General features: G+C 43.8%; 5 protein-coding genes and 1 pseudogene across 6 annotated transcripts in view; 2 read left to right on the top strand and 4 right to left on the bottom strand.

The window, feature by feature from the left end:
* Window positions 1-4,873: 4,873 nt before the first annotated feature.
* On the top strand, window positions 4,874-7,524 carry slc32a1 (solute carrier family 32 member 1; the record flags this gene model as incomplete). Its single annotated transcript, XM_083661085.1, has 2 exons — window positions 4,874-5,281; window positions 6,337-7,524. The coding sequence occupies 2 exons, from the start codon at window positions 4,874-4,876 to the stop codon at window positions 7,522-7,524; spliced, it is 1,596 nt and encodes a 531-aa protein (XP_083517211.1).
* A 2,314-nt stretch (window positions 7,525-9,838) lies between these two features.
* Window positions 9,839-19,588, bottom strand: aurka (aurora kinase A). The gene is made up of 9 exons (XM_083661088.1): window positions 19,332-19,588; window positions 18,713-18,775; window positions 17,899-18,226; window positions 17,724-17,763; window positions 17,059-17,250; window positions 16,046-16,184; window positions 14,237-14,385; window positions 12,782-12,956; window positions 9,839-11,664 (listed from the first exon to the last, which is right to left on the bottom strand). Exons 2-9 carry the CDS (start codon window positions 18,770-18,772, stop codon window positions 11,479-11,481), a joined length of 1,269 nt encoding a protein of 422 aa, XP_083517214.1. The 5' UTR covers window positions 18,773-18,775; window positions 19,332-19,588; the 3' UTR covers window positions 9,839-11,478.
* A 2,512-nt stretch (window positions 19,589-22,100) lies between these two features.
* On the bottom strand, window positions 22,101-25,865 carry LOC310798551 (uncharacterized protein). The gene is made up of 6 exons (XM_083661094.1): window positions 25,760-25,865; window positions 25,096-25,201; window positions 24,258-24,324; window positions 24,058-24,137; window positions 23,355-23,551; window positions 22,101-22,298 (listed from the first exon to the last, which is right to left on the bottom strand). Exons 1-6 carry the CDS (start codon window positions 25,841-25,843, stop codon window positions 22,131-22,133), a joined length of 702 nt encoding a protein of 233 aa, XP_083517220.1. The 5' UTR covers window positions 25,844-25,865; the 3' UTR covers window positions 22,101-22,130.
* A 26,216-nt stretch (window positions 25,866-52,081) lies between these two features.
* Window positions 52,082-57,706, top strand: LOC310798553 (mannose-1-phosphate guanylyltransferase catalytic subunit beta-like; annotated as a pseudogene). The gene is made up of 7 exons (XR_014553981.1): window positions 52,082-52,214; window positions 53,394-53,609; window positions 55,579-55,659; window positions 56,348-56,396; window positions 56,742-56,881; window positions 57,169-57,327; window positions 57,642-57,706. The product of XR_014553981.1 is annotated as a mannose-1-phosphate guanylyltransferase catalytic subunit beta-like (transcript).
* A 686-nt stretch (window positions 57,707-58,392) lies between these two features.
* On the bottom strand, window positions 58,393-69,164 carry prelid3b (PRELI domain containing 3). The gene is made up of 6 exons (XM_083661095.1): window positions 69,066-69,164; window positions 67,165-67,333; window positions 63,822-63,911; window positions 62,203-62,273; window positions 61,615-61,717; window positions 58,393-60,535 (listed from the first exon to the last, which is right to left on the bottom strand). The coding sequence occupies exons 1-6, from the start codon at window positions 69,095-69,097 to the stop codon at window positions 60,419-60,421; spliced, it is 582 nt and encodes a 193-aa protein (XP_083517221.1). The 5' UTR covers window positions 69,098-69,164; the 3' UTR covers window positions 58,393-60,418.
* A 1,689-nt stretch (window positions 69,165-70,853) lies between these two features.
* The window catches only part of tubb1 (tubulin, beta 1 class VI), a 4,326-nt gene continuing 3,597 nt past the window's right edge, over window positions 70,854-71,582 (bottom strand). Inside the window, exon 4 of the mRNA XM_083661087.1 lies at window positions 70,854-71,582. This exon is cut by the window's right edge and continues 1,414 nt beyond it. The gene's annotated coding sequence lies outside the window, so the exon portion shown is untranslated.

The raw sequence follows: 71,582 nt of genomic DNA, 5'->3' as shown, positions 1-71,582 counted from the left end.
TTGAGACAAATGCCTCTCAGGCAGGCAGAAGCCAGCATACAGGGCTAATAATAATATAATAATATCATTCTGGGGAACTCTCTCGGGAGCCCATAATAAGCCATTAAACAGGCGCATTAGGAATAATGAAAAGGCTCTTAGTCGTTTACCAGTGAGGGCCACCTGGATTTCTGTCTGGAAGGGGGCGGCGGCTGTGATTGCCTGATGTATGAGTGCTGCAGCTCAGACTGAGAGAGAAGATTGAAGATAATGGACTAAAATGATGTGCCACATAGTGTCTAGGCTATACCAATCAAAATAGCATAGTTTTATTTAGAATTGCCAAAGTTAAAAAGGTACTCATGCAGTTCCACTCTCAACTATAACCTACATTTTACAGACATTGCCAAGGATTCCCAAACCTTTCATGTCAAGACAGATGCCCCGACTTGACAAGTTTATGTTGAAGTCCATCTGGAACTATTTTTGTTGTTAGTTTTGACGATTTTGCACATTTGCGTGAAACAACAGAGGAAAACCTATAAGAGAGCAGTCATCTTCATAGCCTACCTACATTTTCATTGTGCCAGACTGCAACGCGGTAAAAAGAAAAAGAAAAAAGAAAAAAGCACGTTAGGTCAGTTAGTAGCTTATTAGTTGGAGGTTTCTAACGTGTCGGCGGCAGCATCGGCAGCAAGTCAGACCATTTTCCACTGGGAGGAACACTCACCTTCAGCACCATGGACAGCGGGCGTCTCATGTCGAGACGCGCCCGCTCTCTGTGGTGCTGAAACGTGACTGCAACGTGAACAGCTTATCAAATCGGTAATGGACAAACCAGACTACACCTGGGATTGTGATGCAAATGTTAATGGACTCTGAGGTCTTGTGATTAGCCCCCCCCCCCCTCCCCTTCGCGCCGCCGTCTCCAGAGACACCGAGCGCCATTTCACTTTCCCTTGGGTATTAACTGTGGAGTGTCGTTATTTTCTGCCTCGCTTGGTTGATGGCAGGCAGTCACAGCAGCCCAGTCATGGGTTAAATGACAGATAATATGAAACAGAATGAATTCTTGAGATCTCAGCTGCGGAATGGTGCTTTGGCCTTTTTTTTCCGTTATCCCATATAGGCTATGTCCGTGCATTTGGCTAGGCTACACAAAAGCAATCAGCCACTTGCCTGATACCAATGAAGGTTTTGTTGTTGAATGCTGTAGGTGGGCTAATTCAAGCCTTCTGCATCAAGTCCCCGACCCCACACACTTATACTTTCCCTTGACGATGTGAATAGTTTATCTTGTTCTCTTGGATCATTCTGCATACGTCAAGTGATTAATATCCCTCTTACCGCCTCTCCCTCTCTCTCTCTCGCACACACGGGCGCGCACACGCACGCCGGCACGCGTAATCAAACTTTAGGCCTAGGCTATTTGATTTGGCCTTTTAAAGGAATTATAAAGAAAAGCTCCCGCACACTGTCTCACCTTTTTAGGAGAATTTATTGGATAAACGTTTCGGTCACTAGGACCTTCATCAGTATTATTTTAAAGGAAACAATATGCTAGCCGATACCCAAGCTTTTGTGAAAGCTAATTGTTTTTTTAATGGTTGCGTTATTGCAGGTTGCCCGCATCCACCAATTTATTTATTTTTATTTTTTGCCAGGAGAAAATATCCCATCTCGATAATTAGTCATTTGTGTATGATTCGTGGAAAAGAGGGTGGGGGGGGGGGGGGGGGGGGCATGTGGGGGCGTGAAGCTGCAGAACCTTGTGCCAGTTCACCCAAGTGTGTAATGTGAAAAAGGAGAGCCAGGGGTGAAATAGCGAGGAGGGGGCAGGGGAAGTGTGTGTGTGTGTGTGTGTGTGTGTGTGTGTGTGTGTGTGTGTGTGTGTGTGTGTGTGTGTGTGTGTGTGTGTGTGTGTGTGTGTGTGTGTGTGTGTGTGTGTGTGTGTGTGTGTGCGTGTGCGTGCGTGCGTGCGTGCGTGCGTGTGTGTGTGGGGGGGGTTAATCCATTGGAGGGAATGAATTTGAGGCGACAGCGAGACCACAATGGCGTTTCTGATTTGGCCGTGGATGGTGACAAAAACACGCTGTCGGTGCGTATCGGTTGTGCCTTTGTTGGGAAATGCGGGCCAAACAAAGCAGCGCGGCACTGGGGCGCAGAGATAAGAGCGTGATTGGCTATATAGCCTATCTGTATCGATATAGAGATGACAGTGGTGAGGATCCTCCTGGGACGTGGCACCTGACCCTGCTGCGCTGCTCTGATGATAGGTGATAAACTGTGCGCATAATGAGGAAAATCACTTTCCCTCCCTTTGTAGATGAGGGAGGATATAGTTCAACTTCCCAGACTATCAGGGATGATTTGGCATTTTTGACCAGATAAAATGTTGCCTACAAAATCAGGGGCTGCAGATGGACTGGACATTTCGCTGACAATAGCCTATGTCGTTATGAATGGAATAATAAAACGGCGTGATTGGCTCGTCGTCATTTTCAGTGTAAAAAGTGGGTTTTGGGCCGCTTTTTGTGTCAGTTCATCCACGTATCATTTTGTAAAAGTTATATCCTAAATCTTGGCCTATATAGGTGTATTATGTGTTTTAATTGTTTGCAGGTCGGAAATCGGCCTCCATTCCTCCTCCTCGCTGCGTGGATCAGAGCAGCGCTGCAGCCCGCTGATAACAACCGACGCTTTCACTCAGGCTGCAGGGAAAATCAGCAATTTTCGTTCCCACAACGGGAAAAAACAACGCACACAAGGGTGCGTGCGTCGGTGCGAGCAGTTTGCTATCGCAGTATTTATTTCATAATTCAAACACTATTAGATTTAGAGATTCCTCGCCAGGCCTGCTCCTTCAGTGAAATCATTCAACCGCGGTACAAATTGATTTCATTCTGGATCACATAAAAAGAAAAAGGGCAAAACATTGTGAATGTTTTCTGGCTCTGCAATGTCTTCAGTTAGGCTGTTATGATCGTTGTCCATTTGCGAATGATGCCCAATTTAATTCGGGACTAAATTAATCTAATGAAGGACAAAGCTTTTCAAGCTGTACAAAAATTTAATATTTTTGAATAGGCCATATTTCTGTGTCAAAAGCAAATACAGTAATGTAGGCTATTAATAAATATAGCATTAGACCTATAGGCTATATGCATGGCAGACGATCAAGGTTTAAGTGTGGCAAGGCCACGGCCATGGTGATGAACTTTCCTGCAGCATGCAACACTGAAAATGGCGGACACAAAGTATATAGCTATGACAAGACAATCAACAACAAACAGTTTACAGTAGCCTACTTCATTGGGCTATTATGTTAAAAGCGAGTTATCACTGTAAAAAACATTTCATTGGAATTATGGCTAAATTGTTTTGATAGCCCATTCAATGTAACAATGCTGAGAACACAAAAACAGAAGGAATATAGCCTAATAGGCCTATAAATTTACTAAAATCCACGATGCAAATTATTCCTCAGCCAGGCTCGTTTTGTTATTTTCTTTCAAGCAGGAACTCCTTTATCTTTGAACCACTGGTGGATTCATTTTCATTCTGAAAATAAAAGCTGAAGCATTATCAAAATATTAAAAATAATAAACAATTAAAAAATAGACTATAAAAAAATCCAGATCAGTCAAGGTGCATCCTTATATCTTCATGTCAGTTATGTATTTTCTTTGAACGTTTTTCTTCTAGTTTCGTCTCCCTTTTTCTTAACAGGAAACGTACCTATAGCTCTTGTTACCACCCGCAGAAAAGACAGAATCAAAGGCAGTGCAACGAATAAAAAGTCTAAAATGAAAGAAAAATAGGTAAAAATGTATCTTTCACCTCGTAAAAAATGAAGTAAAATTACATATGAATTATGAATATCATCAACGCTGTCTCAAGTTCCACCTTACCATCATAGCAAGACAAAATGCACGGAAATATTTTTCCCCATCATCAATACACCCAACACGCTTTTTAAACCCGATCCATATAATTCCAATAGATACAACTTGGGTACTACTTTGGTGCTCCACGTCCTCTTGTCGCTAAAAAGAAACGCATGGCGCAACATTGTTCCTATAAAAAAGACAAAAATGTATTCATGTTATATAACCTGATCCAAAGAGTTGGTGGGGTTTTCATCAAATTCCTACACCCTTTTATACGCGTAAAGTTATGCGAGACTTGAGGCCCCCGGAATGTCATTGGATGTTGGGATGAAGTATTATAGATCATGGGGTTGGGGCGGTGGGGGTACTGCAAGCACCTCCCCTAGAAATGCAGCAAAGCTCCCGTTTTCTCCTGGCGGGGCACTGGGGCGGGGGTGGCTGGAGACGTGCTTTGCATTGGCAGGCTGATGAGGACACGTGTCTCCTCCCTGCCTCCCCCGCCCCCCCGGGCTCCACGGTACCGCATTGGCATCAGTAAAGGCACCTGAAAACCAACAACCAACTCTTGGAAACGCTGCACCGACACCTTATAAGCTAAAATAAAACAATATAATAGGCCCTCCAGAGGCAGGTTTTTATTTTAATTTTTAATTTTTTGCGTAAAGCTTTTGCGCGCACCGCTTTAAGCTGCCCCAATTAACGAATACCGGGCGTATTCGTCGAGTAACCGAGTGCGTTGCCAAGATGCAGAGACGGAGCAGCGACGTCTGAAGGTGACATGAACCTGGGGATAATCAAGAGCAGCAGGCGTACCTTTAATAAGAAGTGGAGATAGCAACTGAAACCCATCAGTGGCTTTGAAAACCAGTGCGTTTTTCCCGTGGCTTTGTCGAATGCAAAGAACCAAGCGTCGCAGTCCAAAAGTAGCCTCTAAATTGATTGATTGAGGAAACAAAAAAACTATTTTTGCTGCAGACAGTTGAGTGTTGAGAGAGGAGCGAAAAATGGCGACGCTAATCAGAGGCAAGATTTCGAATAAACTGTCAAATGCGGCCACCACCGTCTCCAACAAATCCCAGGCGAAGGTGAGTGGGATGTTCGCCAGGCTGGGCTTCCAGGCCGCCACCGACGAGGAGGGTCTGGGCTTCGCCGCCTGCGACGACCTGGACTACGACCATAGGCACGGCATGCAGATGGACATTATGCCATCCGACGAGTTGGGAGGAGAGGGGAGTGGACAGATCAGTGGCGGGGAAGGAGGCGTGTTGGACGGGGACAGCCACTACCAGAGAGAGGGCACCGGTCCTCCGCCCTCAGGCTCAAAGGACGGAGGTCTGACAGACGAGTTGTCGGAATCCAGACCAAAAATCACCGTTTGGGAGGCGGGCTGGAACGTCACGAATGCAATCCAGGTAAAGACGCACCACCGACCGGATTAACGGGTGGTTCCGACACTGTTCTGATTGACTGAGTCGCGTTCGAAGTTGTCGTAAAACACTATTACGCACACCCGTGGACACACATATAAGTCAATAATCATAGCATTTTGCTGGTTTAAAAAAGGAAAAACTCGTATTGGAAGTGCCCCCTGCAGCATTCTCTCTGTGATTATGCGTGTCATGCATGCACCCCCTTAAAACTGCCTATCACCCCGCATGGGCGAAACTGTTATATTTTTCCACAATATGTTACCTGGCCATAGCTGTATTGTATTTTGTTGCATTATCGTATATTATTTAGGATAAAGACACCAAACTTCAGTGAAGGAAAAACTGTGTAAAAATTAAAATAATGTCTGAGAGGCATCGATTTTACGCACGGAGTTATCGTGCAAGAATGAAATCTATTGCTTATCATATGCTACAAAAAATATTCCTTTGACAATTGCATTTTCACATACAGAGAAAATGAGCAAAAAAAATGCAAATTTGCCACATATTGTTTTGATAAGCATCCCATTACGCACGTGTGCGCGCAGCTATTTTGACCCAAATCCAACTTCTTGGATCATGTGAAAGGAGAGGGGCCATCGTTTAAGTGATTTACGCGACAGAGTCTGAGTATGTGACAAAAATCCTTTCATGCCTTATTAAGGCCGTGGTCTGTCACAGTGACGTCAGTGTCTCCTCCGTCTCGTGATGACGTCAGAGGTGGGGTGGATGCGCTCAGAGCAAAGTGGAAAACCCACAACATGAAAACTGGGCATTCACTGCAGATAGCTTTCAGGCCAATATACAATAGTGTTAATTAAAAACAAGAAAGGGAAAAAAAGTTGTAGAGGTTTAGAAAGTTGAGCGAATTGTTACCTCCAGTCTGTGATCATCATCAATTGTGTTTTCAGAAAAGCATGACTGATTAATAATTTAGCTAGGCCTGTATTCTGATGTCATTATGTTTCATTCATTTAATAGAGGGCCTCATAGAAGCTGCACCCATATAACCATGCCCAATGTGTTTGTATTTCCAGGGGATGTTCGTGCTTGGGTTGCCCTACGCCATTCTGCACGGGGGATACCTCGGACTATTTCTCATTATTTTCGCCGCCGTGGTGTGTTGTTACACGGGGAAAATCCTCATCTCCTGCCTGTACGAGGAGGATGAAGACGGCCAACTTGTGCGTGTAAGGGACTCATATGTGGACATTGCCAACGCGTGCTGCGCGCCCAGATTCCCAACTTTGGGTGGCCATATCGTGAATGTAGCCCAAATCATAGAGCTAGTGATGACTTGTATTCTGTATGTTGTTGTCAGTGGTAATCTCATGTACAACAGCTTCCCCAACATGCCAATCTCACAGAAATCGTGGGCCATCATCGCCACCGTCGCCCTTCTCCCATGCGCCTTCCTCAAGAACCTGAAAGCTGTCTCCAAGTTCAGCTTGCTGTGCACAATGGCCCATTTCGTCATCAACGTGCTGGTGATCGCTTACTGTCTCTCCAGAGCAAGAGATTGGGCCTGGGACAAGGTCAAGTTTTACATCGATGTCAAGAAGTTCCCCATCTCTATCGGTATCATCGTGTTCAGCTACACCTCTCAGATTTTCCTGCCGTCTCTGGAGGGGAACATGCAGAAGCCCAGCGAGTTCCACTGCATGATGAACTGGACTCATATCGCTGCCTGCATCCTCAAGGGCCTCTTCGCCCTGGTGGCCTATTTGACCTGGGCTGACACCACCAAGGAGGTCATCACTGACAACTTACCCTCAACCATCCGAGCTGTCGTCAATCTTTTCTTAGTGGCCAAAGCCTTGCTGTCGTATCCGTTGCCATTTTTCGCTGCCGTCGAAGTTTTAGAGAAATCATTTTTCCAGGAAGGGGCACGCACATACTTCCCAAATTGCTACGGGGGCGACGGACGCCTGAAATCCTGGGGCCTCTCTCTCCGGTGTGTCCTTGTCGTGTTCACCTTGCTCATGGCGATCTATGTGCCACACTTCGCCCTTCTCATGGGCCTCACTGGCAGCCTGACAGGCGCAGGGCTGTGCTTTCTGCTTCCCAGTCTCTTCCACCTCAGGCTTTTATGGAGAAAGCTGCTATGGCACCAGGTTTTCTTTGATGTCGCCATCTTTGTAATAGGAGGTATATGCAGCATATCTGGGTTCATTCACTCAATGGAGGGGCTCATAGAAGCTTACAAGTATAACATACACGATTAGATGCAAGCCATTGCTGGAACTAGATATTAACTGCAAATCGCCATTTAGTGAAAAAACACGACTTCCCAGCAAGTGCAGCCCCCCCTGCTTAATTCATGCGTAAAAAGCGCGCACAGAACACACACACACACACGCACACACACACACACACACCCACATACACACACACACACACACACACACACACACACACACACACACACACACACACACACACACACACAGAGCAATGGAGCCGCGTCAGTGAGGGGAAGAACTAGTGCATACACAACACTCTATATGGACAATTATACATGTTGTATAAATATGCGAACAAAGTACATTTAGATATTTTCCAGTGGAGTGAAGGTTTACAATATTGACCTTAAACAAAATTACAAAATGAGCAATTAGTCTTTTCATCACTCTTGTGGTGCTTCCCCACATGAGAATTCACTTCATTTAATGTTCAAAGTATGTGATGGGCGACAATTCATGATGAGTAAGATACATAAAAAAGCCACTTTCTTAATGGGCATAGTGGACAGTGGGATGTGGTGTTAAACAGAAAAGCCTGGACAAACAAGATTGCAAATAACACAATGGCAATAACCAACAGTAAAAACACAGTCATGGTGTTCCAACACACTTATGAATGCATAATAAATACTGTTTCGTTAGAAATGAGGAAATCGGACCTTCCCCTGAGCTGATTAAACTAATGGAAATGCATACAGTGAAAATATCAGATAGTACACAGCAGCTATACAAACTATGCATTGAATGTATGATATTCAGACATAAAATATTATAATAACACTGGGAAGTGGAAATAAAACTATTATGGAATTATAAAATTATGGAATTATAGGTTTTCAAATGGGATAAACACATTTGAAATGGAATTTATTGAACTTTTAAATGCAATAACAGTAAATGCACCTGACCTAAAAAAAAATAGACATTCTGGCATAACCTTTAACTCTACAAACTGGGCCAAATGCTACTCAGACAGAGGGGACCCCAAACTGAAACCCTGCACACTCAATTTTGTTACCTCCGAAATTCTTTTCATTGTGCATTTGAAATTCCGAGATTGATTTGAAAGATAAGCTGATCTCTCGAAAATTCGAGTGTCTGAATCTAAAAGATATCATTAAAGAAGAAAATGTGCATAAAACATTTTTCATTCTGTGCAATCCAATGGGTCCTGTGGAAATGTTATAAAACCGTGTGTGTAGTGTGTTGTTGTGGTTTCAAAAAGATGGAATGTATATCTCAAAGTCGTTATCATATATCGTGAAAATGAATATTAAAGAATAAAGAAATATAAGTGAAATTATATTGTAAAAATGTGTGTGGTTTTATGTAATGAAAACGGTGAGACATGTATTTTTTTCTCAATAATAAAATACCGAAAATAGTCCCACTCATATTTATTTTTTTAAACACAAATCGGTCACATTGCAAAGGGGAAATCCCATAGGCTATAGCTAATGTATTATTTCCATGGCAAAAATTCTTGGATTAGGCTATATATTTCTTTAACTATTAAAAAAATCAAAGCATTGATGTCGGGCCTTGCCTTTCTGCATGTTCAAACCACAAGCCTTTTCCAGATTTCCCCCTGCAGGCTGGAATCTTGGCCTACCTGTTCAGCGACTCTGTGTGTTGATTATCTGCACAGAAAACAACATCTGGACGAACTCTTGTTATTTCCGGTTGGTCTAATCTCCATCTGTCTGAAGCACCAAGCACCTGCATATGCACGGATCGTAGCCATGAATAGCTACACAATCATAAGCTATATTATTATCAATGGATAATTCATTAAAGGTCATGCTGCAAAACGGGAGGTGCAAGCATAAGAAAAACGTGCATTTCTATTCTGCCATGCCGCATGAACAGATGCACTAGACTAGAGGCCTCGATCTTGGGCAAATGTCACTTTCAACATGCCGCATCCACGCGGAACAACTACTATGGAAGTGAACGTATAACAGCCTAAACTGCAAAATAGCATCTTTGAAGTATATTGCATGGCAGATTCTTATGGATATCATTTTTAAGGGAAATTAATTAATCACCTTTTCGGAATTCAATGTCAATTCCTCAGTCAACAGTAGATTTTCGTACAAACTCTGGAGCATATCCCAATCTAGTATATTGAATCTACCAATTACCAAAAGTAAAAAGAAAAAACAGACGTTCTATACTTGCAAATGATTTATTAAATATGCTAATCGTATTCTTACATTAATACAAAACAAAGAAAAAGTCAACACCGCACAAGCAGAATTTCCTGCCACCCTACAGGGATTTTACTGGACATTTTCATGCCTATGGCGCTACCTAGCGGCCAGAGCAGCTCCCACCACCAGCCAGAGAAACTGACAGAACACCACAAAGTTCCCCACAATGGTTCCCACACATTTCTACTACTGTGCATTTCAGGACGTTTTCCAAAACATTTCCCTTTGTCATTTTTTCACAACTTCGCCAGGACTGGTAAATACAGGTTTAAACTTCAATAATTTTGCCCAGGAGTATGTCCCTCTGTAAATGTGGTGACCCAGCGCCCTCTATTGGCCACACACTACTGGAATACCTTGGGTGTTGTGGAGCGCAACTGACACTAAATGTTATCTGAATCAAAGCAATCATTATCAGTGCAAAGTCTTGTTGATCAATTATGTGAGTTTGAAAACCCAAAATGTTACAATAACTTTCAATTACTCCAATCTAACGTGACAACATTTTTAGGATACGATGTAGGATAGCATGTGAGCCTACCCTTCTAGTCCCCAGAGCAGCAGCTGGGACTGCTAGACAGGAGGAAATTAGACATGTCAAATTGGGAGAAAAAGGGAAGAAAAAGAAAAGAAAATAATGTTTCAAAAACATGTATTATTTATTTCCAGTAGTGAGATTTTAATAAACAATAAAATTCTCAATAACAAAGCAAAAAACAGTCAAATATTTACAGACATGAATGCCATATGCATTTAAAAGGTTGAAAGACAAATACAATGGCTCAAGATGCCTGCAGAGAAAAAAATAAAATAATAAAACATATTATGAAGAACAGTGGAACAGTGGTACAAGCCAATTTAAATGAACCAGCTGGAAATTTTGCGCTTGCGAACAGCCACATTCTGCACTGGCCAGTCACTCTGATGGCTAAACTCCAATCTAAATAAATCGCTAAACTCAAATCTCCCTGGGAGATTTTGATCTTACGCCCGATGCAAGGCAAGCGTCGTCATTGCTAGTTTCTAGCACTCAAAATCTCCCTTTTTTCTTTCAATTACCACATGGTCAGTCCATCAAAGGAGGATGTGTTTCAGTAACCCAGTGGTAATAAAAAGAAAAAATTAGAAGGGAGAGAAAAGGTCGAGAGTGCTCGTAAGTCCAAAAACAAGTGATGAAGGCAAAGAAAACAAAATAAATGTCCAAGTCACTCTTCTGGTAAAAGGTTAAAAGCCTTTATTTAGATTACCATTTCATTATGAACCGTTTACAAACAGCTGGTGCTTGTTAAAATAGAGCTGGGACATAACTCCATGCGTAGCGGCACAAACAGCCTTCTTCAGGGTATATAGCCAGACAGAAATGCTATACCCTGATGAAGGCTGTTTAGTTTATTTGGTCATATTATTCCAGAAATCAATTATCAATACAACCGTTGCCTGTTGGTGCCGATATGCATGGAGTTATGTGCCAGCTCTATTTGAACATGCACTAGCTATGTTTTTAAACATTTCATAATGAAATAGTAATCTAAATAAAGAAAAATTAAGATTTTGAGTGCTATAAAACTAGCAATGAGAATGCTTGCCCTTGCACCGGGCGTAAGCTATAGGGCCCCTGGGTCATGAAAAAAAACACACACACAATACAGTCATCAGCCAGCAGTTGGAGAGTTCACGTTCAAGGTGTTCAGGTGCAAAACATGAAAACACATCAAACATGTGCTCACTGGCTGGGCTCTGTGGTGGCTGTGAGGGTGGTGGGCTTCGTGGTGGAGTGCTCGACCACCCACGGGTGGCGCAGGACTCCCTCGATGGGCAGCCTGTGCATAGGGTTGTGCTTCAGCAAACTGCTAATCAAGTCTTTGGCACCGCCACTGACATTGGCCTCAGCGGGGTAACTATACTGCACCTACAGGGACAAAAAAAAAAAAGATTTAGACAAATTATATAGTACAGCGCTTTATGATGGCCGCTACCGGCGATGATCCTATTCTATAGGTTTATAATTCCAGTGAGGGGCAATGTGTCTTGCGATGATGGTTGTGCCCCATCGCAGATGGCTCAGGTGTCATAACATTATGAGTGCTCTCATCCTAACGTCAAGTTAATTCTCTGAGCTCAAACTAAACAAGTCATCAACAGTACAGGAAGAGCATACATTTGTAGAGAAAGTAAACTATAAATAAGTAGCCGGATAAACAGTAAGATTAGAATGTAATTAAATCTGCAAATTCTTGCACAGCTGTTTCCCCTGGACAGTCATTGCTAGCTAATAATTGGCAGACAGATTTAAGCAACTTGATTAGAAATGTTTTGAATCAAGCATGCACATAAAACATAAGCTTCTCATGTCCAACCCATGTGAAAATATCAGCTCCCCCAAACCTTGTAAACCTGACAAGTCACAAAAAAAAAAAAAAAAAAAAAAAAGATAGTAAGCGCTAAACTCCAGTTTCTGTTAAAGAACACATTCAACCATTCAACAACACAAACAGACACAATAAACTTCACAATCTAGGGTAGATTTGCATTAGTTTGAAATTATGAAAGAAATGGGTAAGAACATTGTTGTTACCCGTTAGCTTTGCTGTGCATCAGGTAATGAAAGCACTTGCCAATGTGTTGTATCTGTGGTTTATTTGAATGGTAAAATGGACTGCATTTATATAGTGCTTAGACTATGATCAATTCAAGGCTTCCTCTGATCATATAAACCATTCAAATAAATGAAAGCTCGTTGACAGTAGATAACAGCAGTGTAACATACTCTGATGATGATTTATATTAGTGAAAACATCGGCAGATCTTACTTTTCAAGACTTTTCTTTCAAGAAAAGGGTATTTTAATCGAAACGTTGCTCAATCAACCTCATTGAGCAAGTGAAGACAGGGGTGTCCCTTCTTTATTGTGACGTAAAAAGAAAAAAGAAAAGTAATGCTTAATTTGGCATTTATCAATGGATCTAGATTATACAGCTCTATGAAATAAACCCCCATTGTTCAGGTCCCCCCCCCCCCATCCTTACCCTTGCTATCTTGTAGTAGGTCTCGTCATGGCTTTTTGTTTCAAAGGGGGGAGAGCCCACCAGGAACTCATAGCAAAGGACCCCCAGACTCCACAGGTCCACCTTCTCGTCATGAGTTCTTCCCTCAATCATTTCTGGAGGCAGGTAGTCCAGAGTTCCACACAGGGTGGACCTCCTGAACAACCAAGAGAACAAGACAACAAGACAGCAGTGTTCAGTAGTGACCACCACTGGGATGTGCCACTGTGGTGGGGCAACATACGCATTTCCTGCAGCGGGCATTGAATAGAATTCCAGACATGTACATAGAAGACGACAACCAGCAACAATCTATCTATACAGTTGGGTATGTGGACTTTGTCCGTTTGTTTCAAGTTCTGTGTTCAGCCATAGCTAAGCCGTTTTACGTGCGATCGGGCTGAAACCTTCAGGTTGTGTAGGGCATCCGTGCAGGTGACCTGACGGAGCCAGATTTTTAAATTAGGCTAATTAGCTAATGATGTGATGTCATAAGAGCACGCGCGCACACACACAGGGAATAGGCTTGTTTGAGTTGACTGCTGCCTCGCCTGGAAAGCAGACGAGAGCAGCCGAGCAGTCAGGCGAGGCGTCCACAAGTCGAACACACCCACTCACTGCTGCTGCTTTTCTTCTTCTACAGTTTTGTTTAACAGCGGTTTGTAAATAAATTAAAACATGCATTAGCGCCCCACACTCACTGCTCAAACGACCCAGCCCTTCAGATTACTTATTTTTATTTTAATGTAGGCATTACAGGTGGTATTTATGTAAAATATGGAGTGACAGCTTAGAATAGATATAAAATTGATGTTTCTAGTACTTTCTACACTTCACGGTGGGTTTGTGATGCACCCGTGTTGAACCAATGGGCGCTTAGCTTGACGCGTTTCGCATCATCCTCTGCTCTGTGCAGTCGGGCGCAGTTGGTGGGGAGCAACTGCGGCGCCTCGCTCTCATGAGAGTCCCGTGGCTCACGCAGTCTGAGCAAGTCGGACAACTTTTCTAACCATCATGCAACGGGGCAAGCAAGGCGCTGGTCGAATCTGCGCAGAATTTGCTCATGTCAAACGAGCCTATTGGGACAAGACTGATCAGTGATGTCTCTCTCACACACACACACACGAGGAGGCATTGTGACAAGACTGATCAGTGATGTCATAGGGGGGCACATACACACACACAGATTATGTCCTCAGTGATATCATAATGGGGCGCACACACACACACAAGGAGGCATTGTGACATCACTGATGCAACAACATTTAGTGAGCAACACGTGCGCCAATAGGGCAGGCGAGGCTGAGCTACGGGCGAGGCTGCGCTGCGGCCAAGCATAGGCATCGAGCGCGCGTAGCGTGCGAGATGCCTAGATAAAAATACAAGAACAAAACATTTCTACCTCAACCTTACGATACTACGGTTTTATATGCATACCTGGAGGAGGGTGTGTGGACAGACCAGCCAAAATCGGCAATCTTCAGCTCCCCGTTGGCTCCCAGTAGAAGGTTCTCCGGTTTGATGTCCCTGTGGATCACCTTCTTATTGTGGCAGTAGTTGAGGGCATCTGCCAGCTCCATGATGTACTGGGGAGTGAGTAAATAAATAAAAGGTGAGCGTGTTACATAGAAAATGGCAGTTTAGGTTTTGCTTGGGACCCCCTGGTACCCCCGGAGCCCACATTGAAAACCACAGCTTTAACCAGAGATGCAAACTCATGGAGAGTGAAAAAGGTAACAGACACAAAACCACTCAAAATCATTCATTGAATCGTCCTATTTTGGGATGGAAAAGGTGACTGTCACCGAAAGGTGACTAGTTTGCATCCCAGTTGAACAGAAAAAAGTCATGAGAAGGGAGGGGAGCCGGAAATGGAATAGCAGTCAAATGTGGCATCTCCAAAATGGCAGAATTTCAAGGAACTAAGGAAAGCAGCTTCATGTGTAGGTTGATTACAAATGCTTTTTTTCTTGTCTTTTCTTTTTTGGACATTTTTTTTATTGATTTTGAAAAGGTTTCCTAAACCCAGGTCACCTGAGGATTTTCTCAACATCAGATTACTACAAAACTCCATGGTATAAACCAGCGGTCGGTGCGCAACTGGCGGCCCGCGGGCCACATGTGGCCCCTGGGACAATTTGCAATTTATCATTATTATTATTTTACAAGGCAGACGTTTTTAGTTAGGTTAGGCCACCCAAATCTGTGTTTTTATTTTACTGTACATCCCAGAACATGGCGCTAATGGCGTTAGCATTGTCCATCCACATACTGTTTAACATTAGCATTTGAGCTAACACTATTGTAACAAACTATATCCAGGATGCACATAGCACATGCAACATTACTAATCTGATTAATATGACATATTTGGGTGATGTAACCCATCAAATTAATGTAGCGGGCAAAGTTTCCGGTGTCATCTGAATTACTCAATTTGAATATGAAAAATATAACAGTTGGTATAATAAAGGTGGATTACCAGTCCTTTTCATCAAATTAGTAGCTATATTTGGGAGTGATGGTGTTACAGGAGGCTACTGGTGGAAGTGCACGGTCACAATCTGGCCCTCTGGTAGCGAGGACATTTTTTGTGGCCCCCGCTATCATCAAAGTTGCACCATCCCTGGTATAAACAGAGTACATACTCATGGCTTACTGTCACTGTAAACCATAGATTTAAACTCAGTACATACTCATGGCTTACTGTCACTGTAAAGTTTACCATAGACTTAAACACAGTACATACTCATGGCTTACTGTCACTGTAAACCAAGTATTTTAGCCCATTCAAGTTAGCAGACTCAGAGCAACTCGAGGGGTAAACTGAAAGTTACCCAGCAGACTAGCAGAGTCGGACATCTCTGGTGAGCTGCTCTGGGCAGGGGGGTGGGGTGGGTGGGAGATTCCTCGGGCTCTGGGGGTGACTGACTGAGGTGACTCGAAAACCTGACCGTTTAGTGAGTCATACAAACTCGAGTTAGTAAAAAGAGTTGAACCTCCCATCACTAGTAAACATATATTTATGCTGTAAAGTCGGGCATTTTAACGTGGGTGTAAATGGGGAAAGACTCTTTTGGAGCCAGCTTCAACAGCCATTCAGGAATTGCAGTTGTTGGTACTACACATTGGCCTCAATACGACCCCCTCCCGTAAGAACATAAACGTAAGTTGGTGATGTCATCCCATCATTCAAACACAGCAAAGTACAAAATGGTATTCTTTTAAATAAAATGGGACACTTACTGTGGCAGTCCTCTGCTCATTGAATTTCACACAAGCTTGTAGCTGACTGTAAAGCTCCCCCTTAGGTGAATACTCCAGGATGAGGTAGACACGAGATGCATCGTGGAAGTAGCCATAGAGGCGCAGGATATTAGGGTGCCTGTGGGATACATCAATACAGAAGACGATTCTGAGAAATAGTTGGTGGTACAAAAATACTTCAACAGGTACGGGTTGGTGAAAGATTCAGAATTCAGGCATTGTATTGTGTGTGTGTGTAAATTAGAATTTGTTCTGAAGTGACCTGTGTGGTAAAATAGAAATAAGAATAGTGAACAACTGAGATGAGAATAATTGATGTGATGAGAACACAAATTGAGAAAGGTTTTGCATTTGTTTTAGTAGCTGAAATCGACTCATGCAATATTGATTATTATGGCCTATCTGGCATTCTCTCACGCATATAGCAATGGAGAACTGAAACGTCACCATATTTTTTTTTAGCTGAACACTTCCATGAAATGCAACATGGTTTTCATTGATTTCACCTAAGCGTTGCCACAATGCCTGCCACCAGATGGCTTTAATGGAGCTTGAGAGTAAGGAGTCAGGTCTCTTATTACCTATAAACCTTTTGCACAGCGGCCATTTTATTTAAAAAAAAAGTCAGGGTAAACAGGTGCAAGCAAAAGATTAATGAGGGTTTCCAACTTACATGATTGGAAGTTGGAACATTAATCTTTTGCTTGCACCCTGCCTTTGACACAAAAAAATGTCCTCTATGAAAAAGGCCCATTAGGCTGCAGACCACTCGAGGCCGCAGATAGCATTTCAAACTTGGTTGCTACAATCTGAGAAAATCAGGGATAATTCCTGTAGTGTGAGAGGAACATCTTGAGGTACTGAGCACTCAGTGAGATTTGAGAATTGCAGGGCTCCATCAGAACTCCATCTATTTTCATTTTCAAATATTTTTAAAGTCATGTCTAATGGTGACAAAGAACCACATCATGCAAATCAAATCTGGCAACTACCTGAGGTGAGACTGGATCTCCACTTCTCTCCTCAGCTGGTGCTCCACCCCACCCTTTTCCAGCTGCTTCTTGAAGAGGACCTTCAGGGCCAAGATGAACTTGCTTTTTTTCTCTCTGGCCAGGTAGACATTGCCAAATTTACCCTTTCCTAGGGGGCGACCAATCTCAAAGTCATCCAGGCTCCACCGCTTCCTGTGTGAGCACAAGAGAACAGGGTGGTTGAAACATTTGAGATGTTTTCCTCAGGGTTCCCACACCTTATTCAAGCTCAATTGCTTTTCAAGGCCAAATTCCCCTTACAACAATGAGTTTTTGTAATGAAAACTAGCAGGAGCTCAGACAATTAAAGGGGAGAGGCATGAATGTGTGAACACTTCAACTGTGTCATGTTAGTTGCAAATGACAGAAATCCACCGTCCGCAACGCTCGTTAGAAAATATTTTGTTTTCACCTGTCGAGCTGAAGGCGGAGCGAAATTTGATGGAGGCAGCCCCCTCGTTATTCTCTAGGAAAAAACTCTAAACTCAAGCACTTTCAATAACCCATGTCTATTCTCAAACACTTAATAACTTGATTTTTATTTTTCAAATTCACAAACTTTCAAGGATCGGTGGAAACCCCGCTTAATGAATGATTTCCCCCCCTCCTTCCATAATCAGACTTACGATGCAGAAGGATTTGTGGAGTCATTCCTGGCAGGCTTGCCTAAAGTAAGGGAAAAAAGATACTAGATTTAGCAACCAAGAATACACATGATTGAATCAGAATCAGACATTTTTTATTGATCCCTGTGGGGGGAGTGGAGTAGTGTCCAACCACGACAAGGTTGTAAACTCTTACTTTGTGGCTTCTCCTGCTTTGACGAGTCTGTTGCAGTTTTGGCCAGCTCCGTCTTCACCTTGGGCACAGTTGTCGTCGGCTGGCTTTGCTGCGGTGTGGACTTGGGTTGTGCTGGATAATTTACTTTCACAGTAGCAGGGTTCACATTCTGATTGCCGGTATTGGTGGTCCTGATAACAGCGCTGACATGAGAAACTGGCTTCTGATGGCTGACAGGTCGCTGAACGCGCTGAGGTCCATTTGATACACCAAGGACCGGGGCGGATCGGCGTGACAACGACTGGGTTGGTTTCACAACAGGAACCCGCTGTGGTCCATCACTGCTCAACTGTAATGAATGAAAACGCACCAAATACGGAATAAATTGAGCTATAGTTTTTTTTTGCCATTTTGGCTCCCTTTCATGTTTTATCCTCTCAAAGGCTCAACTGAGCAGAAACAGATTCCACACTTTAAATGAAGGCAAAATGGTATACAAAGTAACTTGGACCAATGTTTGGGATTGCTACAAATTGCAATGTTATGGGAGGAAGGAAAACTGTCTCCAAAAATGTTTGTAGCAATTTAGTGTAATCTAATCTGAAGAACACCTGTTCACATTTCGAGGCAGATTCCACACAAACTTCCTAACTAGTGAATAAACTGACTTGTGGAAGAGCTGTTGATTTTAGATGAATGGGCTGTTTGTCAGCACCTACATCATACACCAAGGACGACAAAAAGAATAGTTTGTGCCCTCGGCTCAGGGCATAGCAGCACTACTGGTAGAAAAGCACTTTTATTATCATTTGTCAGTCATGATCATTATTTGTACCTTCATTTCAGGCCTTTTTGGCTTGATCTCGTTTGCCAACTTCACCCTGGCAGCATCCATACTCTTGAGGAAAAAGAACAAAAACAAAGTACGTATCGTTAATATGAATCTGGCAAACCAGAGACAGAAACGGAAGCACTGGGCCCTGTTGCAAAGCACATTAGGCTAAGATTTCCCTTAGAGTCAGAGTTAAGCTGTCCATAAAATAGAATCGGCTGCACAAAACACCATTAAATCTTCTCCTAAAGGTTAAACCTTTTAAGGAAAACATAAGCATAAGATTTAAGGGCGTTTTGTGCAGCCGAGGCCCTGCTTTTTAGGCTTACAACAATCTATAAGACGAACCATCTTCATATCCAGATAAACCGATAAAGTGATGATCATGGTAATGTACACATTTTCCATCTTTGAATCCCCATTAATTTAAATTAAATATCATCCTCAGGTGTTAGTACCGTGACCCAACGTCACATAAAAAGAGAAGGCCTTTAGTTAGCAACATTAGCTAGCTAACGCTAGTTAGCATTAGGCCGACTGTTAAGTCATAACGTTAACGCAAACTACCAAGACATAAACACACACAACTACTGTCATTTGTTGGCAAAAGCGACGTACTTACCTAATATTACTGCACAATAGCCGACAACAACCCCTCTCCGGTCTAAAGCTTGGGAAATGAGCTCACAACGCAACGACGAAAGCTCACAAGTCGACACGGCTTGTAGCCAAGTCGGCTAACGTTAGCTAACGTTAACGGAACCTGGTTAGATTCATAACATGTACCGTAGACGTTGGACGTTTTTCTCAGCAACCTCAAACGTTATCAAAAAGTACTAAGTCACCAGCGGTACTTCTTGAATTCAACCAAAACTACAATTCGTCTCGGTTGAGTCGGTTCTGGTCCTCTGCTGTTGTATCATTTCCTACAGACGCTTGTCGTTTAATTTCAAACGTCCCTCTTTCAAAATCTTTAACTACGCTTGAGGCCGTGATTGGCTGAGGAAGATGCTCTTCCTCTTCTTCTGGCTTTAATGGCGGTTGGCAAACAGCTTTCGGGCGCATTACCGCCACCCACTGATCTGGAGTGTGGTCTAAAATCTATCCTCTGTATAATACACAAACAGTAAACACAATAGTCATAATAAAAATGAACCAAATAATTAATACACCAATTCATGCATTCATTAATCTTGTTGATATTAAATACTCCAGAAGGAGTATCCAATGCTTTACCAGATTAAAAAATAAATAAAGTATTGCTGATATTGACTACACATCAATTCAAAGTCGAATTCAGATGCTATATTGGAACTTGTCTGAAGAACAGTAAGGCCATGAAAACCATGACATTTGTAAAGATTCTGTCATGCCTGTATGCGAGGGATCAGTGTTGGTAATGGCTTACTGGGGGCAACTTTATAATGGGATCGTATGGAGCCAGCCTTGAGTGTCTCACTCTAACAGGCTGTGCTTTTTACTAAATTCACTTAATTTGAAAAACTGTGACAGTTCACACAACTTTAACACAACATACATATAGTATACATACATCTGCCCCTTGAGCTACTTCTGCTCTCACTCAGAATGTCAAGATATAAGCATTGTTGTATAGTTTTTGAGATAATTTGTTTGTTTGGCACAACATACTACCGGTAGTTAACTGCTGTGGTTCCACATTTCCATTTTGTTGTTGTTGTCGTGTTGTCACGCTGATTCATGATTGTTCCATGAGATAGCCCTATGTGTTTTGTTTCGTCATTTGTTTTTCTCTTTCTTTTGTTGATTCTGTATAGCCTACTTGTCTGTTGACTGATGATGATTGTATGGATTGAACATGATTAAAGGGATAGTTCTGACTTTTGTAACCCTAGCCCTATTTGCTACTTACCAATGATGCTGTTTGGCAGATTCCTTTCTCAGCAATGCTGTTCCTCATACTAGCTCCAGATAGTTGGCCACACACCAACACAATGTCAATGGGGTCACGCTCCTGTGTGTGCAAGCTGAGTGAGGCTCATTGTGCACTGTGGAGGACAAATGTCAGTGAGCCTCAGTCAGCTTACACAGCCACAAGCATGACCCCATTGACCATGTATTGGTTTGTGGCATAATCATTGGCATATAGCTAGGGTTCCAAAAATCAGAACTACCAGTATCAATCTTTTTAAATGGCAGGAGCCAGCTGAGAGAGGTCTCCTTCTCTCTGACAAATCGTATATCATCAATGGCCAAATCATTATCTCAGGGCACCGCAGACTGATGAACACTGCATTATGGCAAAACAGGAAGATGTGATTATTGTCAGAAGGAGTAATCAGTGTTACTAGATGTCAGAAATAACAGAAAGGGAGGAGCCAATTGCAGGATTTGAGTTTAGGAATGTTTATTTGTACAGATAGCAATGTGTGTTGTAGAATCTTTTTTAATTATTAAAAAAGAAACAAGATTATTTTAGCGTTTAGGTAAGAATCCGCAAGGCAATGGCATACAAGATTTGTGGAAGAGGATGGTAATAGATGACGGCCACAGTAAAACACCACAAAGAAGAAAAAGAACAACAATCTAGAGAACAGCAGGAATGTATAAGTTCCGGGTTCGTAGGAGGAAAAGTGAATGGGGTTTTCCAATGGGGATTTCACTTAAATGCATAAAATAAGGTCTGTGGGTAACAAAAGTTTCTGGGAACGTGAATTTGGGTTCAGCAGGATAATCTTTACAAACGTGAATAACTTTTGGAACGTGAATGCGTTTTTTTTTTAAACACGTTCTTTAGAAAATGCTGCAAAAGGCATAAAAGTGATTAACGTTCATGAAGATTATCCCGCTGAGTTTTTGTTAACCACAGACCTCATTTTATGCATTTAAATGAAATTCCCATTCTAAAACCCGATAGACTTTTTCCCTGACGAACCAAAATGGCGGTGATTTCTGGTTAAGCCTACAAAAATACGTCATCCCTGCGGTACTCTATTGCCACAGCAAATGTGCACTGGCAGTGCTCATCAAGAAAAATGAAAGAACAAACAAATACAATACAAACAAAAGCCTTACATTTATGTAATTCATTTTAAACTTTTTAACGACACTGTTGTCATGTTGTGGCCTGAGCAATGCCTTTTTAAAGGATGACCATCTTTGTGATCCTTGATTGCCAACATGGCCATCTTAAATGTAACATTAAAACTTATTTGACCCATTATTCATTACTTGCCAGTGTACCGGTGAAATGAAATGCTTGAAACATGGCAGCAATGTAGGATGGTGATCAAATAGCCGCATCAGAGGTGTCTTAGTCACATGAAAATAAGAGGATGCTACCCGCACCAACAGAACTGGGTATTCTCTCACACACACACACACACACACACACACACACACACACACACACACACACACACACCCACACACACGGTATGGATCAGGCTAAAGAGTTTGCCACGGCTGTTGCAAACTGCAAGTGAATGCCTGGATTCTGCGAAGTCAAGAAGTCCAATCCTTTGGCCGTCCCCGTGCTGGACAGGAGCCCGCTGCTCTGGTTGTACACCATGAAAATAACTTCACAATTACAAGCCTGGAGTTCCTGAACCTGAAAGAAACAACACATACTCACACTCACACAAGATCATCAAAGACACAAACCATCCCCACAACAGCCTGTTCTCCCTGTTACCCTCAGGGAGGAGATACAGGGTCCCAAAAGCACGCACAAATCACTTGAGGGACATTTTCTTCCCGCAGGCCACGAGACTCCTTAACATACACAAATAGTGTAGTAGCTGTACTGTACCGTACTGTAGCTGCTACCATTATGTATGTCTAATGTTTAATTGTATGTTTAATTAGGTATATGCTATTTGCACCTGTACGTCAAATACGTCGAATTTAAAATGTTTAAGCACGTCTAAAGTATGCACATGACATGTGCACCTATGTGCAGTGAATATGCCACTGTCTCTGACTTGTCTTATCACTCTACTGCCTTATTGCTTGTTGTGTCTCTTGTTGTTTTTGCACTCATATGCCCTGTTATACAGTATTTGTACTATGTTGTAAACGGAGTTCACAGCACAAGCATTTCACACGTGATACTTGTACCACGGAGTGACAATAAAAAATCTTGAATCTTGAATCCTCATCAGACTCATCTCACTCATCAGACTCTTGTGGACGCATTTAGTCCAAAGTTTCAACTGTGTTTGCCCTAGAGCAGGGGAGCTCAACCCTTTGTCATTCAAGGCTTCTGATTGTTAAAACAATTCTGAGGACCACCTTCCCAAATAAATGATAGGCTATAATTTTGCTATCTTGATGTGAGAGATCACCCAGTAGATGGCGCTCTGAGGCCCGCCATTGAGAAACACTGCCCTAGAAGATGCTGAATAAATAAGATGAGTCCATAAAATAAAGGCTTTTCACAGTTTTTCAAAGAAGAGTGTCTTGGACTTTTGTTTGATTCCATTAGATTCTCCAAACCTAAGAGCACCTTATTTTTTGTAGCATTCCGTTTTCTTCTTGGAATATACCTATGAAACCATTCGGTTATTTTACGAAGGTGCCACTCTCCCCTAGCCCCCACTATATGTTAAATTGTAAGAGAAGCTAAGAGTTACATCCATATTGCATCAGGTTTGCATTCTCCCACCTTTTCCTCAACACTTTGTATCAGACGGGTGGCTGCGTCTTGGTGACTGTCGTCGTCTGGGTTCTCGAGAGGCAGGTGTGTTACGGCTGCGTCCGTCTCCTCCTCAGATGATGCGTCCTGTCCCTGCCTCGTCCAGTTGGAGTCCAACAACTCTTCAGCGACATCTCGACCCATGTTCTCAACATTATGGGTCATACCTGGGATAACGATGAGAATATTTCAGCAAAGCAAAACCAATTTTTTTCACACTGCATGCGTCAAGTAAAATCTGGCCTCAGATACTCTTCCTCTTACTTACAATTTGTGATGTTAAACACATTCCACAAGTTATTTTGTGACAAAGTGTTCTCATTTCCTTTCTCCTCAACCTGCCTTGTCTACTTCCACTTCAGTTAGCGATTTCCTACATTGACCAGAATGCCTTTTGCCCCTTACCAGGGGTGGATTTGCTCTGGGAACCCTACTTACGCAGGGTCCCCGGGGCCCACCCCCCGCCCGATATGTTATTTCTGTATGCTTGAATGTTTTTTCTTATTGATTTTACTCATTACCATTACAGCTACATAAAGATCTCTTACAAAAGTTGCTCAAATAACATTGCTGAGATCTACTGATTATTTCCCCTTGATTTTATTCATGACAGACTTGATGGAACATTGATATTGACACTGCTTATTCAGCTTCCGAATACATGTTTTCCTACTATTCTCTGCTGCTTTCAAGCTGTCCTCTCCACTGCTCTGCTCTCCACTGCATTCGGTCTCCTCAGTTCTCTTTTCCTCTCTGTAAAAGACAAATGACAGACAATGAGAAATAATAGTTAATATTAATAAACAAATGTTATGTTAACAAATTAACTCTTCATTGGAATTATGTTATTAACATGAAATGAATCATATTTACCTTTTAAAGGAGAGGGTTGACACTGCATCCTCTCCACTGCATTGTCTCCTCAGTTCTCCTCTCCTCTCTGAAAAAGGCAAATGACAGATAATGAGGTTACTAAATGAACTCTTCTATGTCTTCTCACTCCTTTCTCTCCTTCCTTTGTTTTTATTTTTTTAACCGGAAGGACAAAAGACCCACATGCATTTAGCAAAAAGTTTTCATTGTTGCAAATAAATCTAACCTAAATGTAGCGGTTTATTTCTTTATTACAAACTTTAACGTTAATCAACAATGCATTAATAGAGTCCAGCGCGCTTCAGCCAGGTTTGGAATAAAAGGGTCCTGGTGCTCAAAAGTTCCCCTTCTATTAAAACGTGCAAACGGAAAAGAGTGCTCCGGTGTCTTTACTTCGGGTAGTCTGTGTGAAGTGCCCAGGTAAAACATTACTTTATGTTAATCAACAATGGTTTGGTTTACTAAACACCAGCAATACCAATGCCAACGCCAATTCACCCACATAAACATAGCAATTTAAACCTCAGTCCTTCTTCATGGATAGAGCCTGGACAGAATAGTTTACAGTATTAAATGTGAACAAATTTTGTTCTCTCTCTCTCTCTAAACAACCACTTGCAACAGCTATACTAAACCAGCTTGCTTTTTTATTATGTGATTTATTCGTCTAACTTTAGGGTGTCAAACAACGCTTGGAAAATAAAACAGAAGCTGAATCTATCGGTTCGGCGTGGCGTTGGCATGGCTTCAGCCAGTGTGAATGGACTCTGAATTGAAACTGCGCGGCTTTGGCGTTGCTTCGGCGTATAGTGTGAACGGCCTCTTAAGTCTACTATACCTTTAGTAGAAATGCTTTCCTGAGTCGTGGAAGGACACAACTGTTTCCTCTGTGTTGGCCCCGCATCTTCCTTCCTCTTCTTTCTGTTCCTGTGGTATATCCAAAGCTTTACCATGGAACATAAAGAATAGCATAGGGTGCCATTAAAAGACCAATACTCCTTTGATGCTACACACACTTATCCAACTGGTTTAGTGATTAGCTGCTCTACCTGTGTCTGAGCAGTAGCAAGTTGAGGGCAGGTGAGATTTCGGAAAAAGATCTAATCAAAATAATATTACCGGTAATAATAATAATAATAAAAATAATGTGATCCTTCAGACAAATTAAGGGTGGGAAAATAGCAGTTGAACCAATGAGCAAAGACTGAGCACAAGATGCAATTTGAGGTGTCAATAGAGGAAACAGCAAATCATTTTCAAGAGCCCTATCCCACTGTGACAACATGAGATGTCCCCTTGATGAATCCAATGCATGCAGGAATATCAAACTCTTATTAATGTTTACTTAATGGTGGTGTTTTAGCATCAGAAGAGACAGGCTGTGACTGAAGGCAGCCAAGTCTCAACCCTCCAGTGTTGTCTCGTTTTATATTCATTATAATACATCTTAAAAAAAGACTTATTTATGACTATAACAGTATATAGAGTGCAGTGTACTGTACCTTTACTCTCTCATCCACAAGGCCTGTTGCCAAAGCTGCCTGCTGGACTTTTAGTTTGTTCTCGTTAGAGCTGCAATTTTGCATTCCCTGTGCCCACAGAGATTCAAGAATCCTGCAAATTAGTGAATGCATATTATGGATTATGTACAAGTGTGAGGTGAGCAATTACTAGTGCTGCACTGATCCATTTCTCTGCCCACTGTTTAGTAAATGGAATGAAGCTATAACTTTATACTAACTTATATTTTTGTATACCCTACACCTACTTGTCAAACTTTGTATTTGTAGGCTATACCTTGGAATTTGTATAAGCAAGTGCATTTGCTATAATTGTTCTACGCCAGTGGTTCTCAAACTTTTTCATGTCAAGGACCCCTAACTGACACCACAGATCCCCATTTGATAAGATTTTGTCCATGGGACCCCAATCAGATTTTTGCTTTTAGATGTTTTATTAGGCTACAGAAAGTGTATGAAATCCATGACCAAAACAGTGATACATTCTGCCATTGTGTTACTTATGGATGGAATTAGTGAAAATAAATTATTCCCTTTTGCTAGACCCCCCCCCCCCCCCCCCCCCGCAAAGGAAGGCACTGTCCTGCTACATGCACTAACATCACTGAATCTGAGTAATTAGAACCACTCCTCACTTCAAATGCCTATGGTGACATGATGGAGTACGACTTTTTTCTTCTGTAAGAATCAAATGTGCAAATATCAACAGAGCATTCAAGTATGAACGAATAGATAAATATAAAGTTTATTTTGAAAACCAGTCAGTTCTAGCCAGAGCGAGCCATCTAGCCAAGTAGCTTCAGCCACTGACCTAAGCTGCAGCTAACACTGAGTTTCTTTTCATTACCCTACTCTCTCGTTATTGAGTTTCAAGACTGCTCTGTTGCCTATTTTATTAGACAGCCGACTGATATACTTACTCTACCGTTTCACGACTGTACGAGTATTTTTTCGGCATTGCTGGTTTGTGTTGTGCCTGCGCTGCCTGTGTTCGGGTTCCGCCATGGATGTATGATTGAAAGGTTCCGCCCCGATGGTTCCGCCAGCTGAAATAAGAACTTCCGGTGCGTTTTTACAGAACACAAAAATCTTTTTGCACAATTAAAGCAACAAAATCTAACTTATATGCACAATTCCCCCCGTGATGTGAATTCTTGTAATCATTTAGTTGGCATTATTATTATTATTCCTATTTATTTGTCCTACTGTAGGCTATATAAAAACATGGGGGTAAATGATTCATTTGGAAATGAAAGAATAGATTTAAATACCTCATACTTTCATGTTCTGAATAAGAACATTCTCTAATTTGGTTTATACTAAATTAATTTTAAAGAATTCATCTTCATGGCCTTCGAAGCCCCTGTGCTGCTGAGTGGGCAGTGTGCTTTTCTAGTGCGTGGTGCTGCGCTTTGGCTGTGAGTTTGTCTGTCGTGTTGCGGCGGACCAGTTTTTTTTTTTTGCCTGTTGTCGCGTTTGCGATATTTTTGGTTGTTGCCTGTTGGCAATTTCACTGACATCTCCCTTTAAGATGGAGTTTAAAATAGAGGAGTTTGTTGCACATCATTCTCTTGGTATGTTTCAGGTGTCCAGTGCTGAAGCTGCTGGTAATGTCCAGGTAGTGTTGGCGCTGTCCAGCACTACCCCTGCTGGAACTCGGGCTGTGTTGGCCTTGTCTCAAGACCCTGACGAAGTTGTGGGTGTCTCTAATGCTGTCATTGAAGGGCAGCTGAAAAACTCTAAAGTAGAAGCTGTCCTGTCGTTTCCCGCTCCTGTCAGTCACCGTGGGCTCAGGCGTTTGATGGCAGGTTATTACGGGAATGTTTGCAGCGACTTTTCTGTGGATGCAATACCCTTTCTATTGCTGTATTGAGTTCTCTATTGAGTTATCTTGAGTGAGTCATGTCATTCAGTTACCTGTGCAGTAATGGATGGCCTTGATGTTGCTCTTTTGACATTTTTGACAGTAGGAAGAGGTTAACTCCGGTTGACGTTAGGAGTGGGTTTTTTCCACATGATGGGTTAACAGTGGTTAACATTGAAAGAAGGTTAGCAGTAGTTAACATTCGGAGTGATTATTTCACATGATGGGTTAAAATGTCTTAAATTTGTTCAACATTCGGTTGACTTCTGGTCGACATTCAGTTAACTTCGCTTGATTTTTCAGATGGACATTTTTGCACACTAATAATCTTTGTGTGATGTCTCTGTCCCTATGGACGCCTGTATAGGAGACTTAAAATCTTGCTGTCAGAGCGGTTGGTGTCACAGCGTATTATTGCCAAAGATCTCATGCCACCAGATACCTCTGAGATTATAACAACCTAGGGCAGAGTTACCTGTGGTCATATTTTCTGCTGTTACAGACTATTCTATCAATGGATTATACTATTATATTTCACTATACTGTAATCATGATTACAGGTAAGCACTGGTATTGGCCATTAATCGTAGGCTACTGTGTAGGCTACAAATGCATAATATTCTCTGGGATAATAATGTCAATAATCCATTATTAATCAAAGTAAGCAATATAGGCTACCCAATAGATTACTTGTTTAAACACACAAAGAACAGGGAAGGCAAGGCTGGATCTCATTTTGATGTCCTTCATTTTAATTCATAGCACATGAGGCTTACAAGGTGTGACATTTGATAACATACAACAGAGGTTTGTGGTGGTAACAAGGTTTACTCTACCCTCTACTGGTAGGATATGAGATCACTTCTCATTGTGTCAAAAGCTGATATAAACCAAATGCAAATGATCTGATTAAAACAGGGATGTATGGAAAATCGGCTTAGTCCAAAGGCATTTTACTAAAAACAAATATTGAAATACCAAAAGGTATTAAGTAATATGTTTCAATATTTTTTTCCATACGCAAAACAAGTGTGGTGGGAATAATTCTGGGAATTCTTTTCTCCTCCAACTACCAAGTTTACAGACATAAGCATGAACTACACGACTTCAAATATACAAAAATATATCAAACAGCTACAAGCATATACAGTATTTACAATCTCAGCTCTGGCGTGGACTTCCAAGTCGGAAGAGTTATTACCAGGGACCACATTCAAAACAATGCTTGTTTCTCATAGTTTGATACTTAAAAAAAAAGTGTTTCCGTGGGTATAAAACAGAATGTTTCTGGAACAGTTTTGTTCACAGCAGTCCTTGTGAAACCAGATCCACTATTAGTACAGTATGTGTCATAGTGGTTCATCACCCTCTCTCCCCTCAGGTCCATGGATCACCCAAGCTCTACCATCTCCCTCTGTGGAAGATGGTAGATATAAAAAAAAAAGAAATGCCATACGCAAAACAAGTGTGGTGGGAATATGCCACAAAAATACAGACTTTGCCTTTTCTTTTCTCCTCCAACTACCAAGTTTACAGACGTAAGCATGAACTACACGACTTCAAATATACAAAAAGATCAAACAGCTACAAGCATATACAGTATTTACAATCTCAGCTCTGGCGTGGACTTCCAAGTCGGAAGAGTTATTACCAGGGACCACATTCAAAACAATGCTTGTTTCTCATAGTTTGATACTTAAAAAAAAAAGTGTTTCCGTGGGTATAAAACAGAATGTTTCTGGAACAGTTAGTATGTGTCATAGTGGTTCATCACCCTCTCTCCCCTCAGGTCCATAATAATAATAATAATAACTTGGACTTATATAGCGCCTTTCTCGAACCCAAGGACGCTTCACAGGAGAGAACAAAACAAGGAACGGTAGACACACAAAAGACGAGCGCACAGGGACAAAAATAAAACAAAGCAAAAGGCACAAGAGCACAGAGAGGGACAAATAGACAGGCAAGAACAGTTAATTAGGGCCAAAGGCCTTGGTGAACAGATGAGATTTGAGTGGCGTTTTGAAGGCGTCCAGGGTGGGAATGTTCCTGATAACAGTGGGGAGTGAGTTCCAGAGGGTGGGGGCTGAGGCGCTGAAGGCCCTGTCCCCGAAGGTCCGCAGCCTGGTCCGGGGGGTGACAAGCAGCCCGGAGTCAGAGGACCTCAGGTTCCGGGGGGGGGGGGGGGGGGGGGGGGCATGGAAGTGGAGGAGGTCGGAGAGATACTGGGGGGGCACGGGCATGGAGGGACTTGCAGGTGAGGAGGATGATCTTATATATGATGCGGGACTTGATGGGGAGCCAGTGGAGGTGAATGAGGGTGGGGGTGATGTGCTGCCAGGGCTTGGTGTGAGTGAGAACCCTGGCAGCTGAGTTCTGGACATACTGGATCACCCAAGCTCTACCATCTCCCTCTGTGGAAGGGTGGGCACACGAAGCCCGGCCTCCCGTTTCGGAAATGCCTCCGTCCCCTGTCGTCCATGCCCGCTGGTCCCATAGGGTGCCGTGGTGGGAAAGGAGGGCCGCGGGGGCCGAAGGGCATGGGCATCCTGAACCGATCCGGTGGAAACATCGGCCCTCTGGGCATCATTTGAGGGGGCATGTGTGACATGTTTGGAGGTGGGAGGAATGGAGGTAGATGAGGATTTGGCATGGCCGGCTTTGGCATGCCCGGGGGGTGCTGCAGGGGCGGCATACCCAGTCTGGGACCCACCGGGCCAGGCAGGCTCATCATGGGCGCTCCTGGAGATCCCAGCTGGTCTTGGCTGGATTCCTCTGTGGGTTTTCCAGCTAAACCTGCTAAAGGAAAGCACAAGTGTCAAAACATCAAACCAATTACAATCATGGTGAAAATATTGAAATATGGATCTTTTCATATAAATACTGAAATATACATTGTTTCATATACAATACCTCAAGTCCAAAGAGTAAACATTTAAACCAAACCTGGTTATAAGCTCCTACATTTTACCTTTAGGTGATACTTGAAAAAATAAAAATAATTAACCTTTATTTATACAGGGGGAGGGAGCGCCTTATTCACATTCCCCCAACATTCACACCTGGAAGCTGGCCAGTACAACCACAGTCTGATCTGCTGGCCACTGATCAGCTCCACTGAGAGCGGTTGGGGTTAAGGGCCTTGCTCAAGGGCACCTCGGTGGTGGTAATGAGCGAGGGGCCATCTTTCCCCACCTAGATTTTTCCTGCCGGGCCCGGGGATTGAACCGACGACCTTCTGGTCACAAGCTCGCTTCTATAACTTTTAGGCCACCACTGCCCACAATTCCACAATTTCATCCCACATTTCAGACATGTCTTACCTGGTGGCAACTTCATGGGGTCAAATCCTGGGGTGATGAAAGGGGATGTAGGAGACAGCAGGATGGGGCCAGGAAAAGCAGGTAGACCTCCAGCTATGGCTGCTGCCTGTTGACTTGCTGGCTGGCACCTGCAAGACAAGCACAAACAGTGGCATCCCAATTTAGATGAAAGTCAAACCAGGAACAAAGCCCTCATGCGATGAACTGCTCAAAAGAGAAACAACATCACCATGTCCTGATTCCACAGTACGAGGGGTGTCTCTGGAAAAATCTGCAATTGTCAGTAAACATTTATTTTAAAAGCTTACTATGTCCAGGATTCATTATTCAAATTGCAAAACATTTATTCCAACTTTGGTGTGATGTTTCTGGTAAGGCATCCTTCCATGGGTGGCGCTCGTGGCGCTGTAGCAATGGTTCGCATTCTCCACAATCCAAATGTTGTGTAGTTTAGAAAATCTCAAATGGACCCCATACAAACATGAACAGCGGTGGGAAATGTAATGGAGAGACCAGAGCATATACAGTACAAGTAAATGTTACCTGAGATTCTTTATATGTTTCTTTAAAACACTGTGGAACAGATAATACCTCCTATTGCATGACATTGACAATGCATTTGAAAGGGGCTGGATGAGTACTTTGACAGAGTATAGAATAACTGGTGACTGACTGTTGTTACAAACCAAATGCCTCAAGATATACAAGGTCACTTCAGTACGGAGGTGGTTCATTGATCGGTGATGTCATCAGTGACAATGTTATGTTGGTCTGAGGCTATATAAGATGTGGGTCTCAGGCCATATATAAGAAAGAATTCATAACAGATAGAGAACCATGTTCTTCCAGTGGACCTCCAGTCACCAGGTCAAAGCCAGTACCGATTAAGCAAAAGCATACCTCAGTGACAGGTGGCACTGGGCTGTCCGCCTTGACATCCACGCTGACTGGCGGCCAATGCAGGAGGCTGTAGATGTCGCGCTCACGGCCGCAGGGGCGCCTCTGGTAGGTGGCAAACATCCGCCGAGCCAACATCTGAGCCTGGCGGTCCGCCCAGATGTTTTCTGAAACAGGAGAGGGAGATAAACGTGTGTGAGTTCAGTTTGCCTGTTTGTCTGTGGTGCAAAACGACAGAAAGAAACAAAGCCTATTAAATTTGGTCTTTTTCTTGGTGGGGGGGGGGCTTTCCCTTTTAAAAATCCTCACTCAAGCCCAAAAGATTGCAAAGTGAGTCTGCAAAGTAATCAATCAGCCTTAGATGAATGGAATAGCAATAGCACAACAAAACTCCATGACTGATTCATTCATTGCTCACATTTGGATGTGTCTTGGAAAGCATGTTATAAAATAAGCGTATTCTTATTTATGAGACAGATCCACTGACCTGGCAGAGTCGTTTCTTCAGTGGCGGGGGTGGCTGTGGGGGGAGGGGATGGCTCCTCCCTCTCCTTTTCTCCTGTGGGAGGGGCGGGGGAGGGCACCTTTCCCGGAGCAGCGTCCAGAGTGACAGGCACGGGGGCTGCCTCGGCGACGGGCGTTGCCTGAAGGAGACAAGATTTGGATCTTTTGAGGGGCATACTTGTACATTTGATTTGTGAAGATATCATTATGTCGTGCACTGGGGTTGGAGAGAGATGGTGAGTACAGGGTAGGTATTCATGAGAGCTTGGCAGTACTCGTTTACCTAAAACAAGTCTGAGAAGCTACTTTCCCCGATCCTGATGCTTTTCCTCACGTCTTTCTTTCACTTGCATCTAATGTGTTGTTGTTGTTTCAATACACTTTCTTTGAAGGCTGTAAATTGAGTACTGTAATGTTATTTGGGTTTTAAATGACAGTAACTTGTAGCTTCACCTTAGAATGCATTAGGATGTTTTTTTAAATTAGAAGAATGAAAAATGCATATTGTGAATCATGAAAACATCTCAAAATAGTCTGGTCGGGCTTAATGTTCCAAATAATTATTGTCAGGTTCTAGAGCTGACCTAAACTGCCTATAGTATGCCATGATTTATGAGAAAATATTGTTTTGTGAAAAGTTGTAATAAAAGGGCAACATCGGCTAATAACCCCCACTATGGTGTGGTGAGTATGAGGGCGACCAGAGAGATTCCAATTACCAACAAGCGTTGGTAAACAGGAGAGTGTTTGGTGAGTGACAAAGTGTGAAATGGATTCATAGTATTCTCACATGCATTCGTTACAAATATGGTGCATTGCCCTCGACACTAATGGCTGTGGTCAATTGACTACGGCCATTTTAATACAACCACATGTCCTTTAACTGCAAACAACTGTTGCTGGCCAGCCAACATCGCTATGAGGAGACGCAATGAAGCAGCACAAGAGACCAAATTCATTCTTATGTCACTAGACCTGAAACCTTCAGGGTGTGTAAAGAGCACCCGTGCAGGTGACCTGACGGAGCCGGATTTTATAATTAGGGCAGATTAATTGCCCTAATGCTGAATGCCCGAAGGCTGATGCTATAGTTCAGTGATGATGTCATCAGTGATGATGGAGCCGGACTTTCTTAGGCGGCGTGCACACCAAACGTGTGTGAACACTTTGGAAATCATGTCGAGAGTGCTTCCATTGCACACAAAACACAGCGCATGGAGCGTTTTTTTGTGTGCTTTGTTTTGATTTCCCCTGCAGTCGCGTGCAGTACAGTTCAGTACGCAACGATCACATGGACGGGAGCCAGCTGGTTTCGTCTGTTTGATGTTGTTGACTGTAAACATGAAAGCCAGATTAATGCCAATTCTGGCTGCAGCAGCGGAGGTTGAAGATCCCCCTGGGAGGAGAAGAGGTACGAGGAGGAGTGACATTGATCGCTGATGTCATCAGTGACAATGTTATGTTGGTCTGAGGCTATATAAGATGTGGGTCTCAGGCCATATATAAGAAAAAATTCATAACAGATAGAGAACCATGTTCTTCCAGTGACCTCCAGTCACCAGGTCAAAGCCAGTACCGATTAAGCAAAAGCATACCTCAGTGACAGGTGGCACTGGGCTGTCCGCCTTGACATCCACGCTGACTGGCGGCCAATGCAGGAGGCTGTAGATGTCACGCTCACGGCCGCAGGGGCGCCTCTGGTAGGTGGCAAACATCCGCCGAGCCAACATCTGAGCCTGGCGGTCCGCCCAGATGTTTTCTGAAACAGGAGAGGGAGATAAACGTGTGTGAGTTCAGTTTGCCTGTTTGTCTGTGGTGCAAAACGACAGAAAGAAACAAAGCCTATTAAATTTGGTCTTTTTCTTGGTGGGGGGGGGCTTTCCCTTTTAAAAATCCTCACTCAAGCCCAAAAGATTGCAAAGTGAGTCTGCAAAGTAATCAATCAGCCTTAGATGAATGGAATAGCAATAGCACCACAAAACTCCATGACTGATTCATTCATTGCTCACATTTGGATGTGTCTTGGAAAGCATGTTATAAAATAAGCGTATTCTTATTTATGAGACAGATCCACTGACCTTGCAGAGTCGTTTCTTCAGCGGCGGGGGTGGCTGTGGGGGGAGGGGATGGCTCCTCCCTCTCCTTTTCTGCTGTGGGAGGGGCGGGGGAGGCTGTGGGGGGAGGGGATGGCTCCTCCCTCTCCTTTTCTGCTGTGGGAGGGGCGGGGGAGGCTGTGGGGGGAGGGGATGGCTCCTCCCTCTCCTTTTCTGCTGTGGGAGGGGCGGGGGAGGCTGTGGGGGGAGGGGATGGCTCCTCCCTCTCCTTTTCTGCTGTGGGAGGGGCGGGGGAGGCTGTGGGGGGAGGGGATGGCTCCTCCCTCTCCTTTTCTGCTGTGGGAGGGGCGGGGGAGGCTGTGGGGGGAGGGGATGGCTCCGCCCTCTCCTTTTCTGCTGTGGGAGGGGCGGGGGAGGCTGTGGGGGGAGGGGATGGCTCCTCCCTCTCCTTTTCTGCTGTGGGAGGGGTGGGGGAAACTGTGGGGGGAGGGGATGGCTCCTCCCTCTCCTTTTCTGCTGTGGGAGGGGCGGGGGAGGCTGTGGGGGGAGGGGATGGCTCCTCCCTCTCCTTTTCTGCTGTGGGAGGGGCGGGGGAGGCTGTGGGGGGAGGGGATGGCTCCTCCCTCTCCTTTTCTGCTGTGGGAGGGGCGGGGGAGGCTGTGGGGGGAGGGGATGGCTCCTCCCTCTCCTTTTCTGCTGTGGGAGGGGCGGGGGTGGCTGTGGGGGGAGGGGATGGCTCCTCCCTCTCCTTTTCTGCTGTGGGAGGGGCGGGGGAGGGCACCGTCTCCGGGGCAGCGGCAACTGTCTCTGTGGGAGGAGGTGTCTCCGCCTTGACGTCCAGAGGCACGGGGGCTGCCTGGGCGACGGGCGTTGCCTGAAGGAGACAAGATTTTAATTAATCCTGTGGTACATACATAAGTATGTTGTGACTTTACTTTCTGAGGCACACATAACTATTAATTAATCCTGTAGTACATACATACTGTAAGTATGTCGTCACTTTACTTCTTGAGGCACATAACTATTAATTAATACATAATGATATAGTCACTTTACTTTGTGAGGCACAACACTATTAACTCATACATGTGGTTCTTGGCATATAGAGCCTACAAGCCATACATCCAGTGTTTGAGGTCTGTGGGATAGATGCACAGTGAATACAATGTCAGAGAATGGGTTTGAGCTGGTCTGGTTCGGGGCTAGCGAGTAAGTGAGTCCATCCCCCTACCTGGGTGATCTTGCTGAGGCAGCTGGTGTCGATGGGTCGGCTCTCGGTGGAGATGGACACCATGTTCCAGCCCTTCCGGCCACCAGGGCCTCCGGCTGACTCCTTCTTGGAGAGGAGAACATGCCGGACCTTCATCTGCTCCCTGTGCTCGTCCAGCTCGGCGTCTTTGTGGATCTGGTCGATGGTCTTGGGGCCCGCCTCACCTCGCCTGGGCACCCAGTTGCACTGGGGTTGGAGAGAGATGGTGAGTACAGGGTAGGTATTCATGAGAGCTTGGCAGTACTCGTTTACCTAAAACAAGTCTGAAAAGCTACTTTCCCCGATCCTGACGCTTTTCCTCAAGTCTTTCTTTCACTTGCATCTAATGTGTTGTTGTTGTTTCAATACACTTTCTTTGAAGGCTGTAAATTGAGTACTGTAATGTTATTTGGGTTTTAAATGACAGTAACTTGTAGCTTCACCTTAGAATGCATTAGGATGTTTTTTTAAATTAGAAGAATGAAAAATGCATATTGTGAATCATGAAAACATCTCAAAATAGTCTGGTCGGGCTTAATGTTCCAAATAATTATTGTCAGGTTCTAGAGCTGACCTAAACTGCCTATAGTATGCCATGATTTATGAGAAAATATTGTTTTGTGAAAAGTTGTAATAAAAGGGCAACATCGGCTAATAACCCCCACTATGGTGTGGTGAGTATGAGGGCGACCAGAGAGATTCCAATTACCAACAAGCGTTGGTAAACAGGAGAGTGTTTGGTGAGTGACAAAGTGTGAAATGGATTCATAGTATTCTCACATGCATTCGTTACAAATATGGTGCATTGCCCTCGACACTAATGGCTGTGGTCAATTGACTACGGCCATTTTAATACAACCACATGTCCTTTAACTGCAAACAACTGTTGCTGGCCAGCCAACATCGCTATGAGGAGACGCAATGAAGCAGCACAAGAGACCAAATTCATTCTTATGTCACTAGACCTGAAACCTTCAGGGTGTGTAAAGAGCACCCGTGCAGGTGACCTGACGGAGCCGGATTTTATAATTAGGGCAGATTAATTGCCCTAATGCTGAATGCCCGAAGGCTGATGCTATAGTTCAGTGATGATGTCATCAGTGATGATGGAGCCGGACTTTCTTAGGCGGCGTGCACACCAAACGTGTGTGAACACTTTGGAAATCATGTCGAGAGTGCTTCCATTGCACACAAAACACAGCGCATGGAGCGTTTTTTTGTGTGCTTTGTTTTGATTTCCCCTGCAGTCGCGTGCAGTACAGTTCAGTACGCAACGATCACACGGACGGGAGCCAGCTGGTTTCGTCTGTTTGATGTTGTTGACTGTAAACATGAAAGCCAGATTAATGCCAATTCTGGCTGCAGCAGCGGAGGTTGAAGATCCCCCTGGGAGGAGAAGAGGTACGAGGAGGAGTGACATTGATCGCTGATGTCATCAGTGACAATGTTATGTTGGTCTGAGGCTATATAAGATGTGGGTCTCAGGCCATATATAAGAAAAAATTCATAACAGATAGAGAACCATGTTCTTCCAGTGACCTCCAGTCACCAGGTCAAAGCCAGTACCGATTAAGCAAAAGCATACCTCAGTGACAGGTGGCACTGGGCTGTCCGCCTTGACATCCACGCTGACTGGCGGCCAATGCAGGAGGCTGTAGATGTCACGCTCACGGCCGCAGGGGCGCCTCTGGTAGGTGGCAAACATCCGCCGAGCCAACATCTGAGCCTGGCGGTCCGCCCAGATGTTTTCTGAAACAGGAGAGGGAGATAAACGTGTGTGAGTTCAGTTTGCCTGTTTGTCTGTGGTGCAAAACGACAGAAAGAAACAAAGCCTATTAAATTTGGTCTTTTTCTTGGTGGGGGGGGGCTTTCCCTTTTAAAAATCCTCACTCAAGCCCAAAAGATTGCAAAGTGAGTCTGCAAAGTAATCAATCAGCCTTAGATGAATGGAATAGCAATAGCACCACAAAACTCCATGACTGATTCATTCATTGCTCACATTTGGATGTGTCTTGGAAAGCATGTTATAAAATAAGCGTATTCTTATTTATGAGACAGATCCACTGACCTTGCAGAGTCGTTTCTTCAGCGGCGGGGGTGGCTGTGGGGGGAGGGGATGGCTCCTCCCTCTCCTTTTCTGCTGTGGGAGGGGCGGGGGAGGCTGTGGGGGGAGGGGATGGCTCCTCCCTCTCCTTTTCTGCTGTGGGAGGGGCGGGGGAGGCTGTGGGGGGAGGGGATGGCTCCTCCCTCTCCTTTTCTGCTGTGGGAGGGGCGGGGGAGGCTGTGGGGGGAGGGGATGGCTCCTCCCTCTCCTTTTCTGCTGTGGGAGGGGCGGGGGAGGCTGTGGGGGGAGGGGATGGCTCCTCCCTCTCCTTTTCTGCTGTGGGAGGGGCGGGGGAGGCTGTGGGGGGAGGGGATGGCTCCGCCCTCTCCTTTTCTGCTGTGGGAGGGGCGGGGGAGGCTGTGGGGGGAGGGGATGGCTCCTCCCTCTCCTTTTCTGCTGTGGGAGGGGTGGGGGAAACTGTGGGGGGAGGGGATGGCTCCTCCCTCTCCTTTTCTGCTGTGGGAGGGGCGGGGGAGGCTGTGGGGGGAGGGGATGGCTCCTCCCTCTCCTTTTCTGCTGTGGGAGGGGCGGGGGAGGCTGTGGGGGGAGGGGATGGCTCCTCCCTCTCCTTTTCTGCTGTGGGAGGGGCGGGGGAGGCTGTGGGGGGAGGGGATGGCTCCTCCCTCTCCTTTTCTGCTGTGGGAGGGGCGGGGGTGGCTGTGGGGGGAGGGGATGGCTCCTCCCTCTCCTTTTCTGCTGTGGGAGGGGCGGGGGAGGGCACCGTCTCCGGGGCAGCGGCAACTGTCTCTGTGGGAGGAGGTGTCTCCGCCTTGACGTCCAGAGGCACGGGGGCTGCCTGGGCGACGGGCGTTGCCTGAAGGAGACAAGATTTTAATTAATCCTGTGGTACATACATAAGTATGTTGTGACTTTACTTTCTGAGGCACACATAACTATTAATTAATCCTGTAGTACATACATACTGTAAGTATGTCGTCACTTTACTTCTTGAGGCACATAACTATTAATTAATACATAATGATATAGTCACTTTACTTTGTGAGGCACAACACTATTAACTCATACATGTGGTTCTTGGCATATAGAGCCTACAAGCCATACATCCAGTGTTTGAGGTCTGTGGGATAGATGCACAGTGAATACAATGTCAGAGAATGGGTTTGAGCTGGTCTGGTTCGGGGCTAGCGAGTAAGTGAGTCCATCCCCCTACCTGGGTGATCTTGCTGAGGCAGCTGGTGTCGATGGGTCGGCTCTCGGTGGAGATGGACACCATGTTCCAGCCCTTCCGGCCACCAGGGCCTCCGGCTGACTCCTTCTTGGAGAGGAGAACATGCCGGACCTTCATCTGCTCCCTGTGCTCGTCCAGCTCGGCGTCTTTGTGGATCTGGTCGATGGTCTTGGGGCCCGCCTCACCTCGCCTGGGCACCCAGTTGCACTGGGGTTGGAGAGAGATGGTGAGTACAGGGTAGGTATTCATGAGAGCTTGGCAGTACTCGTTTACCTAAAACAAGTCTGAAAAGCTACTTTCCCCGATCCTGACGCTTTTCCTCAAGTCTTTCTTTCACTTGCATCTAATGTGTTGTTGTTGTTTCAATACACTTTCTTTGAAGGCTGTAAATTGAGTACTGTAATGCTATTTGGGTTTTAAATGACAGTAACTTGTAGCTTCACCTTAGAATGCATTAGGATGTTTTTTTTTAAATTAGAAGAATGAAAAATGCATATTGTGAATCATGAAAATATCTCAAAATAGTCTGGTCGGGCTTAATGTTCCAAATAATTATTGTCAGGTTCTAGAGCTGACCTAAACTGCCTATAGTATGCCATGATTTAATTTTAATACAACCACATGTCCTTTAACTGCAAACAACTGTTGCTGGCCAGCCAACATCGCTGTGAGGAGACGCAATGAAGCAGCACAAGAGACCAAGAGACCTCCATTCATTCTTATGTCACTAGACCTCACTGGTAAGTTAGCAAAAACATGGACTTCTTTTCAGAAGACTGGTAGAGTAAGCTAGGGTTGAACTCAAGCCTACCCGTCGAATGTCCACCAGGTCCTGGAGCATGAAGCGGATCCTGGAGGAGATTTTCCTCTCCTTGATGATCCTCTCCATCTGGTTGAAGTACTGGTCCATCTGAGCCTAAAGACAACCAAGACGCTTTGGTGAGCGTACGTTTCATTGTGTTCAATTTGCAAGCCGAAACAATGTAAAGTGGCCTGCACGATATGAGGAAAATCTGCGATGTGCGATAACATTGTTCAATATAGCGATGACGATATGACTTGCGATAAATAAACAAATATTAAAGTATGCATATTAGCTATACATTTCCTATGTCTTTCTGCTTTAATAATGCTAACAAAGACCCCAAACATAGCCTATGCCCACTGAATAAAGAAATGAAATACACACTGACTCTAGCTGAAACTACACACAGCGTGTTTGGGCTTTGGCAGAGGGGCGGAGCGCACTGTTGCAAGGGGACGGTGTATGCTGAATTTACAACACAAGACAAAATGATCAGATGCTGAGTGGGAATGCATGACGCATGTAAATAAAACCACTTTTGTTATTCATTGTGTTTCAGGCAGTCTTTGCGATGTGTTTATTGCGCATGTTCATATTGCGATGACGATGAAAATACGATTAATTGTGCAGCCCTAATGTAAACCATACTGAACTTGCCCATTCCACCACTAGACCTAACTCTTTGTCAAGATCTCCTCTACAGTATGTGTGTGTTGTTGTACCTTGGCCGTCTCCAAGTCCAGGTCCTTGCCGATGGTGGACAACAGTTTGCAGAGGCACTCCAGGGACTCCTCGTCATGGTCCTTGAGCAGCTTTCCAATGCAGGAGTGCATGAGTCCCTCGGTCAGCTTTTGGATTTTGAACAGCTCACCGATGAGCTTGATGTTGGCCAGGGAGCGCCTCCTCGCCTTCTCCTTAGACTCCTCCAGCTCCTCTCTGAGCTGCTTGGTCTCGTCCTGCAGAGACAGATAGGTCAGAGGTCAGGGAAGGGAGCGGGACAGGGTTTAAGGTTGGCTTACATTACATTTCTGGTGAATTTATGCCCACAGATATTTAACACTAAACATCAGGAAATTGGACCAAATTGGATCTTGATGTAATGGCGCAAATTCTTCCTTCCAACACACGGTCACCTTCAAATCCCTCCCACCACACTTCAAGGTTTGACCATCAACTCGACTCGACCCTCCCCCTTCAATATATTCTGAGGCAGGCACATACCCCTGAGGCAGCGTCCAGCTCTTTCTGCTTCTTCTCAAAGATCTCCTCGTCATCTTCGTTCTTCTCAAACACCTTCCTGCAGCGTTTGAGTAGCAGGTGGCGGAAATTCACAGTGGCTCCCGGCTCATCTGTGGTGGGAACTTTTAGCTGAGGAGAGCAGAGTAAAGGGACAGTTAGGGTACACAGTTGGTTAACTTGGTTGAGGACGTATAAGGGAGAAGAGGTGGCTCTCAGTTCCTTCATCTCATCACTTAATAAGTCAGTGGCTCAGAGACGTGGCACAAATTAAAGACTGGCGCATGGCAGGTAGAAGCATGCATATACATACCGTCATAAGGCAGCTGCACATGTTTGCATAGACCACCGAGAAGTTTGGCTCGGAGATGGCCTTCTCAAAGATGAGGTCTATGACTCCTTTCAACCTCTCCTCTGTGTCAATGGCCAGCTCTTGGACCTGCTTCATCAGCTGTTGAAACATCTGCGGGGTCAGCTTGTTGAGGATGCTGCGCAGACGCTTGAACAGGTCCTGGGTCTTGGCAGACTCGCTCTCCTCGGGCTCCTCTGCTCCGCGAGTGCGGGCCGGCTTTTTGGCCGAGGGCTTCCAAGCCTTCTGGGCCTTGTTGAGCTGCACATCGTTGTTAAGCGACATAAGGGTGATGATCTTCCTCGGGTGAGGCTCTTCCCTCTGGCCCTGTTGGGAACGGCGTGACCCGCCGACACCGATCATGCCTAGAGGCTAGAAGGAGGGATGGGAGGAAGGGGTGAGACGATGAGACATTTCAGCCAAAAACATTTAAAGGAACACTCTGCCCATTTTCAACCAGCTTTGTATCATTAGAACATCAGTAGTATATCAGAAAACTGTAAACTGTTTTGAAGTCATTCATCTAGTTTGACAGTTATTGAGAGTTGATTTGAGTTAATGAGTTATTAATTTGAGTTAGTGTGGACCAGTGATGTCACTGTCGTTTAGCAAAATGTAAATGCATGACAATTGCAGTCAGAAGACTGATTGACATTGTTAGTCCCCCTGCCAGAAGGTACAGGCCTTGTGTCCTGATAGGGAAAAAGTAACATGGTGCAAATATACAGGATTCAAATAACATCTTATCTCTAAAGACAAGTGCAGCAAGAGAAAGAGAGCTAGCTAATACACAAGTATACAATCAGAATAACTATACTCTTAAAAAAGTTTAAGATCTACATGTAGAGATTTAAGCAACAAATATGAAAAGAAAGAAATGTACAGTATACTACCCACATTGCCAATACAGTAGAACCATTCTAGTTCTTTACCCCTAACTATGTGTACAGGTTTAAACAGGTCTTCATTCATAAAAGGGCATGTCTCGTGTCTGAATGGCTGTAACGTGTCTTTACCTTGTCTAGTATAACTCCCCGGATGGCTGGCAGACCCTGAGGCTTGCTCAGGCTGGCAGGGATGAACCGGAAGCCCAGGAGAAACTCCATGTCATATTGCACGACACGCACGGGGGCCGCTTGGGCGACTGGCATGTGTACCTGAAGGAGACAACATTTGTAGTCTTGAGGGGCATACTTGTACATTTAAGAGCAGAAATTAATTTAGGCTCACCTGCCAAAGACTGGCACACTAGAGTTTACCGGCTAGGAATAAAAGGTGTGGTCTAGCTAGAAAACCACGTAGGAGCACATGTGAAACTTGTAATGTAGCGATAGATGTCTACAATTGTTATCAAGCTGCTGAAGTTGCATTCCTTTGCTCTGAAAGAAATGAATAAAAATGTGATTCTTATTCCTTCCTCTGAAGGCAGGTGTTGACGTATCATGAGGGCATTGTAGGAAATTTAAAAAATATTTTGGGGGCAACTTTTGCCCCCACCGTCTAAAAACTCGGGGCATTTACAACATTTTGGGGGCATTAAAAAAAAAAAAATTGGTGCATAAAGTTGCTAAAGCGTAGTGTAAACAGAGATGTTTGTGTGAGTGTGTTCTTCATCGTTGTCTTCTGGCAACGAGCTTGCAGGTGCTGAGTGTGTGTTAGAGATGGAAATTAAATGAATTGGATGAAAATGAAATTATCTAAATATTGGGGCAATTTTACCTGGATAGCTGGATGTCGATGGTGGTAATTAACACATGAATTACGGTATTAATTAATGCTAGGTGTTGATGAGGAATTAATCCATGATGATGTAACAGGTTAATATGGTCCCGCTTATGAATTTCACCAAAACACCCCATTTTCCTCTGGGAATCTCCTACTTGTGTGCTCTAGAGTTTAGTGTTTCCAAACGCACCCACCGCAGCAACGTCATTATGTGCGCATGCACGCAGCTCCGGTCACAGTCTCCTGGAAGCCATATCTTTTTTCGGATGATAGCGATGGCTATGCGAAGGCATAACCCGCCCCTCTCTGCCTCTGATTGGCCTAGCGTCAAACTTCCATCCAAACACATTCGCTTGGCTATCCTGCATTACATCTCTTTCTACAGTCTGTGGTCAGACCGTCAGACTCAGACAGACAGCAGTTACGCTTGCTAGCCTGCATGAAAGATGCCAGTGTGTTTATGTTTTTAATATAGTCATCTATGGTTTATAACGCTGCCGCTACTCTTGGCCGTGCACATACGTAGCCTATAGACAGAGAATTGATCAAGGGTGATATAAAACAGGGTTATTTACAGGGAACTAATTCAGCTCATTTGTAACACAAGAATGACATGTATTTTATGTATTATTGTAATTTAAATATTAATCAGAGGAAACAAGGTGATGAAATTTAGAATGACAAGAAAAAATACACGTTCATATGCCTGTGCAATAGGCTAAGTAGGCCTAAATAACTGTTATACGGTTTGCAATTGTAACGTTTAATATAATAAAGTAAGATCTCACACATAACCTTTTGATTCTATATGCTGCCATCTGCCATCTCATGCTTGTTGATGTAATGATTGTTTTGCACCTGCTGCTCACGTTATGAACAAATTAATGCTTAGATGACCCTTACATCCTCAGCAGAAACTGACTGCAGAGTCATTTGAATAAAGTATGAATGTTAGTTAGCTGTCCAGCAAACACTCCACTAATCGCCTTCTATAGTTATAGTAAATAATAATGCTTGTAAGTAGCCTACTACCCCCCGCAGCATCGTGACATTGAATGAAAGTATAGGCTATATTAGGCTCGTTTGAGATGACTTCTGGCTCGCCTGGAAAGCAGGCGAGAGCAGCCGAGTGCAGTCAGTCAATCCGAGGCAGAGAGGGGCGGGTCATGCCTTCGCCTAGCCTTCGCCATCATGGGAAAAAATCTCGCCTCCTGGAATGTCAACGAGGGGAGAGAGACCGCGCATAATGTACACCAAACCCTGCTCTATGTGTCACACAGTAAACAACCTGAGACCCAGTACTGCCTCTTTCCTCCTGAGTGTCACCACACACACACGAACACAACGCAGGAGGCTTGCCTGTCATGTTTACTGGCTCAAGCGGGCGGTGTCAGCACTTAAAATAACACACTACACCGCGGTGAGCATAGCAAGTGCATCCTCATTTGATATGCAAAAATGATGACGTGAACTTTGACGTGAACTTTCTGAGAAGTTTACTTGCAAAGTCAGAGACAGAGCCAGTCAGTCGGTCATTAGGCAGCGTGACAAGAAGAACCAGCCAGGAGAGGTAGACGACATGGGATGAAAATGAGCCAAACTCGCAAACGCAGCAGCAGCTGGATGCACTTCACAAGTAAAACTAATGATAAAGCGGAATGCAATATTTGCAAATAATATATATCTTTCAAAGCAGGATCAACAAACAACCTTCACCGCCACTTAAAAACACAGCATCCCACCGTGCAATTGGCTGAGGTGAGACGCCGGCCCACTCCCGATGACGATGATGACCAAGAAGATAACGATGGCGACAATACTACTGAAACGGTTACCACTCCCACATCATCAGGTAGTTACTACTGAAACCACTCCCACATCATCAGGTAGTACTACAATACTACTGAAACCACTCCCACATCATCAGGTAGTTACTACTGAAACCACTCCCACATCATCAGGTAGTACTACAATACTACTGAAACCACTCCCACATCATCAGGTAGTACTACAATACTACTGCTGAAACCACTCCCACATCATCAGGTAGTACTACAATACTACTGCTGAAACCACTCCCACATCATCACAATACTGCTGCTGAAACCACTCCCACATCATCAGGTAGTACTACAATACTACTGAAACCACTCCCACATCATCAGGTAGTTACTACTGAAACCACTCCCACATCATCAGGTATTACTACAATACTACTGAAACCACTCCCACATCATCAGGTAGTTACTACTGAAACCACTCCCACATCATCAGGTAGTACTACAATACTACTGAAACCACTCCCACATCCTCAGGTAGTACTACAATACTACTGCTGAAACCACTCCCACATCATCAGGTAGTACTACAATACTACTGCTGAAACCACTCCCACATCATCACAATACTGCTGCTGAAACCACTCCCACATCATCAGGTAGTACTACAATACTACTGCTGAAACCACTCCCACATCATCACAATACTGCTGCTGAAACCACTCCCACATCATCAGGTAGTACTACAATACTACTGAAACCACTCCCACATCATCAGGTAGTACTACAATACTACTGCTGAAACCACTCCCACATCATCAGGTAGTACTACAATACTACTGAAACCACTCCCACATCATCAGGTAGTTACTACTGAAACCACTCCCACATCATCAGGTAGTACTACAATACTACTGCTGAAACCACTCCCACATCATCACAATACTGCTGCTGAAACCACTCCCACATCATCAGGTAGTACTACAAGTCTACTGCTGAAACCACTCCCACATCATCACAATACTGCTGCTGAAACCACTCCCACATCATCAGGTAGTACTACAATACTACTGCTGAAACCACTCCCACATCATCACAATACTGCTGCTGAAACCACTCCCACATCATCAGGTAGTACTACAAGTCTACTACTGAAACCACTCCCACATCATCAGGTAGTACTACAAGTCTACTACTGAAACCACTCCCACATCATCAGGTAGTACTACAAGTCTGTCATCCACCGTCAGTCACACCCATGCTGCATCTACCTCTCAGTCTGAAAATAGAACTGGGCCTACATCTCTGCCTGGCCAGGCACCAAGAACCACAGGCACAATACCAACAACAAGACAGACATCTCTCCATGATTATGCAGCACCTGTCATAACCCCATGGAGACAGGGGAAGATAGATGAAGAGCTTGCTAAAATGATTGCCACTGACTTCCAGCCATACAGAATTGTAGACGACAAAGGATTTGAGCGATTCTGCAAAGCTCTTAACCCTTCCTACACTCTTCCATCAAGGAAGACAGTAACCAAGACAGTGTCAAACATTGATCAGAGAGAAGCAGCATCACTGAAGGAGAGACTGTCTAAAGTGTCAGCAGTTTGCTTAACAACAGATTGCTGGACACCAAGGGCTACAACCCCATTCATGGCAGTAACAGCCCACTTCATTGAACATTTCAAATTGTCCTCCTGTCTATTGGACTGTTTCGAGTTCATTGACCGGCACACAGGAGACAACCTGGCTGAAAACCTGCTCAGAGTGGCAAAAGAATGGGGAGTGGAGAATAAAGTGGTTTGCTGCATAACCGACAATGCCTCCAATATGACCAGGGCTATCAAAATCACAACGTGGATCCACCTTCCATGCCTGGTGCATACCATTAACCTGGTTGTCAGAGATGCCCTAACAGAACTAAAACCCATTCTGGATAAAGTGAAAGCGGCAGTGGAATATTTTCATAGGAGCACAGTGGGTGCAGAAAAACTGAAGGCCACTCAGCTCCAAATGAATCCAAACAAGGAACCACAGCGACTCAAACAGGACCGCGTCACAAGATGGAACTCTACATATCACATGGTGAAGAGTTTTCTGACTATCAAGGATGCCGTCATTTCCACCCTGGCCATCACAAATGCACCAGTCAGCCCTTTGACCCAGGAGGAATGGAGTGTGCTGATGGAGGTGTGCCCTATCCTGGAGCCCTTTGATGACGTCACAAAGGAGATCAGTGCAGACCGGTATGTTATTCTGTAGTTATAGAGTTGGTCAGCTGTAGCTAGCTTTGCATGTTTGCAAAAAATATATGATAACAAATGATGATAATGATAACAATTTTATTTGTATTAGTGTACATTATAGTGTCATTGTTGGTAACACTTTATAATACTGTAATTGTCTCACTATGTATAGTAATATCCCTGTTCTCTCTCTCTCTCTCTCTCTCTCTCTCTCTCTCTCTCCCTCACACACAAACACACACACACACACACACACTAGCTACGTGACTGCCTCAAAAGTAATATTGCTGGCCAAGGGGCTACAGAAAGTTACAACCAACCACAGACCAGACCTTCTTCTTATCGTGTCCACAAAGAAATGTCAGTTATAATGCTAAATGTGTTTCCGCCACAGCTGAACACACTGCTGTCCTTTCTCATTAAACTCTGCCAAGTCCGATGCTGTGCAGGGGTGTTCCAGCAGGGGGCATATCAGGAGGTGCGCCATGGCTTGTGGTTTGGTGTCGCAGTCACACACAACGTCCCTCTCATTCAAATATCCCCATTTTGCGAGAGTGACTTTTGCTCGTCCAGACCAGACCTAACAACACTAGAAGCAGCCAATTTGGTGGACTCGCTTTGTGCAAGCATGGCATCTAGATTCCACAAAATGGAATATAACCACACCCTTGCAGAAACTGCTGCATTTGACCTGAGGTTCAAGAAGATGGCATTTGGGGACCCCGGAGCTGCAGGTGAGGCTTTTCAGAGAGTAGCAACTGCAGCAGGAAGACTCACTATCAGCAGCAGTAGCCAACCCAACCAGCAACAACCAGGCCAACAAGAAGCAGGAAGACTCACTATCAGCAGCAGTAGCCAACCCAACCAGCAACAACCAGGCCAACAAGAAGCAGGAAGACTCACTATCAGCAGCAGTAGCCAACCCAACCAGCAACAACCAGGCCAACAAGAAGGAGTGGGCAGTGCTGCAGAAGGATCAGCTGTTTGGAGCCACTTCTTTGAGCGGGCAGCTGGTGCAGCAGCAACAAGGAATCCCACAGCAGATGCCATCATGGAGGTGCGGTGTTACCTAGAGGAGCCCCTGCTTCCAACATCCTCCGACCCTCTCAAATGGTGGGAATCTGGGGCCAATGTCTACCCCAGGCTTAGCCAGATCATGATGCCAAAGCTTTGCATTGTGGCAACGTCAGTTCCGTCAGAGAGAATATTCTCCAAGACTGGACAAATAATTTCAGAGAGGAGAAATCGCCTTAAGCCGCAAAAGTGAGGGAACTTGTGTTCATAAATGCAAATCTGCAATAGATGATGGTGCTGCTTGAGTATATTTTTGCTGGCTGAGAAATGCAGCCTTTGTTTCCAAAGAAAAAAGCAGCTCATCTACACACTGCAGGACAGTTCACTAGTCCATTTCAGGGTTTATTATCTGTATATTTTTATCTATTTTATTTTTACAACAACTTGAGATAGCTTTCAGAAGTTGGCTATGAGCCTTTTGCACAAAACCACTATTTTGTTAAGTTGTTTTACTATGTTTACAAATTTGTAATAGATGATGGTGCTGCTTGAGTATATTTTTGCGCTGTGAGAAATGCAGCATTTGTTTAAAAAAAAAAGCAGCTCATCTACACACTGCAGGACAGTTCACTAGTCCATTTCAGGGTTTATTATCTGTATATTTTTATCTATTTTTATTTTTCTAACAACTTGAGAATTGTTCACTAGTCCATTTCAGGACTTGGCTATAGTATGAGCCTTTTGCACAAAAGTACTCTTTTGGTAAGATGTTTTACTATGTTATTACTGTGTGATTTGCACTAAAATTTGTTTAGCACAAAAGTTCATTATACTTGTTTTTTTTTATTGTGTCAATAAAAAGTTCTAATAAGTGCTGGATGAATTGTATTCAAGTATTTACATAACACATTTCATACACAGGGTAAATTCATTCAAAATAGTAATTCACTGACAAAGCCACCTTTAATGTTTACAATGCAGATTGTTGACATTAGGTCTGGCAATTCTGATTTAAATATAATGTGACATTTATGGGAAGTTTGTCATTGGTAAATTAATTAATACATTAATTTATTCCTGTACAGGACTATAAAATATGTGCCAGTCTGCAAGAGGCATAAAATGCACGTTAGGTAAAAACAGATACCCTGTTTTAAATTAGCCTACATTTATTTACAAATTTCGCCAATAGGTCTACACTTACAGCTCCTGATCTATCTACTGGAAACAGTTTACAGTTTCACCTGTAGATGGTGGTCTACACTTGGCTAGAGGTCCTAGCCGCCCTGGGGAAAAAAGGGGGAGGGGGGCGCGCACTACTGTTTCTGAACGAGTAGTAGCCTGGGTAAACCCATCCCCCACGTGACCTGCTCTCAGACCTATACTAAATGTATGGCCTAAATTAAACCAAAAATAACTTGGCCAATGAGGGGCGGATCGGGTTGCTTGTTTCAGACGAGTGTTGTTCATTCAATGTCCAATGCATCAGGATATATTGGGATACCTCACCGGCAATCCATTTATTGTCATTAATCCACCGTTAACACAGAATAACAGCATAGTCCAATGTCACTATATGATGCTACCATTCATCATCAACCACAATGCTGCACACTTGAACGGTGGAACACAAAAGTAAACCGCAAGAACGAAGTAACAGGACACGAGTAACAGGACTGTTTCCTGCCCTCCTCCCAGACATGCTCTGTCTCCTGCCCTCCTCCCAGACATGCCCAGTCTCCTGCCCTCCTCCCAGACATGCCCTGTCTCCTGCTCTCCTCCCAGACATGCCCTGTCTCCTGCCCTCCTCCCAGACATGCCCTGTCTCCTGCCCTCCTCCCAGACATGCCCTGTCTCCTGCCCTCCTCCCAGACATGCCCAGACATGCCCTGTCTCCTGCTCTCCTCCCAGACATGCCCTGTCTCCTGCCCTCCTCCCAGACATGCCCTGTCTCCTGCCCTCCTCCCAGACATGCCCAGACATGCCCTGTCTCCTGCCCTCCTCCCAGACATGCCCAGTCTCCTGCCCTCCTCCCAGACATGCCCAGTCTGCTGCCCTCCTCCCAGACATGCCCAGTCTCCTGCCCTCCTCCCAGACATGCCCAGTCTGCTGCCCTCCTCCCAGACATGCCCAGACATGCCCTGTCTATATATATATATATATATATATCATATATTTTTTTCCCCCAGTACCTCACTTTAACAAGTAAAGATGAAAAAGGCAACCAAACATCCTTTCATTTTTCGGACCAGCTGCTAAAAAGGTACGTTTACAAGCATGAAGGAACAATGTTAAAAGCGTGTTTCTTTTCAACACAGGTACACCTCTGGTTACAATGACATAGGCATAGCCTACTTAATTAATAGTCATTCATATGACTCAGTCTGTTCATCAAACATGCCTTTCATTAGCTGATGATGCGGTAATCGGCCTCCGTGCTCAACTGAGAGACCCCAGGCCTCGAGGTCACCTGTAGCCGGATTTTAAGCACCAAAATCGGCCTGCATGAGCCAGAAGAGACCCCCCAGCATGGAAGTCACCTCGATGTGGATCAAAGTCGGTCCCCATGAGCCAGGACACACCCACTGGCCTGGAGATCACGTCTAACCAGACAATTATATCATTTAACAGTTTAAGTTTCCGTATACTTCTCTGTCCATTATTTTTTAAACGTGCGAAAAATACGGACTTGTGCAAAATAACGTCACCAACTATCCATATTCTTGGGTACATCATGAGTTTAGCTAGCTAAGTGAGTTCAACACAACCAGCTAACTGCCATTAGTTTCAAACGAGGCTCCGTAACGGCAACGACTGATGGAGCAAAGATGGCTGTTGTGTCGGTGGACTGTCATCAGTACGCCCCGACCGCGTCGCGTCGCCCGGGCGGGGATCGGCTCTAAAATTGCTAAGTTTCCTGTCAGAAAGTTAGCGTTAGCTAAGAATATTGTGGTAACAAACTTAGCCGTTTTCGTTAAATACATCAGCCTCGGCAGGTTTGTGTCTGGTTCTCTAGCGTTACATTAACTAGCTAGAACTGCGAAAGTTAATGTAGCTAACGTTACCTGACTGACATCAAACACCTGTTCATCAAACCCCGTTTGTGTGTCGTTCATTTCAAAACAATACTTGTTTTATGTCACCCCCAAATTGCCGTGAAATGTGTTTCTGCTTACCTGCTTCTTCATGATGAGAGTGAAAATCGATACTGTTCTTCAAGTGAAGAAAGAATTGATGCTCCGTGTGAAGATACCCGAACGTCTGACTTCATAAGAGAAAACCCGTCGAGTGCGGAACGGCAGATCGACAAGAGCCTTTATAGTGCTCAGATTTGAAAAATGCCAATATTTATGATTGGCCCATCAACTCACATCTCGTAGCGAAATCGCGCACACGCCACACGCGCGTGCGTGAGAGCTGAGAGGGGGGTCATCCCTATGTTCCCCGGGTCCTAGTTCCCCGTTTTTCCCAAATGGTGTCCACCCGCTATGCCGACCACCCGCAATGCCGACCTTAGGTTTAGGCGTGGGGGTGGGAGAGGTTAGGTTTTGTTGGCCTCCGTTCACAAGTGATTTTGTCACCCTGCCTGTTTCCGATGAAGGCGTACCAGTACCACCTACTAGTGGCCAGAGCCATGATGGCCCAGAGCTGTGTCACAATGTCAATGTGTCTCCCAGGACCAACTCCCCTAATTCTGTTGCGCCCATGACCTCAGTGAGGACAGACCCCGAGAGTTTTTTTTTTTTTTTTTTTACAAACCATTAAAATATTCAGTGAAATAATTAGATTTAAAGTAGACTAAAATGATAACGTTGTGTCTTGTGTGTAAAAGTCACGTAGAAGTAGAGACGGATAATTTAAACGTATCTGGTAGAAGTCCCTTTTACTTATTTTGGAACTCTTGACAGGAAGTGGCTGTGTCACTCGTGCAGGAAACGGAACACGGATCTGGGTCGAGTGTCAGAAGCGACGTGTCATTCAGTTCAGTACAGTTGATTTCAGTTCACTCAGCTGCTCCAGAGTTCTATTTATATGTCTTTATGATAGTTTCACGTCGTCCAGGTGCAGCCAGAGAGTCTGGCTGTCAACTGTCTGTGAGTTTCCGCCTCTTCTTCCTCAGTCAGCCATAGCACTGTGGGGAACTTTGCTGCAAGTCAGCCTTAGCTTAGCTTAGCTTAGCTAGCCTAGCTGGCATCACTATGTTTATTTGGGTCGGAGCTCAAAGACTTCACGTTACTCTTACCATCAATCTGTTGTGTGTGTGTGTCTGTGGGAGAGACAAGTAAACCACTGGCTAGCTGCATGCTAAAAACACCTGCTCCCATTCATCCGTCAGACAGTAACAGCAGATACTGTTAGTAACCTACAAGACTGTAGTAGACTATCCTAAGACCCTAAAAAGTACCACTAATAAATTGATATGTATATAATAATAATACGTGCAATATAGAATAGTATTTATTCCATCAGTGTAAACATTGATTAAATAGGTTAGATACACACACACACACACACACACACACACACACACACACACACACACACACAAAGACACGTGTTAAGTGGAAATAACTAGTAGATTTCAGAGTAGACTTCAGAAGTCTCCAGCTTTTAGCAGCAACTGCTGCCTTAAAGGATAAGTTCACCCAAAAATCAAAATGCAGTCGTTATCTACTCACCCCCTAGCCCCATAAGTGATGCTACTACTGTACTCCATATACACTCGTACAGTCCTAGCATCACACCCACTTCCATAAGGCAATAGGGGCTGTGAACGGCTGTTCAAAACGCTCTCCCACCCGTCTCCGATGTCCGATTGCAGATCCGAAGATATGATAGTCCTACGGAAGCCAGTAATTTAGCCGGGGCAGTTAAAATGATACTGCTGTCTGTGTGAAACAACCGTTTAAAAGCAGTCTTTCCACAGCCTGTGCTGAATTTACAGCAGGGTGTGTTTGATCTCACTATCATGGTGCGCCGCTTGCACGCAGCGAGCAAACACATGCAGTCACATGGAGACGGCGGCTCAGTCAGTGATCAAATCCAGCGCACCTGGGAAGCAAAACGTCATGAAATACTCCAACTCCCAAGGTTCCTGTTGGCACTAGGAAGCTTCTCCTCTCCTAAATACGGCATATTAGTAGCACTTTTTAGGCTCTTAGGATAGTCTAGGCGTCTTGTAGATAAGCTATCTTAAAAAACAGACATAATGACATTCTTACAGACAGGCAGACAGACTGTGTGTCTCACTGACTCTCCTCTGTCCTGGTCAGCTCCAGGTTGGGCTCCTGTATTGATGACCCGCGGTTGGTCATCCCAGTAACGGTTGGTCATTCCATCCCCGGTTGCTAACGGCAGCAGCATGAAGGCTCTGATCCTGGTGGGCGGGTATGGCACGAGGCTCCGCCCCCTCACACTGAGCGCCCAAACCGCTGGTGGAGTTCTGCAACAAGTCCATCCTGCTGCACCAGGTGGAGGCGCTGGTCACGGTGAGCTCATCGCAATTCGCAACATCACAAACACAATCTATACACAACATCTGGATGGATTCTTTTTGGCTGTGAAGGTGTGAGAGGAAATCAGTTTGATGGTACAGTGACTTCTAATAGACCCCTTATACAGCTTGTCAACATGGAGCTGCGTGCATAGTCATCGTGTAGGCAAAAAGCCCGGAGCCGCTCATTGACACAGACAGAGCTGTGTGAAAGACGCCGCTGTCAGGACTGCTCTGCTCATCTGCGACACACAGTTAGATTTTAGTTTTAAAATGCAGTTCTCGGCTTACTACCACAGCTTATCGCCTAGTGATAAGCAATGTTATGCATCGAAATTAACGTTGGTTAATGGGATACGTCTTACAGACCCATACCATACGCACTGGCGCTGTCAATTCGCCAAGCCTAGAGTGGCCAGCAATACATATATCGTGCATTCCTTTATAACTGGGGATAGCGTAGATAATTATTCTGTAACTTGCAAAGATATATTGTTATGTTGATAATGCACACAACTCAATAATGACATTATGTAACGTTGCTTGGTCGTTCTAACCGAGTGATGTGGCTGAGCAGCCTACAGTTTCAGGCAGCTTACCTGATTATGAAGAGCACTGCATTTCGGGCATTTTTAATGATGTCCTCGTTCCAATCAGTTCAACTCAATAATGACATTTAAGTTAACGTTACTTGGTTGTTAACTAACCGAGCGATGTGGCTGTCACTAGCAGCCTACTACAGCATACCTGATATGAAATGAGCGAGCACTGCAAAGTCGGGCATTTTTAACGATTTCCTCTTTGGGCTTGCAACCAAAGACACCTACGGTTAGCATTAAAAGCAGTATGAGTTGACGGGATTCGGTAAAACTTTAGTCCTTGCTTTGTTGATAGTGTAACAGACTGTTCAGTGTTCAGTGTTGTGTTGTGTTCTATTGCGTGTGTGCGAGGCTGTGTATGTTCCCTCCGGTTGCCGTAGAACAGGATATGTGGGGAGAATAAAGGTGAAGCTGGTTATAACGTTACAGCCTGGCTCTATCGTTTATTATTTTATTAACCAAGTGTGAATAGGCGGACCCGAATACTCTGCTACAATAGCTTTCCGATTCTGGCATCCCACTGTACAACACGAAGACATGTCTTGCTCGAATAGTTTTCGGACCACTGGAAAACTACTTGACAGGGCTGCGCGGAGTCTGTCTTTCTGCCTCCATCTTGCGCATCTGACGCTGTTTGTTGTCATTGTGACGTAGGCGTATAATTGGTCTATAGGGAGAATGGCGGCTCTGGCATTCCCACAGCGCCCTCCGAAGGCCTGTTCCTGCACTATGGATTTTTGGTGGCTGCATCCCGGCTCGGCTTGACAGTGTCAAGGAACTTTTAACACAATTTTCTCCTTATAGCTCCTTCAAATTAAAAGTTTTCCACTGACAAACGGTACAATTTTATTGTGAAGTACGTATAGGAAGTTAAACATGTTTAGCTTGCTAGCTTGATTTTCTCTCACTGAAACAAGTCGAGACAAGAACATTTGGGGATATTTGGAGCACCCCTCCCCCAGCAAACCAGTTATAAACACTGCATAAAGGTAAGCAAATAGAGACTAGAGAGTACAAGCAGAAGCAGTCAAATAAGGCTGATCGGAACGTACAACGTACGTTAGCATCTGTAACTGTGGGACGCAGATTCAATCGTTTATACGTTTATATATAATCATGCATATACCTGTATGTATGTATGTATGTATAGTGTCTATAAGTGTGAGTGAAGTGAAGTAAGTGAAATTAATATTTTGATTGTATTTTTGTTAGCATTTCACTTTTATTCACAATAGTCTTGTCACTCTGTGTGTGTGTGTGTGTGTGTGTGTGTGTGTGTGTGTGTGTGTGTGTGTGTGTGTGTGTGTGTGTGTGTGTGTGTGTGTGTGTGTGTGTGTGTGTGTGTGTGTGCGTGCGTGCGTGCAGGCCGGTGTGGATCACATGGTCCTGGCGGTCAGCTACATGTCGGACCTGCTGGAGAGAGAGATGAGAGTCCAGGAGCAGAGAGTGAGTCACACACATGGCTGCCTGGACAGGCCTGACCACTGAGTGCATTTTGTGTCAAAGCAATGAAAAGTGACTCCCACTTTAGGGCTTGGGCTGTATAAGTATTGTCTTGGCTGAACACATTATTCCAATCAAAGTTAGGAAATTCCCTTTATTTTATTTGACTTTTGTTTATGTCTACAAATGTTAGTTTGTGCTTGAGTTCTTCCCTGACAGTTTTGGTATAGACGGGCCATTGTATTTAAGCAAGCAGTATTCTACAATATAATGACCTGTGTGCAGAATATACTATAGGAAGACATTTATCTTTTCATTATTGTAATGCCACAGAACAGTAAAGAGGATATTAATGTAATGAGTGTGTAGTCCTTCATAGAGCTAGCCTCTATATTTTGCTCTCAAAGTGCACTCAATCTGGCCCCCGGACCCCCCTAGTGTGTGTGAGATCAACCCACCACAATCTCTCCAAATCCTGTGGGAAACACTGTGAGGAAATAATCCACAATGAAAAGAATCGTTAGTTGCAGGCGGACCTGCTTTTATGTGGATGACATTTGCTTTTATTTGAAAGAAAAATAAGGTGATTATTATTATGATATGTAGTATCAGTAGTGCTGATGATTATAATAGGTAGTATTAGTAGTGGAGGTCATGTCCAGACTGATCAGATGAGCTGTTCTCTCCTCAGCTTGGGATCTGTATCTCTCTGTCTCATGAGAAGGAGCCTCTGGGAACAGGTGAGCGTTCAAGGCCTTGCAACTTTTTGAAAATAGACATGAATAGATATGGGTCATTGAAAGTGCTTGAATTTATCTATTTTGTGCAAGAATAGAAAAGTTATTTTGATATTCATTTTACTAAACTATAGTATAGTATACTGTATATACTATACTATACTATACTCACACATTCAAGCCTGAAGCCTCTCTCTCTTTAATAGTTGTCTGTGAGCTTCTGTAGAGTTGCTTGTTCTCATTAGAGGAACCTGCAAGTTTTGTGCGGGAACTTCCTCAGACAATCAAACCATGTTGGTCATTTTCAAAAGTTTGGGGAACACAGCAAGTGTGTGTGTGTGTGTGTAGCCGGTCCCCTGGCGCTGGCCAGATAGCTGCTGACCGTGGACGAGCCGTTCTTCGTCCTGAACTCCGACGTCATCTGTGACTTCCCCTTCACACACATGCTGCAGTTCCACCAGAGCCACGGCAGAGAGGGGACCATCGTGGTGAGAGACAGACAGACAGACTTACAGACGAGGAGAGACAGACTGACAGACAGACAGATGGGGAGAGACAGACATACAGACGAGGAGAGACTGACAGACAGACAGACTTACAGATGAGGAGAGACTGACAGACAGACTTACAGATGAGGAGAGACAGACTGACAGAAAGACAGATGGGGAGAGACAGACAGACATACAGACAATTTTCCTAATATTTATCATCCAGTGATATAAAACAGTGATTAAACTGTGTGCCGGTGGGGTGACGTGTGTGTGTGTGTGTGCAGGTGACGCGGGTGGAGGAGCCCTCTAAGTACGGTGTGGTGGTGTACGAGCCTCGCGCCGGGAGGATCCAGCGCTTCGTGGAGAAGCCTCAGGTCTTCGTCTCCAACAAGATCAACGCCGGCATGTACATCTTCAATCCCAGCATGCTCAGCAGGATCCAGGTACACACACACACACGCACACACGCACACACACACACACACACACACACACACACACACACACACACACACACACACACACACACACACACACACACACAGCACACTATGTAGGCACCTCTGACAAACTGAGGCCCTGTTTACACAGCAACGCTCCCTGCATAAAATGGCAAACCTTTTTAGCGTTAGTGCCTTCCTTTTACACGGGAACGGCGTTCTTGGGGCGTGAAAATGCAAAAAAGTGAAAACATTTACCCAGTGTGGGAGTTTCAAAAGTTACATTCAAATAAAATATTTTATGTTTTTATTTGCAGATTGTGTGAATCAACCAGAGGGGGGGAGAGGAGAGGGACAGAGGGGAACCAGAGGAGAGGAGGAGAGAGGGGAGAGGGAGAGAGGAGAGAGGAGAGGGAGAGAGGGGGAGAGGAGGGGAGGGGGGAGGAGAGGAGAGGGAGAGAGGGGGAGGAGAGAGGAGGGGAAAGAGGGGGAGAGGAGGGGAGGAGAGGAGAGCGCCGCCAGCGGCACCACCCCGCTGGGCACAGACACCCAGGGCAGCCACTCCCACCACCAGGCTGCCACCACCCGCCCTGGCCCTCACCCTGCCCGGGTCCCACACCCCCGGCTGAGACCCTCCTCCAGGCTTAGACAGATATAAAAAGTGAAGTTGATGCATGTGTATGAATTACTTTCCAAAGCCTTTGCATCAAGGCAAGACGTGGCTACTTTAAAGAATCTAAAGTTAAAATCTAAGACAGTTTTGATTTTTTTTTGTCAATTTGTGTTATTTCAGTTTTATATCTTTAGTATTATTCTAAAATGTTAAAAATAAAGAAAAATGTGTTGTCAAAACTTTTGACTGGATATTTATTAAACCACATAAACGCAGATCATTTGGCCTTGCTTTGACAGTGTGATGGTCTGTTGTTTGTCTGTAGGTCAGTGTGATGGTCTGTTGTCTGTCTGTAAGTCAGTGTGACGGTCTATTGCGATTTGTTTTTCTCCTTCTCCCAAATGACAGGACAACATCAAATCTGAACCCTTGAACTGTTTTTATTATTCCATTTTAATATTAAAATGGGAAGACATCATCATTTGGCCACAGTGTGGCAGTATGTGTCTTTCTGCATTGCATCTGCTCAGACACACTGGTGGAGCCTGTTCAGGGCCAACAGTAGAAGAATGTGTTTGTTTCTGGGCTCTACAGGTAGCCTAGGTGTGTGTATCAGGGCTGTGGTGAAAACGATGATGCCGCTATTCCGAAAATCCTCCCGGGATCAAAAACCAAAAACATTTGGGTACTGGAATGTGTACATTTCAGTTGCAGTGCCACCTCAGCTGTCCATCCCTCACTCTACAAGCTTCCATCTTTCCACAGACCTTCAACATAATATTTTTGGCAGAATTATTATTATATATATAATATATTATATATATATATATATATAAACAAAACAAGTGTCGGACATGTCAAGGCTTTACGTGCCACTAGAGGTAGCCCACCGTTTTGCTACTTCAGAATAGTATACCACAACTAAATTATTAAATAAATATTGCCTGATAAATATTGCACAAGTATTTCTATAACAAGCTAAACAGAACGGGCACATTGAATTCCAAAACAGATCAAACTGTTTTCCATTTCAACAACAAGAGTTGTTACATTCTGAGGTACAACTTGGGGGAATCAGGAGCATGTCTTCAAATCATCTTTCCACTGTGCATTCAAATCTCTAACTGCCACGGTGCATTCTCAGGCTGGTGAGATGGTCTCCTTCTAGAGGCAACCAAAACTTGTAACAAAGCATGTGACAGCCCCTTTCTCAAGGGTTAATCCAAGACGCATTTCACTCCCTTGAAACCATTCATTTCGCTAAATAAATACTCCCGTTGCAGGTAATAGTATATTATGAAAATAAACTTCCAGCATCACTACGCTGCTGCTGTAATGTCCTTTTTTTCTTTTTCAAAGGGAAAACTGTCTTAAATGCATGTTGTAACTCCATTTCATCCATCAAACGGTAATACCCGTAGATTTACAAATGATCAGCTCCCCCAGCGTGTTTAGCATCTTCGTTTTTTCAATTTTTTCAATTAAAAATATTTGATGCAAGCTGATTCCAATGCAACGGTCAATCAGTATTCTTGTGTACTGTTAAACCTTAGTTAGTGGGTTAGTTCTTGAAGTTTGCCTCTAAACCAAATTGAAGAACATGTGAGTTATACCAACACTGCATTTGAGACCGTCCCCTAAATTACTTCTTCAAAACAAAAACATGGCATGTACCTTGATCCCTTACAGATAAACAACAGTATCACTTACTAAATTACATCATAACAAAATACAGTAGTTATATTCAGGCTTGGATAGGATGCCTGGTACAGTGTTTGTTATTACTGAGGTTGTGAAGGAAAACATTTTTAAGAAGACGGTTCTTACACAAACATTTCATGAACATATACTGTCCACGGTTGTGTTAACCCTACCTTTTATTCTGAAAGCCGAGAACACTTCTGTGTACTCTGCACGTGTAGTGCACTTGACCCTGCCTCAGTGAGGTAGAGTGTTTCCTGCCATCAAAGCTCAACCAGGTTATTCCTCGTAACCTCGTCACTGTAAACCCACAGGGTTTATGCCAGAAGAGGCCTACTGGCAGTTTAAGGTATTGCACCAGATGGAAACATCGCTGGCAAAGGTATTTTTACAAGACTATAGAAAGAGTCATGTGTCTACTTTGGCACCTTTTCCATGTACTTCACCTGATGCCTCTGCTGGCCTCTCCTGCAAGTTTCCAAATATACAGAACCTCAGTGGCACAGGCCCCCCGAGCGTACCACCCACCTCTCCCCAAGTCTCTCAGTGCAGTCCTGCCAGGCAGCCTCCCCTGAAACCTCTCCCCAGAATTCCTTTATGTTGCAGTCTGCTGCAAGAGATATATATCTAATGTAGACAATAGCTTATACCAGATGGATAAATCTGTACCCTCAAGCAGTAAAAAAGAAAAACGGCACAAGAGCATCACAAAGGGAGGCTGGTTGTACTGGCGCGGGCGGGGTTTCCAGACTCTGCTGAGGATGAGCAGAGAGGGAGATGTCATTTCTCGGTGACCGCAGCAGCCATGGGTGTGCGCATGGTCCCGCAGGCTGTAGCTGCCAGTTCCTCTATTTCCGCATTCAGTCGCCTGATCACCCACTCCATCGCTTCGCGCCCCTGACGAAGAGCAAACACAAAGCATTAGTCTATATAAATAGAATTCAATAAGTTGAATAGTGAAGAAGGCTAGCTCTGTCCCGGGCTGCCCTCTGGATTCCACAAAGGAGGTGGGTGAGAGGAGGATGTTAGCCAAGCTGACGTCAATGAGCGGCTCCTCTCACCCCCTGCGTGAGACTTGTGGGCTCTTTCAGTGACAGCCTGATACACCCACGGTGTAATAAGGAGCGCTACTTCAGGCTATATGCTATACTTGTTAACACTAGGGGTGCACCGATCACGTTTTTTTGCCACCGATCACCGATTGCCTATGGGAAATATCTGCCCAACCGATCATCGACCGATCACCGATTACCGATCACTGATCACCGATATATAAACTCCTCAAAGAAAGTTTGGAAACGTTATTTTAGGTCGATTATCTCTCCCCTTTAATAATACCAATTGGCATTGTATTTTATATCGTTGGAAAGCCTGATTAGTGATAGGGCTTTTTTGTATTAAAAAAAATAAATATATATATATATATATATATATATATATATATATATATATATATATATATATATATATATATATATATATACAGTATATATAAAAATGGCCGATCGCATATTTGAGGTCAAAATCGGCCGATACAGATTGCTTGCCGATCGATCGGTGCACCCCTAGTTAACACCCAATAGCACAAAATAATGTAGCTCTGTTGTTGGGGTCTCTATTATACTATTACTATTGCAATCACTCACCACTCGCTGCTAGCTACTTTGCTACTATGTTATCTCAGGGATATATTCTATCATATTTATTCATCTTATACTGTGCCATGTATAGCGCATTATACCATGGTCTGGGTGAATACTCGTTTCTGACGATCAAATGTACATGATCAAATGTAGTTTCATGCTTTGCCATATGGGGAACTATCAGAAACAGGCCCACTAATATTTGTGGGTCCCCGAGCCGTAGTTTTTAAAGAAACACAACCATAAGGGATCTCTCACCTTCCCAGCGTTAGTAGAGATGGTGTTGGCCATGACTCTAGTTTTAAAGAAACACAACCATAAGGGATCTCTCACCTTCCCAGCGTTAGTAGAGATGGTGTTGGCCATGACTCCCTCCAGGTAACTGCTGAGACTGACGCCTTTTACAGAGATGATGGCCTCCTGGGTCAGAATTGTTCTAGAACAAAGGAATCCAGAGTCACAAGCTGCCTTAAAACACCCCCGTCAGGCCTGATCGCTCCTTCGAAATGCACTGGGTAGGGCTGCTCGATTATGGCAGAAATCATAATCACGATTATTTCGACTGATATTGAGATCACGATTATTTAACGTGATTACTACGTGTCTTTTTAATACTGGATGTCTTTGAACTTTAAATATAAGTTAGGGGAAAAACAAGGAAATGAATGACAATTAAATGATTATTTTTAGATAAATAAATAGGCTAACTAAAATAAATAATATATAGAAATAATAATAATTGTTTTATCTCAATTATCTTGTTTTCATAATTGTGGGAATCCAACATTGTAATTGAGATTAAAATCCGATTAATTGAGCAGCCCTAGTACTGGGTACTGAACTGTATTTGACAGTCAAATGGGAAAGGACATGATCCATCTGTGTCATTTTCTAAATGCTAAATGCAACGTAAAGACGTACTTCTCTGGGTCCTCGGGGTGTGGTTTGTATGTTAACTTCTCGTCCACAGACACCATGTTTGTGAAGGTGATCTAAAGGAGACAAATTATAGAGAGACAATAACATTACAAAATGTTGCAGTTGTGTGACTTAGCGTAGCGTTATGGAATGTTCACCGATTATGAAAACAGACTACTCGTGGAACAAGCAAGGCGTCATTCCAGAAATGTTTGACAGGTTCCCACACTGCACTGTACTGTACTGTAGCCTTTTGTCCCTCTCTGGGACAAAAGGCTAAAGTGGAGGCAGACAGCGTATGGATGTTTGTGGCCAGCACATCCTGAACACAACATGCTTTGGAAACGGTTGTAATGCTGTGATAAGAACGTGTACCGGCTTACACACAAAAGTAGTGTATATCAGTGATACTCAAACCCGCGGCTCATTTATGGGTAGTTGTGGCTCTTTTAAGTCCTATACTTAAATAAATAAATAAATAAAAATAAAATAAAGGGAGGAAAGGGACTTTTTTGGGGGATTGTGACTCTTGCAAAGATTGTTTTTTGTGTGTGGTCCCAACTGAGTCCCAAGGTGCGACTAAAAAAACTCAAAGGTGAACTCTCAGGTTGAAAATGTTAAAGAACACCTGTGGTATAAGATACTGGGTTACAGTTACATGCAAGACACTCTGCCCACATTCTTACTCAACGCTGCTAATGCCAGGATCAGAGCACTCCTATGTTTGTCTTTCACGATGGTCACCACGTCAGACTAGGCAATCATACCGCCATACTGTACATTCTTGCCATGTCTTTGGCCCGGGAGAGTGGCAACACTACAAGTCTGACCTCGACCACGCAAACAAGTTGGGAATGACATGCATGATGCCACAAGTCAATTTTCTCATGCAGTGAGATACAAATTCATAACTGATAACCTCACATAGCAAAAAGAGGACCGACAGTGCTGACAAGACAGACAGCACAGCGCAACAGCAGCACTCTGTAGCTGCAGAAAGAGAGAAATATAGGCTCCATCTGGGCCCTTCTTGAACTAACTTCTTTCTCTCTCTTAAAAACAAACCAAAAAAAAATTACTTTACCACTATTCCTTCAGAGGTTGTAGTTGTCATAGACTGTGTTGCATAGTTGATTGCTCTATTGCTGACAAAAATGTGTTATTGTAAGTCGCTTTGGATAAAAGCGTCTGCCAAATGACGTAATGTAATGTAATGTATAGGCTAGCTACAAAATATATTATATTGTAGGGTAATTTTGTCCATGCTCAGTCAGCGGCTCTTTGCAGCAGTACAGCATCTCTCCTCTTATGCAGGCAGGTCAGGAGTGAGTGAGTTACTATGGTTTACGGGGATGCTCATGATTCTGCCCCAGCTGAAATCAAACAGGAGTGAGTGAGTTACTATGGTTACGGGGATGCTCATGCTGAAATCAGAAACCCGAAGCTAGAAATGTGTCGGGAACGACCAAATAATAGGCAATAATTAATATCTGGCTGAATTTGTGTAGTCTGATCCCGGGATCATTGACACAATGGCTGAAACTTTAAGTCTGTAAACCATGAGACACCCTACATCCACGTTCGACCACAGGTGAGCAGATACCATCATCAAAAGTACTCACATTTGAGGATTGAAGTTCAAAAGTCTTCTTCTTAGGATCCACAACAGACTGCTCCTGGATGTATGTGCATGTTCTTGAGTTACCAATGATCTAAAAGAGTCAAAGACAGAGACGCAAGTTACTTCAACTGAGATAATAGCTGTTATGGAATGGGGATAGTGCCAGGCCGCTAGCAGAAATTTTATTTTTAATTGTATATATTTTAACCTCACCCATTCATACTGAACCCTTGAATTTAGAGAAACAAATTTGCAGAATAAATGAATTAAAAAAAAATTGTAAGGCACAATTTTAAATTGAACACAATGACGTCAAATTGAACACAATGACGTCAAATTGAACGTGATATTATGGAATTTAACTTTTAGCTACATTAAAAAAAAATCCCAATTCACATTGAGTTTCTTACTTCAGATTTAGCTTCCTGAGACACAAGGGACTTGCCTTGAGTGTTGACTGGAAGGTAGCAGCCACACACTGCTAACAGTGGGCCAACAGCACTTCACATAGTCAATCACAATCGCCACTGTGGTTCATCACCTCTACAGGCAGTGATCTTATTCTACCTACTTGATGAAAGTTGTTTAGTGAACATTTGACAAATTTGACAAATCAAACTAAGATTGACTGTTGTCTAAAAGTGTGAAGTTGTGAACATTGTGGACTACTGAGCTGCTAGCTGCTGGCTATAGTGGCTAATGGATATCTAAATGCTGGGCAGCTGGATGCAAGAATAAAGTGATTTATTTTTTTCTTCAAAAAAAAATCCTTGGTCAAGGAGATGAACATGGCTAAGTGAAGAGTGGGGCGGGTTCACTGTTGGCAGCCTTGGAGCAGGCGACTGCCTTCCTCATTTATTCAACAAAGCCTATTTTTAATATACAATTGTTCAATAGGAGAACGGCAAATTCAAATGTATGTAATTCAAATACAACCTCTGCTTGCATTCATGTCTTTCCATTTGGCTGGCAAGTGGCAACGTATTTATCTCCAAGTGTGAGGCCAAGTGTGCTTCAATACAGACTGCAAGTGAATGAACGTGGAATATAATCTCACATGAAGGGTATAGCGCTGATTTCATGTTAGATGTAAATGAGCAATGAATGATTCATGTAATCATCTGTTGTTGCGTCTCAAACTTACATAACAAAAACACTGATTTGGGGTCACAATTATCAGGTGATAGATTAACTAAGTATTTTACTTAAACCTAACCTCAGATAAGCACTTATACTCTACTTAAGACAGACACAGGTCCTCCGCTCCAGCTTCTACACATACGCTAAGGCAGTGGTTCTCAAACTTTTTAGGCTTCAGTACCCCCTTCCCCTGATTTCTGAATCTAAGTACCCCCTTTACCCGACTACAGCATTTTGCTTAGAAAACGGCAAGAGAAAACTCTAGCATACGATGCAATTAATGAATGCTAACCTACCTATTGAAGAATATAAAATGGAGTGAAAGAGTTGCAAATTGCAATTAGTGCCACCGGAGCAGATTTATTTGAATGTTTCATTCATTTTAATCATGATTTATTCTTAAATGTTTTCCATTTTCCCCTTTCTCTCAAGTACCCCCTGTAGTACCTCCACGTACCCCTAGGGGTAGGCGTACCCCAGTTTGTGAACCACTAGGCTAAGGCTTAAGTGACTTGAGACAATCTGATCAAGGGCTTAGCTAATATGCTATCAATCAGTGGGCTAGTTGGGTGTCACAGACTGTTGGATTTAGAAGAATTCTTCATAGAAGGCATCTGACCACATCGGCCAACTTTCACCCAGAGATCTAAGCCAAAGGTCAGTGGCGAAAGATTAAAGAACACCAACTGATTGACTTATGTTTGCACAGGTTGGAACATGACAGTTAGTGGTAGTAGCAGATTCTTCAACTCCGGTTGCATTTGCCACCATCGTGAGTTCAGAAAAGCAACGGAAAATACCAACGCAAAACAACATGTTTCAGAGATGTCGCCGTGCATTCCAGATGAATTTATTGCTTTGAAGATTGACCGTAAAATGATCTTCACACACACTAATAATAAAACTGGAACCACAGTTTAACTGAGGTCAGTGTACTCGATGTGCAGCCAAGCGTAGTACCAATACTGCCCGTCCCATTTGGCGGCGGTCCAAACAAAGTGAGCCCTCGGTAGCTAGCTAGCTAACACCGTGATGGAAAGTTACATCACATGCCCGTTAAAAGGTTAGAGAGCCTTGCGATGACACCAATCAGCACTGAATCTTGTACAATGTGTGACAAGGCAGACAGGCATCGACTCGCCCTGGGCCAACAACAACCAGGCCTGCTGTGCTGCTGGACAGAAATAGCCTTGAGAGTTAAGGTCATCAATGGCTGGAGAGCGTTAGCCGACCTTGCTTACTCAACTGACTCTCTGTGGCGGCTACAACTGCGTTCCTGCGTGTTGCTTTGGATGATGTGACCTTATCAGGTTTCCTTTTATTATCTCATGTTTATCAGACTGATATATTGCTAAAGTTATACTGTTTTGATTGGACAATAAAAAGAGGCAGCAGCAAGTCTCTTTTGTGACCTCTTCACAGATACAGATCTTGTGTTTCTCTAACGAGGGCACTTACTGCCGCGACTAGTTTGTGGATAAGCACACTTGTTTTTCCCACCTGCATGTCCTAACTTAACCTGACGCTGCCAGATGGACGGTATAGCTCCACATACGTTTCACTAAACCAGTCGATCTGGGAATGCAGTAACCAGACCCGCTGACGGAGGCGGGCACTTTTTCCAAGCTACTTGGCAGGTGATTGGATGACCCATCTGTCTATCACCGCTGGTGGGTGTTAACTTCAACCAATCAGATCGCCGAAGGTGCCTGTGCCTGATCTCCGTGGTATTCATTGATTGAGTCCTCACCGTCGTAAAGTCACCTTTCGAAGCATGAAGTTAGATTATAACGAACTAGTTGTGTGGCTTAGCCTTCCCAAATGTTGAGGGTCGTTTTTTAGAATTTAATACATAGAATTGGGAACGTTACATTAAATTTCACTCAGACTGCCTGTCACTTCCGCGGCGGCAGCCATGTTGACGAGTGAAAAGAACTACAAAGACCATGTATCCACTACTTGCCCAGACGAGCCTGAGCCCGCCTAAGGCTGCCGCTGATTCATCGGGCCGGCATGGTTCGGCCAATCATCTTAACTGCCTGTGCATGACAAGATGGATTACGTCGAGAGAATCTCTTTTGATCTCGCGAGGTTATCCATCTTGCAAGCAAGGTTACAACAATGCTGATCCAAGTGTTGAACTATGATGTTGGATGGTAGACAAATACTAGGTAACTAAATTGCAACCAAGCTTTGACACTCACTGATTTCACTATAGATGGAAGGCCCCACTCTGTGCTGAGCAGTCTTTTGCTGTGGAGACATCCCTGTTTGTCTATGGCCCTGTCCAAAACATCCACTCCAAACACACTGGGGTTCATGGGGTTAGGGTACTTCTGCATAGCGGCCTGGGTCACCGTCTCCCAAGGATGGCTGTGGAGGGGAGAGACACACAAAGAAAGACATGAATGTAATGCTTGTATTATCTTATTACCCTTAACCATAGCTACTAACTCTCACTCTTTAAGAGTGAGACTCACTCCACTGACCCTCTTCTCACTCACAAACCACACCTCCTATTTCTCACTCCAAATTTCTCTTCTGGGTCCTAAGATGAAAAAGGAACTCTCTGAAAACAGGGTTGCTGTTTCGTGACGTTAGGTGGTAGCCTATAGAAATGCAGGAAATTGGTTTTAAATTAGTTATTTTAATTATTTATTTTCTGGGGGAGGACTCCCAGACCCCCCCCCCACCAATCATGTATCTTTCCAAGTTTGCTCGCTCACTTTAAAACATAGTCAGGTATCTGTATTAAGATGAACATTTATTCAGGTATTATTTCTATTTGGGTAGACCTGAGGAACTAAAGTGGGGAGTGTCAGATGATGGGAAGGACTTGTTGAGGAGCATAGATCTTTCTTATCCTGTGTTTTGAAGAAAAATGTGTAATATCTGGAGTATCAAAAAATGCTACCCAATATAAACAAAAATTAACAAAAAGAAAAGGTCTTGTGGAAAAAGATGTTGGTTCATAATGGCTGAGAAAGGTCTAGTGGGGTAATTTACCATGAATAATGCTCATTTTCATATTTCATATTGTGAACAAAAATAGGTGTCGTCTCCCAGCTGAAGTCAAAGTTGACAGCCCTGTCCTTAACATAAATTGCCTGACGTGACCACATTGACAACTGTTAATTCGAGGGATTAATTAATTATTTGTGAGGATGATGGATTTTAGAAGTAGATGCTTTGAAACACTTTAAGGAAAGGCGCCAAACAAAGGTACCGATGATGCTCTTCCGGGTAATGAGAATAGATGGTTGCCATGGAGACACGTGAACGCGCTCGGTTGACACTGACGCACAAGCAAGACAAAAAAAAATGTAGGGGAAAGGTTGCCCGCTCGCGCATTTCCGAAATGCAGGGTGGCAGGGGAGTAAATGGGTTGGGTTTTTGCATGAGCGATCATTGGTTGGGTTTAGGCACGAGGAGTGATGATTGGTTAAGGTTAGGTAAAATATCATACTAAGCCAATCGGAGGCGGAGTAGGGCGGGTCATTCTTCTACCATCCTAGCTCGCCAGCAGGACAGATTATGCAATTTGGCAGCGTTTTTCTGCAACCAGTGACTGACAGCCATGGTTGGATTCTAGGTACTTCATACACACGTACTGTTAGAATTTATAATTGTGTTTTTGTACATTTTGAACATTCTACTAATTATAATATCAATAGTTAATCAAAAAACAATCACCGACAGACGTTGCGGAGTAAAACAGAAATCGGACACGGCACAAACTATCTTAGCTACTACACACTAGCCCGTGACACACAACTATAAAAAGGTTCCCTTTCTGTAGTTGCGTATCACGGCTACTACTACAATACAATAGCTACTGCTAGTTAGCTACTAAACCGCACTATACCACAACCACGTTACTCGTAGCTTTTGCTGGTTATTAAATGCTATTCTATGGCTTAATATTTTCGCTATCATAACCCTCTGAATGCTGTGTTAGTCGTCCCCTTAGAAACGAAGCCAACACAACTACAAAGGTTCCCTTTCTGTAGTTGTGTGTCACGGCTATGTCAAACCCAGACAAGAAGCATTGACAGCCCTACACAAAACCGCTATCGCTACACTGCGAGATGAAGAAATGACTCACTTGAATATGTGCTCTGATGTCCAGATCTTCATGGCTTGGCCGTGTGTCAGTACTCGCTGAAGTGAGAGCGGTGGATAAGCCGGTAGGTAGGCAGCACAGTCACACTGACCGAAGGAGTGAACCACGGTGAAAGCCAACGCAAAGCCCCTCCCACTTTACCGGTGTCATGCCGAGTTTTGCACCCCCGCCGATAATTGCATCCCCACCTTCCGGGAGCATACTGTAATGATTTATACGGAAACTTAACTGTTTAAAATGATATAATTGTCTGGGTAGACGTGATCTCCAAGCCAGGGGGTCTGTCCTGGCTCATGGAGACCGACTTTGATGCATTAGATTCGCGTGGAGGTGACTTCCATGCTTGGGGCTCTCTTCTGGCTCATGGAAGCCGACTTTGGTGCTTAAAATCCGGGTACAGAGGACCTCGAGACCTGGGGATCTCTCCTGGCTTTATGGAGGGGGGTGCAAATCTCTGCAGTTTGTACCTGCCGAGATTTGCATCCCTGTTTTTAAGTTAAAACAGTCCCAAAATATGGTGGGGGTGCAATTCTCGGCGGGGGTGCAAAACTCGGCATGACACCGGCAGTCACATGATGAGTTGTAATGCGCACTTCCGCCGCAGCAACAGAAAAGAAGAACTTGACCTCAAATGAGGATAATTGATGGATAACAGACTGAGCTGAGGCTACACAGTAAATAATATTTGAGCAGTCAGATCAAATGAGCAATGAAAGCCATACCAGATGGTTATTTCCTAAACACATTTTGTGGAATCTGTCTTTATTCCCATTTGGAATGGCATTTAAGGACATTTAACCTTTTGATGTTATGTTACACAACCCAGGAGTCATTGATGGTTGAAGGTTCTCTGTGCAACCTAAGAACCTGAGCTGTTGACGCAATAGGATTACTCAATGTTTCAGACCATTGTCCAAAAAACAAGTAGGATCAGCATTTCCACTTAAACATGTTTCAGAAAGATGGATAAATTGTCTGAACACTGCTATAGTTTATGGTAACTAATAGCCTAATTATAGACATGAGACACTTGTATTTTTTTCTGATTTCTTATCTTTCCTTGTGTTTCTATTCTGTTTTACTTCAAAACTGCTGTTATTATTATAACTTTCTTGATGATACCTCTGAATATCTGATTTTCTTTTACACACAAAGGAACTTATAGATCCTGTTACTGCACAGCCTCAAACTAATGAGCAGCAAGGGGATGGCACCCCATATGGTAACATCAATTAAGACATCAAACTGAGGTGAGCAGAATATTCTCTCTCTCTCTCTCTCTCTCTCTCTCTCTCTCTCTCTCTCTCTCTCTCTCTCTCTCTCTCTCTCTCTCTCTCTCTCTCTCTCTCTCTCTACATGAGCCCATTACCTCCTTGGTGCCTATAAACAGGCCACCCACTGTGGCTACAGTTCATACTTGTCATCTTAACCTATATTCACATCAGTTACATCATGCACTGTTATCTCCTTAATCCCAGTTTATGAGTCTAGTCAACTTTGCTGCTGTACTGGAGGGGCATTTCCACGTCACATGTGCTTATCACGGTCAGGGCATGTTTTGCATAATCTGTCTCTCCCAGACTTGACAGTGGGAGGGAACTGTGTGTCGACTTTGCACAGTAACGCTGTCAGTGCTGTCAGAGCAGTGTCTGTCGCTGAGCCACATATAAATTAAGAAAGAGAAAAAGAAAAGGAAAAATAGTTTAATAGTTTACTGAAGAATGTAGATTAAGTATTACTTGTTTGTATAATCACAGCTCTTTGTCAAGATATTGTATTGTGTTTAATTATACCATCAAGGTCATCAATACAAAGCATGCAATGCAATCTAGAACATGAAGGTCTGAAATGTTAAAGAACAATATATAACAAATTACATCAACATAATCTTAATGTTAGAGATGCCAATTAAAAAAATATAGTCTACTTTATCTTGGTATTAATGCTACTATCTCAGAGTTCACTCTCTTCTAACTAGACACATGATTAGGAACGTAAGGGAAACAGTCAATTAAATAAAGCTGACAATACATGTAATTTTGCTTCTATAGGCCTATACAAAATGTTTACTCTTTAAGACATCATTTTCCAAATGTTGCACGTGAAAGAAATAAGAATAGGCTAGTAACTCTTAAAGCCTTTAAACCTTCAAAACACAAACTGTAGGCATAAAAATCATTAAAAGAATACATAAAAGATAATTGAAGCAATGCAATTTAAGAAGTCTATCACAGCACCTTCATCAAGTAAAGGCTATCTAAATCAACCCTGGACATTCAATAAAACTATAAAAGTGTTTTTTTTCCAGGTCAACTATCCCATGTTTTTTCTCCCACATCCTTCCAACAGGGTATGAGCCCTACAACCCCCATTGTATGCACACAGTTCTATTCTCTATTATTGCTGGGCAATATCGCGATTTGAGACTAGATATATAGTCTTAGATTTTGGGTTCTACCCCGGTTCTATTATTTGCCTTTACCCATCCCACATAGCCAT

This window comes from Poromitra crassiceps (genome assembly GCF_964638095.1).
Source record: "Poromitra crassiceps genome assembly, chromosome: 25".
Taxonomy (NCBI): Eukaryota; Metazoa; Chordata; class Actinopteri; order Beryciformes; family Melamphaidae; genus Poromitra; species Poromitra crassiceps.
Note: the sequence above shows the minus strand (reverse complement) of the source record. Positions and strands in the feature narration are given on the sequence as shown.

Excerpts from the sequence above, each read along its gene's own strand:
- aurka (XM_083661088.1), bottom strand. The coding sequence starts at position 18,772 with ATGGATGCTGCCAGGGTGAAGTTGGCAAACGAGATCAAGCCAAAAAGG. Across the intron at positions 17,251-17,723 it reads TCCACAAATCCTTCTGCATC|GAAGCGGTGGAGCCTGGATG; the intron begins GTAAGTCTGATT and ends GTGCTCACACAG. Across the intron at positions 14,386-16,045 it reads ATGAGCAGAGGACTGCCACA|TACATCATGGAGCTGGCAGA; the intron begins GTAAGTGTCCCA and ends CTCACTCCCCAG.
- LOC310798551 (XM_083661094.1), bottom strand. The coding sequence starts at position 25,843 with ATGCAAAATTGCAGCTCTAACGAGAACAAACTAAAAGTCCAGCAGGCA. Across the intron at positions 25,202-25,759 it reads TTGTGGATGAGAGAGTAAAG|CTTTGGATATACCACAGGAA; the intron begins GTACAGTACACT and ends TCCATGGTAAAG. Across the intron at positions 24,138-24,257 it reads TCAACCCTCTCCTTTAAAAG|AGAGGAAAAGAGAACTGAGG; the intron begins GTAAATATGATT and ends TGTCTTTTACAG.
- prelid3b (XM_083661095.1), bottom strand. The coding sequence starts at position 69,097 with ATGAAGATCTGGACATCAGAGCACATATTCAA. Across the intron at positions 62,274-63,821 it reads TTGAACTTCAATCCTCAAAT|ATCACCTTCACAAACATGGT; the intron begins GTGAGTACTTTT and ends TGTCTCCTTTAG. Across the intron at positions 61,718-62,202 it reads CACCCCGAGGACCCAGAGAA|AACAATTCTGACCCAGGAGG; the intron begins GTACGTCTTTAC and ends CCTTTGTTCTAG.